A 72089-nucleotide genomic window follows, 5' to 3' on the forward strand; every position below is an offset into this window, starting at 1 on the left:
TAATTGTGAAGATAGCAACTGTTACAAATTTATATAAAAAAAAACAATTTAATCTTAGAAGATAACATAACACTACAGCATGTAAGACAATTAAAATTCAATCTAAAAGATAATAGGTCACTCTTAACATTAACTTAGGCCTTGTTCAAATTGGAGGGTTTTGAAAAAATTTAGAGAGAGAAAAAAGTAATGATTGATGATAATTTTGAAGAGATGATTATTTTTTGATAAAATAACTTAAAAAGTATTGATATATATGAATAAAATAAAAAATAATAATTTAAAACAGAGGGTATTTTAGTATTTTGGTTAATGAAATGAGTGATGTGATTGTTGAGAAGTGATTGATTGAAAAATTAATTTTGGATGGATTTTTTTAAAAAATCCAAAGAGAACAAGGTTAGACAAACATCATTTCATCTCCTTTTATCCATCACATCACTCAAATCATTAACCAAAATACTAAAAAACCATATATTTTAAATTTTTATTTTTTATTTTATTTATATATATTAATACCCTTCTTTTTACCAAAAATAATCATCACATTCTCAAAATCATCACAAATTATTATTTTTTTCTCCCTCTAAATTTTTATAAAACCCCATCCGAACAACCTCTTAAATAAGGTGCTAGTATTTTAAATAAAAATGACGAGTTAAAAAATAAATAAAAAAAAACTTAACTACATAAAAAAAATTAAAAAAATTAAGGCTATCAAAATTTCGAATAATTCTTAAAATCACAAGATTTTACGATTTTAAAGAAGACTAACGAGTTTGATTTTAAATAAACTCTTATATAGTTAAACTATTACGATTATAAATTTACGATAATAAAATTTTATAAGTTTATAAATAATTTCGATTTTACGATTCTATACGATATCACATAAAAAAAATAAAATATTTATATTTATAAAATAAAATATTTTATTTATTCAAATAAAAAATTAATATAATTAATTTTATAAATATAATTTAATTTTATAATTTAATTTACTTATTATTATTTTAATTAATTTTATACTTGAACATAATTAAGTATAAAATATTAATTATAAATATAAATAATAATATATAAATTCTAAATTTACTAGTTTACAACTATAAACAATTTTAATTTTACGTAAACTCTTAATTTTAACTAATTCTTTCCAATCAAATGTTTGGATGTGAGCTATATTCTGCAAAAGAGCCAAATGTTTGAGGAATCATTATTTCTAAATTCATTATGATAAATGAATTTTTCTCCCATTCTTCCCCATCTTGCTCTAGAAGAGATGAAAGGAAAGGGTCGAGTCTGATAAATCAACCGTTCACTCAATATTCTTGTACGAATCTATCATCACTACACGAGATGAACCTTGGTTTGGTGAATTGAAATCATTTGTGGGTTCAGTGCACAAATTTTTATGAAAATAATTATAAGAAATTTTAAAATGAGCAGTTCAGATATAATCGAATTTTTGATTAATCAAGGATCCACTACATGAGTAACCCGGCAGTGCGTTATATGTGCTTTACAGACCATCTTTATTCCCATTTTGAAGACGGATGTTTGAAAGATTTCTTCGAGTTTGGCGCTGAAAGCACTAAAGAAATTATGGTTTTCAATTTGGCATTGGCTTCCTTCGTTTTGTTGGAGACCACTTACAGCCGTACTATTGAGAATAACAAATCTATTAAATGTAAAGAAAATATTATGAACATATGGTTAACATTAAATCTCACTAATGTATTGTGGAGCAATGAATCCATTAGATGTGGGCCACTTATTCCGGCCCAAAAAATGAAATGCAAAAACCCGCCATTAAGCAAGCTCTCAAAACTCTCGTCATTCAATGTAACCGCCCTTTTCTCTCTCTACTTGATCATGGGTTCGTCGACCACATGCATTCATTCTTTCTGATGGATTCCTTTCATCTGGATTACGCATCTTCCTGATGTCAAACATACATTCCTCTCATCATATTTCTTTCTCCCTACAGAATAAAATCAATGAAGACGTCCAATTGCATATGCGATGTCGGAGCGCGGGAAGTTGGAGCATAAATGTACCGCAGGTTAGCTTTCGTTTACCTTTTCTATCTAGCATGTTGAGATTCACAATCACTCCATTATCTTCACGATTACTTATTTCCAACTAATTTGTTTATTTGGAGTACTGTGTGATTGAGCTTCCTGCTTCATTACATGCTTTCTGAAGGATACTGATTAATACAGAGCCGATAAGGATCAGTTAGCTCTAGGACTTTAAATCGATGAAGAGTTGAAAACGAATGGAGTTCATATTAAAGTTAACTGAAGAGGTGTTGCGATTCACAAATATAAATATAAAAACTCTAGAGTTAAATCCTGCTTTATATTGTCTTATGGTTATGGTCTAAGTTGCAAATAGAGTCCTCACATTGCCACACCGATAATCAAATGTGGTTAATTAGGATTGCAAAGGGTTGTAGGTTAGCATTATCAACTTTAAGTGTTATTTTATTTTAGAAGAAGATGCTAAGTTTTATAAGCAATTCTTCTTATATTTTGCAGTGAATTCTATATATTTTAGGGATTGACTGATGCAATTTATGTTTTCTGTTACATGTCTTTTATTTGCCTTCCATATGTTAATGTGAGCTGGATGATAAAACTCTTCTTCATGTTCAATAACTAATTGGTGAGTCTTAATTGTCACTTACAAGTCTATTAATGATATCAATAAGTTGCTGAAGAATTTATGAGCATCTGATAAAAATCTACGAGGTTCACGTGTTTCTCATTTTGCTCTTGTCGTTAAAAAAAACGTGGATTATATTTCTTTCTCACGTGTTGGGTTTTTCTTGGAGAAACATAGGCCCTTCTTCACATATCAATACTGTCTGCTCTTCATATGAAAGTGCAGTAGTATTATTAGTACCCACCAGGTACTTGGCCTTAAGTGATTCCCTGTCCCACTCCATTCTGTATATGACAATGAAGATTGAGATTACACATGCCACTTGTGCTGCCAGAAGCCCATAAGAGAGTCCCAAAAAACCAAGTTTCCAATAAAAAGCTAAGAAAATAGCAACAGGTGCACCCACCAAATAAAACGAATAGAAATTTATAGCTGCTCCAACACTAGCCCTTGCTGTTCCTCTCAAAACCCCACCGCATGTGGTTTGTGGGCAATTTGCCAGCTCACATAATCCAATAATAGGTAGAACAGAGACAGTTAACTCTAACACTTCACTATCCTCAGTGAAGACTCTCCCCCATACTTGTCTCCCCAAGGTAGTCAGCACGAATCCAAAAGTTGATGTCACAAGGGCCATCCCAATCGCCACCTCTGTGGCCAAGCTGGCCTTTTCTGGCCTGCCTGCTCCTAATTCATGCCCCACCCTAGTAGAAACCGCCGTACTAAGTGCAGAAGGCAGTGTGTACATTATGGAGGTGGTTTGTATAATGATGGCTGACGTCGCTAATGCTATTTGCGGATTCTCTAGGTAACCAGCTACAAGGGTCATGATCAGCTCGTACCACCACCACTCAAGGCAGACAGCTAGACAACTCGTCATGGCGAGTTGAATTAACTTTCCCCACTCCTCACCTGCCAAAAAACTCGAAGTTCGGTTATTGTTTGTCTTTATCAGTGGCTGACACAATGGAAGATCATGATTTTGATCAGTGTGGTTGTAGATGATGATGTAGGATATAAGTAAGAACAAGGTAATGAAGTTGGAGATGAGATTGGATATAGCGATGCCTCGGACACCAAGTGAAAGGGTGAAAGCTAAGAAAGCAGTGATAGGAAGGTGGAAAAGTGTTGCAATTGTAGTGGTCCACATTAAAGGCCAAGTCTTCCCTTTACTTCTTAAGTAGATACGTATTGGGTGGAGAAAGCTGTTAGAAATAAGGTCTGGAAGGGAGAATCGACAATAGAGGCTTGCAATATGTGTTATTTCCTGGTTCTGATGCAGGAAGAACGTGAGAATTAGGTCAAGATTAAACCATACCAACCCGATTGGTAATGAAACTATAAGCAAAAGGAGAATGGTTCTTCGAATTGTGAGTGAGAGTAGGTCCAGGTTTCTAGATCCAAAAGCTTGGCTACAGAGTGGCTCAATTCCCATGGCTAAACCTGAAAGAACTGAGTAGCCAGTTATGTTTGTAAAGCCGATTGCTAGTGCACCACCTGCTAGCTCCAGGCTCCCCAGTCTTCCCATGCACGCAACTAATATCATATTTTTGATATAGGAAACTAGACCCATGGCTAGTATAGGATATACAATGTCTGCTGTTCTTTTCAACTCTTTCAGGACCTGACAAATAATCATAAAGAAAAATAAAAGTTAGTTAGAGCCTTAGAGGCAACAGATAGAGAGATCTTTCACAAGTTTTTTTTTAGCCAGTACCTCTTCCTTTGTTGGCCGTTCTTGTGTTTTCTTGGCCAGCATCTCTTTTTTACTTGCTTTTTTGCTTCTATGTGATGATTGGAAATATTGTTTCGGCCCTGTTTCCAACTGCTAGAGAGAGTGAGTGAGATGTGCTGCCAACACTTGGATCACATTTGGGAGGATTTTATAGGGGTGTTATGAGAGCTATGATTTCGGTTCCAGACCCCACAGTAGTACTATGTTATTATATCTTGTGTCTGATGCTACTTTATATTATTCTTGATCGGAAGTTTTTACTGCATTTGCCCATGCATTACATGCCTGTTTGCGGTGAATCAATGAAAAATAATTATTTAATTTTTTTTACTGCATATCCTATTATATCCTGGTATCAATTTCTATTCATTTGTCTATTTTGATGAATTCTTTATATTAAGGTTTGTTTGGCTGCTGGCTTTTCTAAAAACTCTTTTTATGACCAGGCAATGGACCTTGACTAATTTCCCGGGTGATAGTTTAATAACCCGCCATGACATGACCCTTCTTTCAATCCGGATGTTTTTAATAGAAATCTAACATGGTAAATCAAGATGGTAAGCCCCCAAATTACAAGCTTTTTGTATTTATAATAGAATTGTTTTAGTTTGCACCCTTTAATTTTAACTAAATATCTCCTATACATCATTATTTAGTAGTTATGCTTAGTAGTCTAGACCAGATAGTTACTAAATTAAATTGTAGGAGGAGGTTATATTATTTCTTTATTGAGGAAGAGAATGGTTTTATTTTATTTTGAAAATGAAACTTTCATTAAGACAATAGTAAACGCAAAATTGCAAGATAACAGTCCATGGTAGGAATATAATCAAAATAAGCACAAGTCAGACTTTAGTCATGAATTCATTGAGTTGAAGATTTTTTTTTAAAAGAAGACGACAATGTTATAGAGGAGAAGAACATGCAATAAACATCAAAAGAATACAAAAGTCTGACAAAAACCAACAGGCCAAAATGCAAAAAGAGTCGTGAGAGAGACCATCATTGTCTAAGCTTGTCAAGAAGATGTTGGATGTTCCAAACCGATTGATTAGCCAATCCTTTGTCAATAGAGGTGAGGAAAGTGATTTTCAATTAATCTGCTAACCAGTCTTTTCTTATTATCAAATGATCTTCTATTCCTCTCCTTCAATGTGATCTACGAGATAATAATAGGTAAATCAATCATTATTAAGAATTTAAGAGTGACCACTTTCCCCTAGTCCACCCATTGCTCCTAGAGTCCAACAGTTGACATTGGCTTTACCCAAAGATCTCATATAACCTTCACGAAGGTGCAATGAAGTAACACCTAGGCTAGTCACAAATGCAACATCTAAGTAAGTCGTGGGTGATGATACCACTATGAATAATAGTACTACATCCAAACAGATAACTTACCAAATCTCATTTTCGTGTCTTTCAGCATAACATAGCAATCCATGATACAAAATATATCTTTTGAGTTCCATTTCATAAGGTTACCCGAAATTGGACATCCTAAATTAAGCTAATCAGTTTATGTTTTGCCCTCATCTCCATAGTTGCTTCAAATAACTGAGGAAAATCTGTTGCTACCCCATTTCCCTCCAAGAAATTAGTTTCCATCTTGAAGATCATACAATTAAGATTATTTGATTAACCTCTCTAGTGAACCAACAACACTTAATTGCTCCATATTTAGCCAGGACTGCTTTAGTCCACATCTTGTCCTTCTAACTGAAAATGGAAGAAGAAATTAAATACATAGTGTGTAGTATTAACCCGTCTTGATATTCTTTGTTGTAATGTTATTTATACCCTTGATCAAAAAGGGTGTTGCTGTATACACTAAATAAACCTCCACGGAGGATGAGCTGTCCATCCCAGACATGATGAGTATGTAATGCAGGACAGGGCAAAATTGAAACATGAGGCAGGTTTCAACTCTCTGTAGTGGGTTTTGTAGGTTGCTAGAGAGAGAGAAGAGAGAAGAGAGGAAAGCCCCTAGTTGTCCCCACTCTTAGAAACAGGCTCAACTCTCTACAGTACACGCGAGCGGGCCATCCGTTTGTCTAGAGCTTCTTCGGTCTCTCTCTCTCTCTCTCCATATTTCACAATTTTGAGATAGATATTCACAAAATATGGTTAATAAAATGGTTTGATTCTTTTAAAAATATGAAAATTTCCATTTTTTAAAGTTGTCACTATCTCATTATAATAAATAATCCATCGTAGGCAGGCTAGATTCTGATCTTTTTCCATTTCTACTATAATAGTATTAATTAAGTGGTACTTAGAGAATTCAATAATTACCCAAAGAAACAATTTGTGACAACCCATGCATTTTTACATGTTGCCATTATATTACATTATTAGTACAATCTTTCATTTATTAGAATTAGGCCATCTTGTCTTTTATAGCCAGGTAGGTTTGGGGAGGGTACGCCCCTTAATTGTTTGAACCACGTGGCAAGTCTAAATATGTCCTTCATTTTTTCATAGTGATGTGCTTGAGTTCTAAGCTAGTATCCCAGCCTTTTTGTTGGAGTTCATATGATCAGGTCAACCTGACATGGACTTTAACTCCATTGGATTATCAATTGGTTTCAAGAAACAAGTGACACATCATAATTGTTTTGAGCATTCTTTTATTTATATTTTCCCAGTCTATTTACTCTGCTCGTGATTGAAATCAGCCTGCTTTCAGTATAAAGTAGGGTGAGTTTTATATTATATATAGCCTTTCATTATTTTAATTTGTTTCCTCAGACTATATCATAAATTAATTGTTTGGCCATCCCACTGCCAAAAGAAACATAAAGAACTGCACCATTTGTATTTGTTTAGTCTATCTGTGGATGATAAAAAAATCATGAATATATTCATGATGTTCTACTCATGTGCAATATACAGATGATATCTGAAATTTCTCCATGAAAATATGTACCCAATGTTCTTGCACACTCCTTTCCTATCATGGGTTCATTTTCTTAACCATTTGTGATATTGATCAATCGATAAAACTTGCAACCCAACCAATCTTCTTGTTACGCTTTCTCCAAACCAAGCATGTGCGTTTATTTCCCAATGAAGCAATATATATTTGTTATATTCAAACTTTTTTTCTTATAGACCTAATTGTGTTATAGTGGGGTTATGATCATGCCTTAATTTATATGCAATACCCCATTAATGGGTACCCTTGTTATGGTTGTTAAGGGGAAAGCATAGCTGTCTCATCATCCCCTACAATCTTCTTGAGATTTTCCAAACATGCCTTTGATTCTATATATTGTTCCAAGTGTTGGGCATAGGGATATATCTTGGAAAAATAATCAATATATTTATTTCCTCCTCCCTACTTAAGTTTGTTGTGTGACAACGATACAATACTTGATGAAGTTTGATAAAAAAAATGTGGTTGTATGATAACACTGTTTTATTTGATAAAGAACTGATTATTTCTTTTTTCTTTGTTTTGGGATTGATCCCAAATGAAGATTTTCCAGCTAAAAATATTCATACAAAATGGCTCAATTGTATTGAAACTTAAAAATGTGGAAATTAGTCAAATTGAGAGGGGATTAATATATATATATATATATATATATATATATATACACCAACCATCAATATTTCTCTTTCTGAGATAAAAAAAGGGAGGATGGGCTATTCCAACAGAAACACCTTTGACTTGACAGTGAATCTCATTATTACTACAGCAAAAAAAAAGTTCATTATCACAACCTAAAAAGATCTAAAATAAACCCCTCAAATTGCATCAAAAGGTTAGTCGGCATAACAAAAGATATCATTGTTTATTGCACTCCCATATAGTTCTATTTTTTTTTCATGTCTACTTGTTGCTTAAAATATTAACCAATATAGCATAAGAAGTTTCTAGTTGATGGTTGTAAAGATATAATAGAAAAGGATATAGTACAAAAGTGTTTGACATTCTTCTTATGTATAGCACTAATTCATCTTCTTTATTATTTATGTACACAGATTGTGCTTACTTATGCTATGATCATCATGTTAGTATCTCCACAATTTGGTTATCAAGCGGAGAAACAATTATAATGTGTTATTAGCACAATGTCAAGTGACATACTTCTGATATTATTACTTGAATTTCTATAACCTTTTTCATTCTCAAATCCAATATCATTTTCTCTAACCATATCTCTTTTAGGTCATTGTATTTAGAAAGAACAATGAAAATCAATTAGGGTAGCTTAAGTGACAGGAGTCTTGCCTTAAGTTGAAGTGGGGGTACTGTGGGAGGTTGAGTTTGTGCTAGCTTCCTAACATTCAAAAAAAAGAAAAGAAAATAGAGATAAAAGCAAGAACAAAAACAAATATCTCTAACCATCTCTCTCATTATTGAATTCACATAAGATTTAAGATGATATGTGATATACAATATGGATAATGAAAAAAAAAAATAGATGGGTTAGTGTTAGGAGGTCATTTTTCAAAGAAAAGTGGTGAATATTTTCTTTCTAAAATTTTGTTAAATATGATGCTGATTCTTTCTTTACATACATACAATTGTTGCTGCTGCATGTATGTGTTGTATAATACAACTTGTATTATTCATCTTGTGATCGTTCTTGACTAATTAGGAATCAACCTAAAATAGTATCTCCTACTTGAATGCAGAAGAACATTTCAATTGTATTTGCTCATCCATCCATTCCATTGTTCAGCAGAGAATAAGGTACATGTCCTTTATTTTGTGAACCACCACCACCAATCTTTGTCAAATTCAACCTAACCCTCATTTTTTTAATTGTGTCTTTTTTGGTATTACCGACTTCTTTTGCATAAAGTGCTATTCTTTGGTACAAGAAGTAAGCTTTACAGTATGGGTCCCCTGACACTGCTGAGCTTCTTCTTTTATTCTTAGTTTAGAGATTGATGATGGGGCATGGTGAAAGAAAGCCCATGATGAAAGTAAAGTAGGTCATAGATGGACAAATGGTTGAACATTTAGGTAAAACATAGAGAGTTTTTTAAGGATAGGAGAATACCTAATTCAAGGTGGAAGAATATGTATTATGTGAATGAAGCTTGAACTTTTCAAATAACACTAACATGTGGTTTGACAGACCACATTTTATCCTATACATGTTTGCTTGCTCTCTCACCTCCTTCTCAATTGTAACCTAATAAACTTAGTGGAGAACATGTAGCTAGCTAGCTAGTGGCTAGTGCAAAGGACCAAAGAAACACTAATCCCCACACTCATTCATTATTGAACATGGATGGATGATCATTGTCCATTGACATAGGAATTTGTAAAACCTGCTATGCTTTTTTTTCTTCAAGGCCTTGTTTGATCAGTGATTATTTCTAAATAATCTTAATTGATATAGATTATTGAAAACTAGTTATTTTAAAAAGATATTAGGAGTATAAATGTATAGTTTAAAATAATGTTATTTTAATATTTTAGTTAATGATTGATTAGAGAGTATTGTTATATATCAAATAAGACCCAAGTTTAACTAAGGGCTTGTTCGGATTGAAGTTTTTTAAAAAATCTAGAGGGAGAAAATAATAATGATTGATGATGATTTTGAGAAATTGATGATTATTTTTGGTAAAATGACATAAAGAGTATTGATATATAATATATAAATAAAATAAAAAATAATAATTTAAAATAGAGAGTTTTTTAGTATTTTGGTTAATGAAATGAGTGATGTGATTGTTGAGAAATGATTGATTGGAAAATTGATTTTATTTAAGTTTTCCAAATAATTTAAAGAGAACAAAGCCTAAGAAAAGATCCTACGAAGAAATTTTCATTTTTAGATCAAACATCCATAGTTAAACCATTGGATTATTTATTTATCATGCATAATAAATAATTGACTAAAATTACGATTTGCCCCCCTTTCCTCATCTGTTTTTGTCTCGACTTGAGGATTAGTGGAGGTGTGAAACGGTTCATATTGGGCTGTGGTAGCCACGTGGCCTCTGATGTTGGGCTGAACAGTGTTGTAATTGAAATGTTTTGGCCCGGCCCAGCTTGCCTTGAAATTTCAGATCATTATATAATTTTTAACTTCTCTATAATCATTATTTATATCTAATTATTAGTTTTTCTTGTTGAAATGTATAACATTGACATACAATTATAAATAATTATAGTAATAGAATTTAATTAATACTTCTATATAATTCAAATATAAATCTTAAAAATTAAATTAAATATATTGTTTTAAGGAATTCCTTGTTTTAATTCATACATAACTTTTGAGTTATGTAAAACATAAGGATTTGTTTATTTTTGGTAAGATTTGAAGGGTTTAGGATATATATGAGATAAGAAATAGATAAGAAATCGAATGACCTAAGCTCTTAGATTAGAAAATCATGAAGAAGTCCCATAATTGAAATACATCAATTTCATTCTATTTCCTTGATTGATTGATCCTTAAGCTATACCTCTATTTAAAGTTATACAAGTTACATTTATAATAACAAATATATACTTATATAATTTATAAGTGACACTTTTTAAAATAAGATATTTTATTATATTTAAATTTGAAATTTAAATTTATAGTTGTAATGAATTTATTTTATTCGGTAAAGTTATAATTTAATTTATGAGATTGTAGATTCATATGCATGTACAATTATCCCAAATTTTTTTAACAATAATATTGATTTAATAAAATAGTATAGTTTTCTATTTAAGATAAATGAGATCATACATATAATTTTATTAAGAATATTATAATTTAAGTGAAGATTAAGTAAAAAAAGTTTTTTAATTGTCAAATTTAATTTCAATCTATATTAGTAAGTGTCACCATTTCGGTTCTCAACAGTAACTTAAGTTGAAGGGGCCACCATTAAGAGTTATAAAAATTAGTTAAATTTTAAGTTCAATGACAAGTTAATTAAATTGATTAACTGAATTTTAAGAAGAAACGTCTCTTAATTGTTAATTCCATATATGTTAATTGTGTAAATTATTACTTGTTAATTTGTTTACTATTATCCCAAGGTTGCCATGTATTTCCGAGCTGGTGTTCTTATCAAATGATAATTCCATTTTGAGTAATGACATATATGTACACACTATTACCACTACTAAATAGCACCTCAAATCTTGATATCACAATCTAATGTTGAGTGCCTGAAAATACAAAACGTGATTATCAACGTCGCCCATCAATGATTAACCGCCAGATTTTGCAAAAATTGCTGCTTATCGGCTCCGGGCGGCGGTGGATTTCATGCTCCTACTCCGCCGCCCAAGCTCTTAAGCTTTCACTGTCCCCCGGTTGCCGGAGCTCTGAATTTCTTGGGGTTTCTCCTCATGGTTGCATCTTTAAACAACCAACAATGCTTCTTTACCCGTTGTTTAAAAGTTGTATTTACGTGAGCATCTCTTTTTTAAAAACTTTAAAATTGTTGTGCCGTATGAACATGTCTTCTTGGCTTTAAAAATTTCATTACATTCCGTGGGTTGAAACTTGGAAATAATAGTGCATATTTTGATCATTCAATTGATGCCTCTGAAATGCACAGGAAACATTTTCAACTCATTCTTTGTTGGATCATGATCAACTTGGTGGTGAGATAGTTGTTGATGTTCCTTTGGCACAAACAGGTGAAGGTATTGCTGAATGTGAACTTCTCAAGTGGTTTGTTCAAGAGGTTGGTAAATTTGCTTCAACCTAATATATTTACCTCATAATTTAAATGAGATCAAAACTAAACATCTTTGGTTCATTGCTTCTTTTGATTATTTCATATTTGATTATGAGTGTGATATGATAGGGGGATGATGTTGATGAGTTCCAACCACTTTGTGAAGTCCAAAGTGACAAAGCCACAATGGAAATAACTAGCCGTTACAAGGGAAAGGTGTCGCAAATTCTTCATCTCCCAGGGGGCATAGTGAAGGTACCCATCAATTTATTCTTGAATTTAATCTCGATCCCAATAAAACTTTGTTACTTCACACTTTCATTTGATAATATGATTGTAAAAAAATTCTGATTTTTGCATCTTATTCTCAAATAAATCAGGTTGGGGAAACCCTTCTTAAGATGATTGTTGAAGAACCAGTTGGAAATTCGCCTTTGGGGAAGGTAGTAGAGTCCAAACCTGATGATTTAATTGGTAAAAAAAATGTTGGAGTTCTCTCAACTCCTGCAGTTAGGAACCTCGCCAAGCAATATGGAGTAAACGTAGATGATATCAATGGGACTGGTACCGATGGAAGAATACTAAAGGAAGATATTGTCAAATACGTCGATAGTCAAGAAGAAACTATTAGAGAAGCCATGGATTCCTCTGTTGTAGAGAATAAGCACCTTCATCATGATTTCCAGGATAAAACATTTCCTCTCAGGTAAATTTTTTTGGATCTTGAAATTTGACATTTTAAGAGTGTTTAACTTCTTTGTGTGTGTGTATGTATGTCCAGGGGATATCATCGTGCTATGGCTAAATCGATGAGCTTGGCTGCAACCATTCCGCATTTTCATTACGTAGAAGATATAATCTGTGACGCACTTCTGGAATTGAAAACGTCTTTCCAAAATGAGAATTCTGATCCTGAGGTGAAGTATACACTTCTTCCTGTGTTGATAAAGTCACTATCCATGGCTTTGAACAAATTTCCGTCGCTCAACAGCTGCTTTGACGAGACTATGCAAGCTGTTACATTGAAAGGTTTGTCATCACTTATTACTATAGACTATATTTGATTGCAAAATAAATGTTTTTTTTGATAACTTTTGATTTAAAATCACTTAATACTATAGTACTGTCACACAAAAAACAACTATAATCCTTGAAAATAATCAAATTACGACCAAATATTCTTGTAAGTACCTCCCCACATTAGTTTCACTTTTTCTCAAATCAACTTACCTGTTCAACACCCTAATTTTTAAGGTTTTATTTTCTTTCTTTCTGTAGGATCTCATAATGTTGGAGTTGCGATGGCCACTGAACATGGTCTAGTCGTACCAAACATCAAAAGGGTTCAGTCTCTCTCGATCTTGGAGGTCAACTCTTCTTACCCTTTGATCTTTGTGTTGATTAGGCTGTGAAATGTATTGTTCAAATATATAATTTCTCGTTTAATATGATATAGGTTTGAATAGAGTATTGTATTCTACCTATAAATAGACCATCTCTACTTTGTAATAATAACCAATTCTCAATAATAAAACTTATATTTAGTTTACTTTTGAACAGATCACAAAGGAACTATCGAGGTTACAAAGATTGGCAGGCAGTAACAAACTTAGCCACGACGATATTTCTGGTGGGACGATTACTTTAAGCAATATCGGAGCTATTGGTGGGAAATTCGGTTCTCCGCTTGTGAATGTTCCGGAAGTTTCTATAATTGCCATTGGTAGAGCAAAGAAAGTTCCTCATTTTGACGTAGATGGTAACCTATACCCTGCAACTGTCATGACTGTAAGGAGGAATTTTGAATTTTTCGGTTTCTTAATCAATTTCTTGAATTGAAATAACAGAAAAATAAACTATTTTTTGTAAAATTTTGTTTATGTTGTATCAGATAAATATAGGTGCGGATCATAGAGTTTTGGATGGAGCAACTGTTGCAAGGTTTTGCAATGAGTGGAAACTATTGATTGAAAAACCACAATTGTTACTACTCAACATGAAATAAATTTAATGTAATTATATAATGTTTTAAATTAATAGGCATGTTATCCTATATTCCTATCCATTATTGTCTAATTCTAAACTTAATACAAAATTTACATTTTAATAAAATAAATATTCAAATAACTTATTTCTCATTTATAGAAGTGTTTTTTTTTGTTGTTGTTAAAGTTATATAAATTTATAAGTAAATAAAATATTAATACTACTAATGTGAATATATATAGAACATTTTTTTTTTAATTATATAACTTAGATGATTAAAATATTATTATTTTTATTTAATTTTTAAAATAAAGTTATAATAATTTGTTATTAAATTGATGAAATAATTGATTTGATTAATAAAGATGATACAATTAAATATAAACAACTTTATATCATCCAATATAAATTATTTTTTAGAGTGAAAATAAACTTGTTTCATTAGATAGATAGATTAGTCGATCGATTAGTCTGAGAAGTTGAAAAATGGCGACGCCGGCGTCAGCCTATCAGAAGCTCATATCGGTAGGAACGAAGATCGTCGCAGTTGGTCGGAACTACGCTGCTCACGCCAAGGAGCTTGGCAACGCCGTTCCCAAGGTTCTCTATCTTCTTCCTCTAGATCTAACTATCCTCTGATATAGGTTATTGATTCAACATCTAAATTTTAACTATTCGTTTGGATGTCGTATGGCAGGAGCCGGTCTTGTTCATGAAACCGACATCATCTTACTTGCAGGACGGAGGAACGATAGAGATTCCAAATCCATTGGAGTCTCTGGATCATGAAGTAGAACTTGCTGTAGTTATCTCTCGTAAAGCTCGCGATGTCTCCGAGGCCACAGCCATGGATTATGTTGGAGGTTTCTTTCTTAATTGTTAATTATGATCGCAAATTGAAAACAAATCAAACAAAGACTATATAATCTTATAGTCTGTAATCTGAAGAATTCGCATCGGAACTTGTTTGATATATTAGGTTATATGTAGTTAGTTCACTTCTTCACAATTGATTATTATTATTGTGTTCATTTGCTTTGCCTTGCCTTTTACATGTTCCGTTGTCCTCCTTCAATGCAGTTAATGGAAGTTCATCATCATAAGTTTACTTTATCATAAATGATTGTATGGTCCTACACTGTTGAGTTGTCCTCAGCAAATGCAGTTACCATTACTCATGATTATCATTTCCCTTTATGATACTCGAACATTGCTGTGTGTTTCTATTCTGCAGGTTATGCGCTTGCACTTGACATGACTGCCAGAGAAATTCAGTCAAAAGCAAAGGTTCACTCAGAGCTAATGATTTTCAGTTTATATTTCTCCTCCCATTTTATTACTTATGATCTTTATGTTGTCTATTAGTCTGCAGGCCTTCCATGGACTATAGCCAAGGGTCAAGATACTTTCACACCAATCAGTTCTATTGTAAGACCCGAAACTGCTATTTCAATTCTTGTTAATGTGGATGGGTTCATCATCAGTATATTTTTTTTGCAGCTATCCTTATCGATGGTTCCAGATCCTCATGACTTGGAACTGTGGTTAAAGGTTCAATATTAAATGCAATTTCTTGTTCATATTGATCCCTTTTTTATGATTGAAGTCATCATGTTGATTGGTTTCTTACCACTCACTCTCAGGTTGATGGAGAAATTCGGCAGAAGGGTTCAACTAGTGATATGATATTCAAAATCCCATACCTGATAAGTCACATAAGTTCTATCATGACCTTACTTGAAGGAGACGTTATACTAACAGGTATATTATATGCTTATTGTTGAGAAACATGGAAAATACTTGTTAAAAGATTTGATTGATTGATTAATGTCATCAAATGATTATAATCCTATTTATTGAACTAAAACCTAATCATAATCCTAATCAAAGATAATTTAAAGTCATACCCACTAATTATCTAATACTCCTGTTTGGACTGATCTCGATTTGGTTCAGTTATTTGGCTAAATGCCAATTCGCCCAGACCCTATACATTCAACGAGTTTTGTAAACTATTAATCAAACATGAATAAATACTACATTCTTTAATAGTTTCAAGTTGGTTCATATTTGCACAAATTTTGAAACTCAACCAATTTTAGTGCAAACTAAAGTTGATTGCAGGTAGGTTAGTTCAGTTATTTGACTATACTTACATTTTGTTTGTAGGTACTCCTCAAGGTGTTGGTCCAGTGAAAGCGGGTCAGAAAGTAACTGCTGGCATTACCGGCCTCTTGGATGTAAACTTTGAGGTTGGGAAAAGGAAAAGACCCGGGTTTTCTTAAGCAAGCAAACAATCTTCCAATGCCTATTTCCTTCTTCTGCTTCTGCTTCTAGGGAGGTAAATATATATATCTAAAGTTACTCACTTGGATTAATATTAGCATTGGCAGATTGACTTGCATCCTGACTTGCATCAACACCAAGCAAATTTTATCATTTTAGATGTTTCGAAGTTGGAACAGACATGGAATTCGTGTTATTGTTGTTAGTTTGAATCGTTTACTGGATATTCAATGTGGAATCCGTTTAAGGATATGCATGTTTTGCGTTACTCTAATAAATCTTTCATTCTGAATAGTCCTCCTTAATCTTGTTTTTATTATCTATGAATTTAGCACGATCCCTATCATAATAACTTCTAATTTCAACTTAGGGCGTTTTTATTGGAAATCGAACCTACCTCTTTCTATTTGAACTAACTTGGTTATTAATCATCTGATTTTTTTGCCAATTTTATGATGAGATTTGTTTAGTATTATAGGCTATAGAGTATGTCTTCTTTAATGGAGAAATTGAATGAATATCCGGAATTTGAGTTTCTGTTTGAAAAATATAAATAGAAAATCTATTATTACACCATTCTGTTTGTCTAATGCACAAGTCAGTAACGGGGAATTTTAGAGTTTTCTTTCTGGAAAATTTTTGTTTGATAAAAAAATATTTGAAGATTTTTTATGATAGAAATATCTTTTTATATTTAAAATTAAATTTTAATAAAAGAAAATAGGTTATTTTATAATGGGTAGTTGAAGAGCTTGTTTGATTTTGAATAATTTAAAGAAACTTTTTATTATTTTATTAAAACTTTCCTTTTATTTTTATGTCTAAGTTGATGTGGTTTTGCATAAAAATTCTTATATATTTTTTATTATACATTGATTATGTAAAAAATATATTAATTATCAAATTACTTAATTTATTATATATTAAAATATATATACTTTACCCCCACCAAGCCAGGTGAAAAGAGTCACATAATCCATCAAAGATTTTAATTTTATACCAAATATTTCTTGGTTCTTATTAAATAAATAAATAAATAAATTATGAATGAAATGATTTAAAAAAAAACGGAGACATCTCCTAAGATTTTATCTTTTTGTTTAGACCAATTTTCAATCATTGCCCCCATTGACCTTGATGGGTTAGCAAGATGGTAATGGATACCCTATACTCGTGGTATGAGATCGGAAATGGGGAGTGAAAATAATTATTCGATCAAGTATGATTACCCAATCAGATTCGAGGACTAGTGTAAATGTTCGATGACTAGTGTAAGGGATGTAAAGGGTGTAAAATCCAAATTTGAAATATATAAATATATATATATATATATATTTATTAAAATTTAAAATGTATTTTAAAATTTCTTATCATTATAAATTTACAATAAATATATTATTTATTTATATCTACACACTATCATCATTTTAATTTCTCTTTCCATGACTCTTATTTTTTCATTTATTTTATAATAAAATATTTTATCTCTTTACCCACTTCTTCACTTTTTTTTTTTTTTTTTTTAAGTTTAACATTCATTTTAAAAAAAAAAAAATTGTTTTGTTTTTAAGTTTAACATTAATTTAATTTTTTCGCAATTTTTGTTGAACTTCAAGTGTTGTTATATGATGCAAGTAAGTAATATTGTATTTGTGATTTTAATATTTAAAAAAATAAATATAAATTCATATTTTTATCGAGTAATGAGGTACACGTCGGGGATCGAGTACCCGACAAATCGGAGAGAGAATACAAATAGAGATACCCGTCGTGTTCGGGTTGAGTAAAAAATTAAAATCGGATTCATGGATGTGTACTTCACCATCCAACGAGTAGGGTGATCATATGTTAATTGATGTTACTCTTGTAATGATTTCTCTTAATTTTAACCAATTCTTAGTTATTCATTAATATTTTCAACATGATTAAGACAAATGATGATTTTAATTTTCAAACTCAAATAATTAAATCTTTCAATACAAATTGATTTTTTTGGCAAAGAAGATTATATAAATAAATATGATATTTTGTGTATATGATAGACTCTCACATGGTACAAATGAATAAAGACGAGAGTATTTATTTCCTGAGTCACTTTCCTTCTTAATTGGTCCTTCTCTATCTATTATTATAACTGCAAATATCATTTCTCAAAAGAAAAAATATCCAAATCGAAGAAGAAAGTACAAATGCCAGAAAAATTCAATTGTTTCATGTGACCAAGTAAATAGGCATGGCTGAATTATTATTATTAGTACCTTTGTACAATTCATTATCCATATTAAGATCCCTAAGGCTGATGTATGGTATCTCAACGTCCACACCAATCCTCGCCGGCGTATTCAACGGCCCCGACGCCGGACCTCTACTACTCCGGTATGGACTGTTTGAACCGCTACGACTCTCCGTCAAATATACCGGACCGGATTTCGATCCTAAATACCGGTTTTCCTCTATTCGATCATCGTACGGAAGCCGACGGCTTCCTTGGATCAAACGCCTCCGCAAGAACAGAATCGCGTTCCTCCACCATTTTACCTTGTTTTGTTTCTTCGAATCTGTTGTTTTTGGCACAATTAGAATCCCACATCGGAAGATGATGGGTGTGAAAGGAGTTTCTTAGTATATAAAAGAAACTATATTCACAATTAGCATAAATCCCACATCGGAAGATGATGGGAGTTGGGGAAGTTTCTTAGTGTATAAAAGAAACTCTCCCCTCTTTGGTTTATTGCACCCAAATTTGTATCTCTTCTTCCTTATTAATTGATAGCCTTAGTGCTCGGAGACGTAGGCAACATTTTGGCCGAACTCCGTTATCAAATTCTGTTAGTGTTCATTCTTTTGTTTTCTTCTTTTGTGGTTCTGTCAGGGTTTTCCCCAACAAGTGGTATCAGAGCCGAAGGTTCGTCCTTGGCATGGTGGAGTCTTCAAAAGGGGCGTCAACTCTTTCGTCATCCTGGACGAGGACACCGATGTCGAATTTGAAGTTTGCGGTGGAGATCTTTGATGGAACTGGGCATTTCGGCATGTGGCAAGGTGAGGTTCTAGATTGTCTTTTTCAGCAGGGTCTAGATGTTGCTATTGAGGTCGGAAAGCCAGATGGTATAGAAGAAAAAGAGTGGAGTATCATGAATCGATTGGCGTGCGGAACAATTCGGTCGTGCCTGTCCAGAGAGCAGAAGTTTGCTGTGAAGAATGAAACTTCTGCACAGAAACTGTGGCAAGCATTGGAGGACAAGTTTCTGAAGAAGAGTGGTCAGAATAAGCTCCTTATGAAGAAGCGACTGTTCCGGTTTGAATACCAATCAGGTACTACGATGAATGAGCATATAACTAAGTTTAATCAGTTAGTAGCGGATTTGTTAAACCTTGACGTTAGGTTTGAGGATGAAGATTTGGCTTTGATGTTGCTATCGTCCCTTCCTGATGAATTTGAACACTTAGAAACAACGTTACTTCATGGGAAGGGAAATGTTTCTCTTGATGCTGTAAGTTCTGCTTTATATAGTCATGAATTGAGAAAGCAGGATAAAAGGAAAAGCAAAGTAGATACAGCAGATGAAGCATTGATGGTCAGGGGCCGTCAGCAGAGCAAATCAAAAGGGAAAGGAAGAAGATCTGAAAGTAGAGTTGCCAAAGATGAATGTGCTTTCTGTCGTAAGAAAGGACATTGGAAGATTAACTGCCCAAAGTTGAAGAAGAAAGAGAAAGATTCTAAAGATGCGAATGTTGCAGAAAACAAAGGTGATGCAGATTTAGAATACTCTTTATCGATGTCACACACAATATCACATCCTGATGCGTGGATATTGGACTCAGCCTGCACTTATCATATGACACCAGTTCGAAAATGGTTCTTTGACTTTAAGGAGCTAGATGGTGGAGTTGTTTACATGGGAGATGCTAATACATGTAAAATAAAGGGGATAGGTTCAATCAAGTTGAGGAATGATGACAGATCCACCAGAATTATTAGAGATGTTCGGTACATACCGAATATGAAAAAGAATCTCATTTCTTTGGGGGCCTTGGAGTCGAAAGGCCTGCATGTGAAATTGGAAAATGGAGTTCTTAAGGTAATATCTGGAGCGCTAGTGATGTTGAAAGCTATCAGGAAGAGTAATAATTTGTATTATTATCAAGGTAGTACAGTAAATGGGACATCATGTGTATCAACTTCCGGGAGCAGTAAAGAGTTAGAGGCAACAAAGCTATGGCATATGCGATTGGGGCACGCTGGTGAGAAATCTATACAAACTCTTGTCAAGCAAGGATTGTTGAAAGGTACAAAAGTTTGTAAGTTAGATTTTTGTGAATATTGTATTCTGGGAAAACAAAGACAAGTAAAATTTGGCACTGCTATGCATAATACCAAGGGTATTTTGGACTATGTGCACTCAGATGTCTGGGGACCTGCCAAGACTCCTTCTCTTGGAGGTAGACATTATTTTGTTACTTTTATTGATGATTTTTCCAGAAGAGTTTGGGTGTTTACTATGAAGAACAAAGGTGAAGTGTTTGAGATTTTTCTTAAATGGAAAACTCAAGTTGAAGACGAGACAGGAAGAAAGATCAAAGTTCTCCGGACTGATAACGGTGGAGAATACAAGAATGATCCATTCCAGAAGTTATGCCAAGAGTGTGGCATTGTTCGACACTTCACAGTTAGAAAAACACCACAACAGAATGGAGTATCGGAACGTATGAACATGACATTGGTGGAGAAAGTTCGATGTATGTTGTCTAATGCTGGGTTAGACAGGAAATTTTGGGCAGAAGCTGTGTCATACGCTCAACATTTGGTAAATCGCCTACCATCATCTGCACTTGGTGGCAAGACTCCATTAGAGGTATGGTCTGGAAAACCTGCAACTGATTATGATTCTTTGCATATTTTTGGTTCTACTGCATATTATCATGTAGTTGAATCAAAGTTGGATCCACGAGGAAAGAAGGCTCTTTTTATGGGATTTAATACGGGAGTTAAAGAATATCGCCTCTGGTGTTTGGATGCAAAGAAAACCATTATCAGAAGAGATGTTACTTTTGATGATTATTCAATGTTGAATAAGGTAACACCAGACAAGATTGATTGTACTCCGCAACATGTGGAGTTTGAACAGATAAAGATAAGCCCAATTAGAAGTGACTCTCCGACGACAGACGAAGAGTTAAATGAGGAAGAGGTTCTGACCCAAGAACCTTCAGAACAAAGTGAATCAATTGCTGTGAATAGGCCAAGACGAGTTATTCAAAAATCAGGTCGGTTTGTTGACATGGCGGCCTATGCACTTCTAGTCGTAGATGATGTTCCATCCACTTTTTCAGATGTCAGTCGAAGTACTGAAAATAGAAAAAGGAGAGGTGTTATGGAAGATGAGATGCAATCTATTCAGAAGAATAAGACATGCAAGTTGACGCATTTACGAAAAGGGAAGAAGACTATTGGTGGTAAATGGATCTTTGCTAAGAAAGAGAGATTTTCCGAAAAAATTGATGTTCGTTACAAGGCAAAATTGGTAGCTAAAAACTACGCTCAGAAGGAAGGAGGTGATTATAATGAGGTACTTTCTCCTGTTGTTAAACACTCTTCCATTAGAATTTTGTTGGCCTTGGTAGCGCAGATGAATTTGGAGCTAGCTCAACCAGATGTGAAGACCGCAGACATACACGGTCATTTGAACGAGGAAATCTACATTTATCAACCAGATGGATTCAAAGTTGCTGATAAAGAAAATTGGGTTTGCAAGTTGAACAGATCATTGTACAGGTTGAAGCAATCGTCGAGACAATGGTACAAGCGACTTGACAAGTTTATGATGGAGCACAAGTACACAAGAAGCAGATTCAGTTTATGTGTGTATTTGCGCAAATTGCAAGATGAGTCTTACATCTATATACTCTTGTACGTTGATGATATGTTGATAGCATCAAAGAGCCAATATGAAGTTGACAAATTGAAGGCTCAATTGGGTAAAGAGTTCGAGATGAAAGACATGGAAAAAAACCAAATCTAATTGTTTAGATTTGGTACACATGTTCCGCGTTTGAGTCGGCGCTGAAGAGCGCCAATTGGAAGCACTGAAGGTTTATTTTTTAATATTGAAGAGTAGTATTTGGATATTGTGCCAAGGTGGAGATTTGTTGTTTTTGGCACAATTAGAATCCCACATCGGAAGATGATGGGTGTGAAAGGAGTTTCTTAGTATATAAAAGAAACTATATTCACAATTAGCATAAATCCCACATCGGAAGATGATGGGAGTTGGGGAAGTTTCTTAGTGTATAAAAGAAACTCTCCCCTCTTTGGTTTATTGCACCCAAATTTGTATCTCTTCTTCCTTATTAATTGATAGCCTTAGTGCTCGGAGACGTAGGCAACATTTTGGCCGAACTCCGTTATCAAATTCTGTTAGTGTTCATTCTTTTGTTTTCTTCTTTTGTGGTTCTGTCAGGGTTTTCCCCAACAGAATCGTCATCTTTGAAATTGGAGATAGGCTTTTGCAACTTGAAATGGAGAGAATCGATAGATCTCGCCGCCATACTATTATTATTATCATTATTATCTCGCCTGTGCTTTCTAGCTTCCTCCAATACCTTTTCAATGTTAAGTTTTTCGTTTAGAAATCGATCGCCTGAACGGACGCAAAGTTTAATTAATTGTGGAGGATAAATCTAACCTGAAAGTAATCGATCTGTGGATCGAATCCATAGTCACTGAAGTGATGAGACTCTTCCGGCATTTCTTGCCGGTTCTCTGCTTCTTTTCACCGGCGCCGGACGGCGACAACTGAGCAAAGCTGAAAGAGAGAGAGATAGAGGCAGTTAGTTCGTCTAAAGAGAATGGAAGTTATAACTGAAAGAAACAAATATTATATATATATATATATATATATATATATATATATATATATATATATAATATATATATATATATATATATTATATATATATATGATGTAATGAAAAATAATTTAATTAATTAATTATTTAATAATATAAATCTTGAAATAATCTAATGAACTGTTTCTTCAAATAAAATATTTACTAATTTTCTAATTAAAACAATTGCTATCAATATATAGTTATTAATTATTTATATTATGTTATTTTTATTCTTTTACCTTTTAAATTTGGATTCAAGAATCTATACTATAAATTTCATGAAATTGGATAAGATCAAAATGGAGTACTATTTCAATTTATTTTTAATTATTGTTTTCAATATCATCACGTAACAAATATTCAACTTAAAAGGAAAAATACAAAAAAGAAAATTTCCTTTACGAGCCAAGCCAATCGCGTCCATTGTTAAGAGCAAATAATATATTAGAATAGAAAAATGTTTATAATAAACTTGAGTCTTCATTTTGGACTATTTATAAATAAACTGTTAAATTATTTTATTTTTATAGCATTAAAAAACTTTAGAAGATTAAATTATTTTTCAATTATTTATTTTAAGAGGGTGATAGAGAGAGGAAATTTGGTGAAGGAATGATTTGATATCACCTAATCATTTCTATTATTTTAGAAAGATAGAAATTATTTGATTTTTTCAGCGAATAATTATGCTAAGTCATTCCCTCACCTAATCATTTCTATTATTTTAAACTGTTAATTCAAAGTAATTATGTTTTTTTTGGGATTAAATGAATTAATAAACATGTTTAATCATTTTTAAAATAATTATGGTATTGAAGTTTCTCTTTTAAATTTTGATTTAATTATGCTCCCTAAGTTTTAAAACCCTTTTTAAATTCCTCTATCATCAAGGGTTTTAAATATTGATGGCATAAATAAAAATAAAAATGTTTAATTAGAAGCTTATAAAAAAACTAATAAAATGATCTATGGTTTATATATGTATTTCTCAAAAGGGGGTGATAATTAAATAAGAGGGTTTGTTTCCTTTTTGTTTGGCTCAAGGTTTTGGGCATGATCTGTTTCCTAAATGCTCTCGCAATTGTTTAGGGATACCCTATTGACTATGGGATGCCCGTGAGCATCGGGTAGTCCTAATTTTATAAATAATTTATTAATTCCTTCTTCCATTGAACATGCTCCACGTTTAGTTGAACTCAAAATAGTAACTGTTTTGAAGTTTGTGCACATTTCTATTATTATATTATTATTTTAGTATTATTATTGATTGCATAGATTTTGTCCATAATGATTCAGGAATTAGATTTTAAGAATAGATTTGAAACAAATTTGAGATGTACTTAAAATTTTTTAAAGAGAAAAATATGAATAAAACGAATAGATGAAGGTGAGTTTTAATCTTCTTTTAAAATTTGAAATTAAATAAATAAATAAAAGATTATGGGTTTTATAATATCTATGTCAACCCTAACATAGATTCAATCAAATATTTAGAAGATATACATGTGATCACGGATTTAAAACAAATATATATATAATATTTATTTATAACCCACTTTTATAATTCAACTCTAATTTTTACTCGAGATAATATGAGATTATATTAATCATAAGAAAATGAGATTTGTCTCCGTCATAATCAAATCTTGTTCCCAACCACATAAGGAATATTAGTCTATTATGAAGGTAACGAACAAATTATGATTAATTAATCTTCAACATATAATTAGAAAGACAAAGTATTTTTATGGTTGGACCAACACAGAATCATGTGTGAGTTGGAATATTTTGAGTGATCCTTCCACATTGAAAGTGTCTCCTTTTTGTCAATGGGAATACGTTATCCTTAAATAATGGCACTTTAGATTTGGTCTTCTTCCAAGTTCCACGGCGCTCTGTTTAAGTCATCAAATGTGATTCAAAAGTCATTAAATAATGGTCTTTGATAGAGCACAAGGCTCGTTTAGTTGCAAAGGGATTTCATCAACAAGAAGGCACCCAATTCAACCACTATCTAGTACCGAATTTGAGTATCGTGTTCTAACTCATGCCAGTAGTACCGAACTCATCTGGCTCCAATCCTTGTTACATGAACTTTGCGTCTCCCATTTCAATCTCCCACTCTATGGCGTGACAACATTGATGCTGCATTTCTGTCGGCTAATCCAATTTTTCATGCTCGTACGAAACGTATAGAGATTGATTTTCACTTCGTTCGCGAACGTGTACTCAGAAATCTCTTTCACCCGATACATATCTACTAATGATCAAATTGCCGACATCCTCACCAAATAATTTGCGTCAAACCGATTTTGCTTTATTACGTAATAACTCACGGTATGTGCTCCCCCATTTTGTTTAAGGGAATGTATAAAGACTGTACAATTAAAGAGTAACACACTTGAGTCTCTTGATTTTCATATTCTAACTATTAAGTGTATTTAATTTTTTTACCTATTCTAACATTTTAATTTCCTTATTTTTGTATAAATTCACTCTTGTATTGAATTATATTCTTAATCTACCTACTTATTCTCGTTTATAGTACTCATTTTAAATTAGGAGTGCTTGAATTATAATAGTGAGATATAAGTAAATATTGTTTTAAATATGTGATCACATATATATCTTCTAGGGCTGAAAAAATTATATTGGTATATGATCCCTAATTTATTATTTTATTTTAAATTTAATTAAATATATCTATTTTTTAAAAATATAAAAAAGAAAGAAGACGAAAACCCATATTTATCCGCCCGTCTTTTTCACAATTTTTCCTTTATTCTTTTTAAGTCGCTTAATTTGTTTTTAAGCCCATTTCAAACATAATTATTTTTTTAAGCCCACAACTAAATATATTTTTTGAATTTTACCAACTTCTAGATATCATAGATAAAGTCTATACAATCAATAATAATACTCAAATAACAATGATTTACTTTTTGATAACTGTTTTTATGAAATTCAGCTAGGAGAAAATGAACACTTTTGTTGGTTAAATCTAATTGATCAATATTCTCCACTCAATAAATAATTAAATATTTGTATTTGTACATTAAAGTTAAATTAATAAACTAATATTACAACCTACCATCATTACTATCTAGTACCAACCACCATTATTATTTTGATTTTCATATCTAACAATAAAATTATATAGGTGTTTTAACATAATTTCTTTCAAATATTTTTTTATTACGTTCAAACATAATATATTCAATTTATTTTTGGTTTTAAGTTCGAACTTGAAAATTTAATTTTAATTAAGCTTTTCGAGTCGACCTGAATTTGTAAGTAAATAGTTAAGTCGACTTCGAGCTCAAATTTATAAACTTTTTCGAGTCGAGCTAATAAAATAATGAATCGAGTCGAGTTTGAGCTCAAGCTGACTTGAGCTCGGTTTGACAAATTTGCAATCATAGTTATAACTTCTAGCCTAATTTGTTAGGCGACACTTCCCCATGTTAACTATTCTGTAAGTATCTTGTTTTCTCAATTAAATTTTTTGATATTTATGGAATTAAGTTATATAATTTGTAAATTATATCTTAAAAAAAATTATATTTCATTTTTCTTATTTACATAACAATGGAAAATCAAGAAAGTAAGAAAAAAAACATTATTTTTATTTTTTAAACCTAAAGCAAGTCCATCTGCATCTATAAATGAGGTACATTCTCAATCTAATATTTATATGAAAGTCGAAGCTAAAGGACTTCCTTATGGCTCCCGTACCATCGATTTAGTCCTTGGTTTTTGTTCTATCCACCCTGCCGCCAACCTTATTTATGACTTGGGGCCTGCCCTTGTATCAACTCCTCTTTTTCCGGATATAGTAATAGTAATAAACGAAAACTTTAAGACCAGGACTTATGTTCCACTTTCGTTAGGAAGAGTTGGTTTACTTTAATAGTCCAGTGTTAATATCCAAGAAAATCAATGTAAATAACATGTCTTTAAGTCTTGAAAAATTAAAATTGATCTTAATACTTTTGAAAGAGATCCTACCGTTCGAATCCCCGTATGACAACATCTCGTTAATCAACAAGATAAAATTAGACGAGCATATATCAAAATGAGTCGGTATATCAACCTAAGTTCGTAGAGTATTCGAAAACTAATATGAGTCACAAACCTAATATCACAAATTTCAATATTCGTGGTTTAAAAAGTTTTCATGGTTTAAAATACTCTTCATCAAATGATTAATATTTTGTTTCCTTATTTTATTTTTCAAATAAATCACTTTTCAATCATACATTTGTTGTTGATGAATTTAATAATTAGAAGAGGGTTAGCAATTAAATGTCCACTTTTGATGTATGCGGGAGATCCCACTTCATCACATAATAACGTAGTAAAATGTATTCAAGATTTGATGAAAATAACTGGACCTATTGACAAAATGTTGAATGACCAAAATTTAGATGAAGTTCACAAGAATTGGTTGCGGCTTATAACAATAATTGAGAGTATTTGATGGCTTAGTTTGCAAGCTTGTGCATTTAGAGGTAATGAGTTCTAAAAATCGTGATAATTTTATAGAGATGGTAAGACTTATTGGTTGATTGAATGTTAATATTGGTGATATAATTTTAGAAAAACTCAAAAAAACACAACATACACTTCACCAACCATTCACAAAAAAAATATTATGCATATTTGCAAATAAAGTTAGAAAAAAATATATGAAAAAGTTGGAGATGCGAAGTTTTGTATGTTAGTTAATGAAGTCAAAGATGCTTCAAATAAAGAGCAAATGACAATTATTTTGAAATTTGTTGATTGTCTCGATATCTTATGAGAACCTTTCTTGAGATTGTTAATGTTCCAAACATTACCACTTCAACATTGAAGAAAACATATCCGGTATTCTTTCTTTCTATATATATATATATATAAAGGTATGATATTACAAAAATAATTAATAGTACAATACAAATAAAACAAATTACCGAAGTAGATGTCTTGATTCGAGTCATGTCAATGGTGGAAAATGTATCGTCGTTAAACCGTCGCCATTTGTCGCTAAAAATATCAACGACGGTTCTTTGGTCGTCGTCGCTGATAAAAAATTATCAGTTACGATTGGTCGCTAATGTCCTTTCTTCCCCTAATGTGTTAGGAAATTTTCCTTAAAATAGTTTCTATCGACGTCTCATTGTAGTAGAACTTATTATAGATAATTGTCTTCTAAATTTGATTAAACACTAAAATCACTGTATAACAAACTTGACCAAAAAAAAATAAAAAATACATGAATTATCATCATGTTCAAAAGATATATTGTCAAGAAATTTTCTCATTAAATTCTAAGAGAAAGTTAGATAATGATTGTATGGTTTGTGAAATAAATAAATAATTGATATATATTGCTGAAAATTAAACAATCTAATAAAACAATCCAAACATTTATTTAATAAATATTGTTCATCCATTTATCATTTGGTTCATAACTTTAAATTAATGGTCTCCTTGTCTATTCTCGATTTAAACTTCTAAACTAATTGAATAGTCCATAGTCATTCTTGATTTTAAACTTCTAACTAATTGAATAGTCCATAGTCATTTACTATTGATAGGTGTATTAAAATTGAATGTTTGTCTAATATATTATTTATTTTTTAATTAGAAATTAAATATTAATTAAATAAATATATTTTATTATAATTTAAAATATATTTAATAGTTATTTCACATCTAAATTGAATACAAAATTAATTTGATTTTCTTTATTAACAATCTTATTTTCATTCGTTAATGAAATTAGTTTAATTCTAATCATATAATTTTCCTTTCAAGTACGAATTAAAATTAAACATTAATATATATTTATATCAAACAAACATTATATTATGAAAAACATTTTCAATATTTTTATCAATAATTCCCAAATCTCTAACTCTAACTGAAAATACATCGTTAAGGCATATTTATATGATCAAGCTATTTGCCTTACATAGAAGAAATAAAATGAATGTCATGGAATTTATAAAAGTCAATATCCTCTTAATCAAAACCAAAAAATAAAAAATACACTGTCATAAATATAAAAAAAATCAATTCTAATTATAACTATTCAAAAATATAAAACAAAGCTGTTGGATGTGAATATTTATCTCATCAAAATATTACTAATCTTATGTCTTATTAATTTTGAAATATTTTCTCTACACACATAATTTCTGGGTGGTTTTTTACCATTTTTAGGTTCTTGCAAAACTCCAAAACTTCAGACATAGTTGCCGACAGGTAGAATCAGGTTGCAACACAGTGCAGAACCATTTCCTGTCCCTACCCCCCTTTCAAACAATTTTTTCCCAAACTCGACCCACCTTTTCATTCACATTCCCAAACTACCCACCTTTCTCTCTCTAAATCATTAATCAAACCTATTAATTAACTCACTCTATCTTAACCCACTAATTAACTCACACTCTCTCTCTAAACCCATTAATTAGTCCTCTCTCTCTTTCAACTATTAATTAATATCCTCACTTTTAAACTATTAATTAATTCAATTGAAATATATTATATAATATTAAAAGAAAATAACACATATATTTTATTTTATTTAAATCTATAAATATATATATAGTTCAAATTAAATACACTAAATTAAATAATTTAATAGCTATTAAATAAAATAAAATAGAAATACAATTACATAAACGGGAACTTGAAATAAAATATATTACATTAAAATAAGTACATCACATCACAATAAAATACATAACATAAACATTACAATAAATAAATACATAATAAATATAATCACGTTTAATATACAATAAAATAATAAAATGCATATTTTATCTTATAATTCATTTTTATATATATTTGAAAACTGCGACGTTTAATGACCTTCAAAATGGTCCAATTTATTGTCAAGGTCAAGAAAAATTATTGGAAACTGTTGAGCAAAAAAACATATCACACAAGGTTATTCCATACAATGAACAAAGAGGAGTCTTCGAACTCTCGTTAATTTAGTGTATTTAATTTGAACTATATATATTATATTTATAGATTTAAATAAAAATAAAACATATGTGTATTTTATTTTAATATTTATATAATATATTTCAATTGAATTAATTAATAGTTTAAAAGTGAGGATATTATTAATAGTTTGAAAGAGAGAGAAGTTAATTAATGGGTTTAGAGAGAGAGTGTGAGTAATTAGTGGGTTAAGGTAGAGTGAGTTAATTAATAGGTTGATTAATGATTTAGAGAGAGAAGGTGGGTAGTTTGGGAATGTGAATGAAAATGTGGGTAGTTTGGGAAAAATTGTTTGAAAGGTAGGTAGGACAGGAAATGGTTCCACATTGCACAACTAGCCTTGTAATCTCTTGTCCATCATCATCATTATATTTTGGATCTATTTGCAGCTTTGGATTCACAAAAGTATTCTTTATGTCATTTGATGAAATAGCTAAACAACTATCATTTTTAGCTCAATTTTTATTTTTTCTCATATTAAGCGTTGAAGTAACAACCCAAAAGACAAGACATCGTCCTTCGCCGTACAAGTGCCCAGAGTCGGTCCCGAGGTTTGGGCTGCCCCAACCCCAGTAGAAAAAAGTCGATATTTTTTTTTGTTAACCTAGGTTAAGTTTAAAAATTGATAAAATAAATGTTTTTAAAGGTTTGAACCCGTAACCATATAAAATTTAAGTTTGTAGGTTGAATCATTAAGCTATCCCATTTTACATTTAAAATTACAATAGATTTTAATAAATACCTTAATAATTTTAATAAGTGGGCATAAAGAAATTTATTAGTAAAAGATTATGCATAATCCCACATCCTTAACCTTCCAGGATGGCAAGTATATTTTTTATGATGTAAAAACAACATTTCAACCTACAAAATTGTTATACATCTTGTTAAAATTTGTAAATACACTTAAGTTTAATCAATCAGTATTGAATAATCACATTTATGTTTGAACTTTTTATTTTATTTATATACAATCATGATCCATGAACAAACTAAAAATAAAGATCGAACGCATTTTCAAATTCGATAAATATATGTTGGTTAATTGAATATTTCCCTTATAGCTATAGTGAAACTTCAACAATACAATATATGTTATAAACAACGTAGCTATATAATACTTTGAAGAGAAAATACCGAATTTTGACAAACCTAATTGAGCTGGTAGGTCTTCAAATAAGTCAAAATCTACATAACCCCACATGCCATAAGCAGGTTCATTGAGTATATATGCCTATTTGGAAAGATTCCCCCCGTTAAATCAACCATTTAACGGACTTTGGATTGTATTCCTACATGTAAAAAAGAACAAAAACTAACTACGGTGATACAATGCGGTGTTATTTATTGTTTATATTCTATAATTGCGTTCAAACGAGAAAAGACTGTGAAAACAAAGAGTGCAGAAAACTGACCTCATCCAATATCACTGTTCTGCAGCCAAATTTCGAATCACAAATGGATCAAAATCTCCTATTCTAGCTTGTAAGAACTTGAGGAGGCAGGTAAATGCAAAAGCACCCATGTAAAATCCTCTAATATTAGGAAAATATGTTTAGATATAATTGCAGGATTTATATAAGACAATGAACTTTTGAAATTTTAATGCTAGATGAATTTATGATAAGAAAAACAATAATATGTTATAAATAAAAATTTATTGATATTCTAGTGTCTCTCGGATTCTTGAGAAACCAAAATTCATAAAGGCCACGAATATTGTGAAATTAGTTATTTTTGATCGTTATATTAAACATCTATTCACTCATGAACTGTTGAAGGGTTCCAACTTTTGAGCTATTGTATCTAACTAAAATCGTTTAAAGGTTACAAAGATATATGTTTATTAGAAGTGTAAAAGAGGGTAATATGGAGTTAAAAAAACAATATCTAGGGTTAGAGTATATTGTAAAAAAATATATACAATCCAAATCAAATTTTCCCTTTTAACCCATATTTTCAAATTGGTTTATAACACATATTGATAACCAATATAGTAATTCTAAGAGATTGTGTCAAATATATAAAATCGCCTGTTCTTGTAAAAAAAAACAAACCTTTTGGGAGAAGGTTATAAAGGGAATTCATACAATTGAGGTTATAAACAACAACAATATATTCTTTGTCGCAACAATATCCATATATATAAGCTGACAATGCCTGGATGCACAAGTCTTTATAACGAAACATAATGAGTTCATCCTACCAAAACAATTAAGTTCCTTCACACTAATAGACAAATACATTCAATAGATTATGAAGAACTAGAATAAAAAAAAAGTACCATCAATCTGAATTCATGATTTCCAATAGTATATTCATCTATGTTTGGTGTATCTCATATCTTTATAGTGAAGTGTTAATTATCAAGAAAACCACCATAAAGCTTGCCAAACAGAAAATTTCCAATGCAGTTCTCTTGTTCTCTTTGCTGAAGTTATCTGTCATTTTATCAAGTCTTTGGATGTGAATATCTTTAAAATATTTGATTCATCTCCTGATCAAAATAAAAAACATGTTATCCAAAGTAGAATTATGATTATATGTGCAATATTATAATGTTCACCTATTTGTATGTATCTGTATTTTGTATGTTCTCCATATTCTGGAAGAGGAAAATGCGGAGAGTGAGGGTGGATAATTTAAATAGCGTTGGGTGACCCTTTTACTGTTTTTGGACGAAATGCCCCAGTTGTGTCACGCAACCTCAGGTTACGTGACGCAATTTTTATTTTTTTTTTTTCAAAAATTTTAATTATGAAATGTTTTGGACGAAAATGCTCCAGTTGCGTCACGCAACCACTATTGCGTTACGCAATCGCGTCACGCAACCCCAGTTGCGTTACGCAATCGCGTCACGCAACTCCAGTTGCATTACGCAATCGCGTCACGCAACTCCAGTTGCAATTACGCAAACCTCAGTTGCGTCACGCAATCGCGAGACGAAAAAAAAAATTCTGGTTGCGTTATGCAACTGGAGTTGCGTTACGCAAGAGTACAATTGTCATTAAAAAAAATGGTCACCAGCGCTATTCAATTATCCACCTTCACTTTCCGCATTTCATCCTATTTTTAGGGTCATAGGCTCAGATTTCCATAATGGGCCAGATTTTTTATTTATATTAATTATAATATTATTTAAATAATTATTTTATTTAAAGTTATAATACAGGAACAAAAATTTGCAGGTACTTGAAAAGATAATTAAGTCTGGCTACTAAACATATACTAATTCACAATATTATTCTAGATCTCTTTCTCTCTCTTTTTTTTTATAATTATTTTTTATCTCTTTTTTATAATTTTTTTTAAATATATATTTATTTAATGGGCACGTAATTTGCGTGCAATTTTTCTCCTCCAAGGGGCCACAAATCAGAACATTTATTTTATTTTATTTTATTTTTGATATTTATATATTAATCCTTAAACTTATTTTTTTTACTTCTAATATAAAAGGTTCTAATATTTTTTAAATATATAATCATTATATTTAAAATTTTATTTAATTTATTTCATATTTTATAATTTTATTTTATATTTTTGTATTATATTTTATAAATTATAAATTTATAATTTTAAAATGTATTATTTTATTGTGTATGAATTATTAATATATAATTAATTTTATTAAATAAATAAGAAAAAAATAATTATTGATTAATATATAAATTGATAAATGAAGAGAACTTTACGATAAAGATGTACAAGAATTCAGGATAATGGGAGGTAATTTAAAAATAATTTTAAAATTTAATATTTTACTAATAATTTGATTATTGATTAATTAGGTAGAAAAGACTGTTTTAACAAAAGTGAGAGACACGCATAGTGTACTGATTTAAGATCTCAATGAAATCAATGAAAGGTAAGTTTTTTTATTATAATTGATTTAATTATAAAATAATAAATAGTATTTATTTATATAGGTATCTGAAGTTTGGAAAAGAGACATCATAATTCAAATATCAAATAGAATAAAAATAATACAAAGCAATAAATATGTCATAAGAGACTTAAAGACAATAAACATCATGATTGACACCAGAGATTTCTTATAGATGAGCATATTAGCACGGGTCATAATATTCAACTAATACCATAGAATATGAGAGTGGTGTAGATAAAACACCGAGAACAAGAGGAGAAAATGTGAAATTATTATTTTAATATTTAAATAGTACGTACGGTTTGATGAGTTTTTAAATAAACTCAATCCGATTCCGAACAACCCGTCGTTTAAAAAAAAAGTTGAAATTTGAAATAATAGTGGTGCTTTAACCATTTGTTTTCTCCCATATATACATTAATAAACAAAACTAAATATATAACGTTCATAATTTAAATTAATATTCTCCAAATACAATAATAAACAAAATTAAATATATAATAATTTAAATTAATTAAGAGAGAATTCAAATTTTGACACTAAAATAAAAGTTATTTGAATTTATGTTCTTCTGGATTAAAAATTGCTAATTATTTCATAGAAAAATTATTAAATAAATATAGAAAATATTTCAAACATTAATAATATTTAAAATAATTAAATTGTATGAGTCATTACGCGTATCTGTAGGCACGCATATGACTTTTGCGTGATATTTTCATCCTCCAACGGGGCCACAACGTATTTGTGTTTGATTCATCTCAATATGCTTGACTAATTTATGTCAATATGCTTGACAAGTTTATTTGTTTCAAAATCAATTAACTTCATGTTGACATCCACAGTTTGTAATTAAATTGTTACTATCACGACAAAATAAAATAATAATAAGAAAGATTTTTCGAAGTTTACCTTATCAATCATAAGGTTTCTTGTCTTTAAAATTATGACATATTATTGCTTCAATCATTTCTCTGTCTAGACATAATAGTTTAGTATCAATATATAATATTAAAAAGTTAAGAAAATCAGTTAAGAGTCATTTTATAAAAGGGTCATTTTATAAAAATTGTCAAAATGACGGATGAACCGTGTCAACGCATATTGAGATGTCAACGAATATTGAGATAAATCAAACACAAATTACGTTCTGAACTCGGAGAAAATGTGACGCAAAATTCATTATGCGTGCCCACAGTTACACGTAATGATCCATACATTTAATTAATTTCAAATATTTCTAATGTTTGAAATTATTTCTTATATTTTATTTAAATTATTTTCTGTGAAATAATTAGCAATTTTTAATTCAGAAGAACATAAATTCAAATAACTTTTATTTTAGGGACAAAATTTGAATTATTTTATAATTAATTTAAATTATTAAATATTTAATTTTCTTTATTATTATATATTTGGAGACTAATTAATTTAAATTATTGATAATAATATATTTAATTTTGTTTATTAATGTAATTTGGAGAAAACAAATGTTAAAGCAACACTAAATACCCACAAATTTCAGTATTCTTTCAAATTTCAATTCTTTTGAATCTAATGGTTGATTGCACGAAGTTTAAGAAGCTAATGATTCAAATGTAATAATTGGATTAGAATTTGTTGAATTGATTTCATACTCTCATATATTAAAAGTTTGAGAGATCAAAATGGGGATGATAAAAAAAAGTGGCCAACAGTTTTTTTTTTTAATGATTTTTAAGATAATTATATCTCTAGTACTTTTTTAAATATTGTAAATCATTTTATAAAATTCATTCATTTAATAATATTTTAATTTGTATAACCTCGATTTGAGTATATATATATATATATATATATATATTATATATTTTAAATTCGTGCATGTAATTTTGTTTATTAGTGTATATTTGGAGAAAACAAATGTTAAAGCAACGCCAAACACATAAAATTATAAAATTAATTTAAATTTTAAAATAAAAAATCCCAATTTGATCATTTACCGAGATTGGTTTGATAAATCCTATTTTTTTCTTTATTCGATGGAAGGTTAAGGGTCAATGTTATTGTAGAGCCGTATGCAATGTTGTTGATGTTGTCCTTGGAACACCGACAAGAATTTTAAAATCAAGAAGATGCTAAAAACGGTTTTGTTATTATTCTTCACTCTTCTTGGCTTGATTTGAATGATTATAATTGATTAATATACCTTATAAAACAACAAACAACAATGGAGTAGTTTTGATTGATCCCAAACTGCAATTTATAATTCATAGTTTTAAAAATTAATTAACTTATGTTTTTCAAATAATCGTTGAATTGGTATGTTTAAAAAATGTAAATGAAGCATATGTATAATGTATATGTCATTTATGTTCATTTATTGAACCTTGAACAAGAACCTCTGAAATTCTTGAGAAAGGGGAAAATCATTAATTTTAGTAAACTTTGGAGAATGTGATCTAATCCTAACACAATTGATCTGAATTTTTTTACTGGATTAGGTCATGCTTTGTCCCTACAAATCTTCATCAATCATCATTTAGTCAATTTTGCCTCTAAATATGTCCTATTTAAGGGCAACCCAAAACATGTGTTTTGGTCATTTAGGAGACATCTTTATAAATTCAATGTGAATTTTAACTACAATTACTTTAAAATTTTGACATGGACTATATGTCTTGTAATAATATTGTGTTAGATTTTTGTCATTGATTTTAACTCTAAACATGAAATATGGTGACAGCACATTAAGGTTCCCGAATTTAAGATTTTTGGTTATTTTATTTCATTTTGGTATATCATTGATTTCGGATTGACGTTTGATCTAAACGAATTGAAATTTTGACGCAACCTAAGTCACATAATTAATTATGTCTTCTTCTCTCTCTTTCCTTCAATGCACCAACCCCTGGAAAGATCCGATCAGAAAGAACTCAGATGCGGGTAGATGATCCAAAAAAAGGGGACTCCTTGATCTATGAAGCTGTTGGTTGATATAACTCTTAGGTTCTACGAATCATAGACTGAAATGAAAGCAAAGCCTCTTACACTGAATCAATAGGCTATCACAGAGGTAAGGGGGGGCGGAGATGGATTGAAAAGGCAGCCCTTTAGCCCCTCCCCCTCCACGCCGCCTACCTACTCGTGTTCGTAGCTCGATCGGAAGGAAGCAGATCTGAAAGGCGCATTCAAGCGAGTTGATCAGAGAGTCAACTTGGGGGAAAGCCCTTAGGCAGCGGTAGTAAAGTATGACTCTTGATGTTTGAACAATAAGTTTGAAATATAGAAAATAACCAAAATATTTGGTGGCATATTCTTATAAAGTCATAACAATTCAATTATTCTTCCAAATGACTTGACTCTTAAACCACAATTTTAATTAATTCTCTGAACTACAAATTACTTATTCTTATATTTTGTTTTCAGATTGACCTTTAATCTACCGAGAGATCCGTATTTAAAAATTACCTTAAAATTGCCTAAATGGAATTAGAAAAAGTGATTAATTTAAAGTCTTGTTTATTTTCTAACTTTATGTTTTTGAAAGTGTAATTACTTTGGAATTATGATTTTGGAACTAGGTACCTTCTTTTTCCTCCCTTTATTCCATCAATACCATTATAATTAGGACGGACCCAGGATTCGGAAGTGGGATGGTTTGAAAAAAATTTAGGGTGAGCTTAAATATATAACGAATTTTTTTTTTGATAAAATGAGTGAAAAATGTAAGTTTTTATCATTTTTTAAAATAGTTAGTTAAACAAAATAGTGAAGTTAAAAAAAATTTAAGAATTAGAGGGTAGTGTCACAATTTTACCGTAAAACAATAATTTTTTTTTTGCGGGGTAAACTTCAGCCCACCCGAGCCCTACATAGATTCATCCCGATTATAATATCTATCTAGACCCATGATTGTGAATAGAAATGATACGAAACTTAGTGTATGATAGGATTAGAATATTTTAAACTATAGAAGCTGTTAAGATTAGATTTGAATAAAATGGAAATATTTTGTTCTTACAAAATGACCAAGAATTTATACTATAGTCGGGACGGGCACGAGCACGAGGGACAAAGCACCGAGACTCTTTCTCAAATGTCACCAAAGATCGAGTCAAAGAAAAAAAATCTTACACTTGTGTTTTCTAAAACATTACATTTTCTTTCTCAATTTATTTCGTAAAAAATTGGTTTACAACTTAAAAAAAGTCAAATAATATCTAAGAAAATATGGTTAACCTTAATTTTATTTTTATTCTCATTTGAACAATATAATCATGTTTTATGGATGGCCTAAAAGTGTTATAACATTATAATAATGTTTTTTCTCTATATACTTTAAGAGAAAGGAAACGACGAACACCATACTCTATTGAGCAGACGTCTCCGTGATCCGTTCTTCTTATTTCTCTTTGCATTTTTTTACTGGCGCAAATGTTGGGGCTGCCGTAATCCAAACATTTTTTTTATTCACAAATACAATTATTAATTTTAAATAATATACTAATTGTCATTGGTTTATCCTGTGAATAACTTGCAATGGAAGGTTATGCCAGCCAAACTAGTTGTCATTGGTTTATCTTGAATAATTTGCAACAAAAACAAAATACCTTATTCAACTCATTTAAGAACACAAGCCACTTTCTTTCTTGCTTTTCACCATTGGAAGATGACGTACATAAGAGAAGATGAAAAGTGTCTCCCTCGAACACTTAATTTTAGAAATGCATCATTTTCTTTTATAATCTTAATTGGACTTCGAATAACTAACATTATCCTCATTTTGTCGTTAATACTTTCTCACATCCCTGAACCGTTGTTCACATCATTAATAACACATTCTCCTCGTAATCCGCGTTAACACCTTCTTCTTCTCATAATTTCTCCATCAATACACTCTTTTTCCTTTTTATTTTCTTCATTAACACTTGATACTCATTTTTCTTCATTGACACATTGATCTCTAAGATTATCATTTGTAATTTGTTCAAAAACCTCATATTGAAGAGTATCATCTTCTTCATTATCCTCTAATGACATCATTTTCTTCATTACTTGCTTCTTCATCTCCAATTGTATCATTTTCTTTGTCACTTATATCTTCATCTCTAAGACTCGAACTCGAAGTGATAGAACTTTGATTTTTTGCATTGAATAATTTAGAAATCGAGCCCACTAGTGCCTTTGCCATCCTACATCATTTCTTCGTTTGATTCTTCTATTATAAAATTCGGATGTTTGTTTTTTTGAAATGGACGAAACCTCACTTTATTTTGATTTGTATTCTTCGTCATAACTCATAAAGTACATATATTAAAATAAGTTTTTTTTTTCAAAATTACATTAATTCATAATCTAATAACTATCATATTAATTACAAGTTTTCTAAGGAAGAGATTAAGTATTTTTAAAAATAATTTTTTAATATCTTTGAATTAATACTAAGTAACTAAAATTATTATACTATTATACTAGCATTAAGTATAAAACAATAACATATTCGTTACTAATTTACTAAGTCAGGACAGGAACATATTAATATTTAACATGAATATTAATTCAAAAATTAATATAGTTATAATTTAAAGTATATAAATTAAAAGAAATTAGAAAACATACCTTAGTAAATTTGAGAGCTAATTCAAAAATAAAAAATAAAAAGGGACTGTACTATACAAATAGGTTCAAGTTCTTCTTGCAACTCCGGTAGGCTCTCTTCTCTATTGAAGATTGAAGGGGGAATAAGGGGTTTTAAAAAAACAAATTGGATTAATGCTCCTTAGCCCAAACCCCTTCTTTCTCTTTTTCTACTATTTTTGAATAGGTGCTAAGCCGTTCTGTTCTCTTTTCTTCGGCGCCTGAATCAGAGGTTTGATGCGCATCCCTTTCAGCCATCTTATAGTAGGAGCAGCAATGCTTAGTGTTGTTCTGGTCTTAGTATGTATTGGCATTCTGGGCAGGTCGCAAGACAAATCGCAATTCATCACCATCTTGCCCGCTTCCAATTGATGACTGGCTATTATATAAGTGTTGACCTAAGCCTCTTGAGGCTCGGTTCCCGAACCGTACGTGGGCTGCCTCGTACGGCTCTTCCTAAGAATTGAAGCTTTATACTATGCAATAGAATTTATAAACAAGTTAGAGAAATTTATAGAATTTATAAAAAAAATTATATTAAATTAAAAAAATTATAGAATTACAAAGAGGTATATTAAATTAAAAAATTAGAAAAGAATAATATAAAATATAATAATAAGATTATAGAAAGAGAAAAAGATTAAAAATATATATATAAAAAAAAGTTAACATTCAAAGGTTTAAAGTAAAAAGAAAATTAATAAAAAAGTTATAGTAATATATATTTAATATGAATTGGGCTGTCCAGGTGGGTCTGCCTAGCCCATAGTCTTGCCGGGCCGAACTCTGATTGATTTTAACTTATTCAAACTAAATCAACGCATGGCAGCATACACTCCACCATTTAGAGCTTCATCGATTTGTTTTTCTTCTTATTCGGATTTTTTCTTCTTCATTAGTGTATATAATATAAATAAATAGAACATAATATAATAATATACTATATTATTATATATATACACTAAGAATAATTTTCTACTTGTAATCTTCTATTGATTTCAACTTCCATGAATTTTCAATCGCTTTCATGGTAGATTTCTATTATATTAACTTATTATGAAAGACAGTTGTGGTATATTTTTTTTTTCCAATTTTGACATAAAAATAGTATTAGTTTAACTATTACATTTTTTGTTTCTAGAATATATAAATACTCATTTTTAATCTCAAATTTATAAAATTTTAAAATAATTCCAATTCAACAAATTAATTCAAAAAATATTTCTACAAAGTCAAATTGCACAGCATCAAAATAAATAACTCAAACTTTGAAATCAACGCGGTATAAATCAGATTCTAAGTTAATTAAATTATCGGAATTTTAAGGGATTAATGAATAAATAAATATACTTAATAAAAATAAACCTTTAGATAACCTAGTTGTGTTATTTTGTAGGTATTAAAAAAATTGAAATACCCACCGATAGGCGAACATCAACTGGAGGTAGGATGTGGGTAAACTCAACCCTTATTACCCAACTCATATTATTCAACTCAAATTAAATTTGGTCAACCCATATTAATGAATAATATGGGTTGGGTATGGATTAGGTAACCCAAACTAAATTTTAGTTTGTAACACATTTATTACGTTTTTCACTCGTTTAATATTTAACACGTTTTTGTCCCGGTTAACACATTTTGATCCGTTTAACAATTATTTGATCTGTTTTACCTAATTTAATATGTTTTCTACCTATTCAACACATTTTTAACTCGTTTAACTAATATTTGATTCGTTTGACATGTTTTGACTCGCTTAATACGTTTTTAGTTTTAACAAGTATGTAACTCATTTTAATCAATTTCACACGTTTTTGGCACGTTTAACACACTTTTGCACGCATAACACGTTTTGACACGTTTAACACATTTTTTTGCACGTTTAACACATTTTTGACATGTTTTGACACGTTTTGGCACGTTTAGAAAATTATTTTGAAAGGGGAAAGTGTTAATCGTTAAAGAAATTATCATAAAAATTAGATTGATTAAAATTAATAAAAGGGAAACAAGTATTTCATTATTAAATGTTAAACATGTCAAAAATATGTTAAACGTGAGCGATCGGAGTAATTAAAAGGCCCCAAGATAATTTGCCCAATAAAAATTAGCAGTTTCAAAAATAAATAAATGAATAAATAAACGTAAAATCGCCAAAACAACCTCCATTTCATGGGTTCTGTCCAGCCATTGAAGAACATAAGGGGAAAAAAGAAATTCAAACGATCCAACGACTGTCTTTTGATATTTTTAATGACGTTTGTTGAATTGATGGCAATGATAGTTCTCTCGAAGGTTCCAACGGATAAAGTTAAATCTTCCAAAAAAAAAATAGAATGAATCACGTTGAAGAACTATCTAGAGTGACATAATAAGAAATGCATTTATCAAAGAAGAAGTAAAAACCGGTCAGTTATCTATGATAAATCAATCAATAGGCTTTGTTTTCTCTCTTCAATCATTGATTTAGTCTTCTTTTTTTTTTCTTGTAACCAAAACATTATGCCAAGTATTAACCCTATAACTACTATTTTCATGTAAACCAACCAACAATATTCAGAAATCTCAAATCTGTTAGAAATTTTGTCTTGAAAAATAACAGAAATACACATATAAATGATGTTACAAACAAATGAAATAAATACAATATTACTAAGAACAATATCACCGTATTTGATGGTTGATTCGAGGCATGTGTTAAACACATTTCCCTTAAAAACAGTTCCACCGTCTCCCCGTGTGCTAGAGCTTGTCACAGATGGCTGTCTCCCAGGGTACAACGAATCTAGTAGTGATTCGCACCGGAATCACTACACAACGAGCATGATAAAATACCTGAACTATCACGGGTTTCAACGGAAAATATCGAGCGAAGAACTCGTAAGAACACTCACAAAACAAGAAGAAGGCTTTTGGAATTCTAGAGTGAGAAAGAAAGAAAATGATGAAGTGATGTGTAATTTTTTTTTCCATGAGATGGTGTGGGATAGAATGACTATTTAGATTGTTGAAATAATAAACACTTAACTAAATCATCAATTGATCCAACGGTTGGCATTGCTTGCCTCTTCATTTGCCTTAATATTTCTTCTTAATGAAGGGTAATTGTTTGCCAAAATTAATGAAGACATTTATTTTGCAATACTCACGTTACATGGTTTTTTAATCTGTTAATAATAATATTAAATTATCATAACGATTAATTATAATAACAAATTCATGTAAGTCACGCTACAAATTAACAACATTTTGTTAATTGGTCATCAAGGCATTTTAATTAATTAATTTAAATTAATTAATTCAAACATTTGGATCAAATTTCACCCTTTAATTCACGTTTGAATTTCATGTGAATTTGATTTAATTTTATTATCCACATTCTAATTTCCATTCATTAATGGAATTTATAGAATTAGTTTAAAAATTCCAACAAAATCTTCCTCAACTCAATTCCCATAACTGAAATCAAACACGAACAGAACCCCTTTCGCAATCTCTAAATCGCTATCCGCAGAAAACATCATCCTTCCATCTTCATCAAATCTCACATCTACCCAACCCCCTAACCGTATAACCATTAATTACTCGATTTGATTAACATACAAAGATTAATCGAGAAAAAAAATGAATGTCTTTATTTGAAAATTGATCCCGAGAGTCTATGATGCGGTGCGAGTCGAAGAGATTGGAAGATAATCTAATTAAGGAAGGGATTGGAAGATATATTCTAATCAAGGAAAGGATTATAATATATATTCTAATTAAGGAAGAGATTACAAGGGATATTCTAAATTAGGTAGGGATATTCTTGTTATGGAAGGAATATCCTAAATTAGTGTAATTAAATTGTAATTAGACGTAATTCCTAATTTAATACGTGTAAGTCCTATAAATACCCTGAAGGTATTCCATTGTAAGGGAGAAGAAGATTATTAATCAGAAAACGAGGTTTCCTCAATATCTATCGACTTTCGGTATTCGTAAGAATCAACGAATCTTGATAAAGATTCATCCTAGCCACGCACGCTGCATCAGTTGGTATCAGATTCCAGTCGACCCTGAGGTATGCCGCCCCGAAGACAGCCGCGCAACCCTACCCCTGGTGCTGATGATGGTGACCTTGCTGAGTTGCGACGTGAAAACGCTGAGTTTCGCCGTGATAACGACGATTTGAGGCGGCAGGGTTGAATGGTTGACGCACGGATGGATGCATCTATGCACATGCACCACCCTGAAGATGATGTTACGGTGACAGATGAAAACCCTTTCGGTGGTCTTCGGAATCGATCCCCTGAACGCCCCAATCATCGCTGGGAGCAGGCTTTCAGGGTGGACATCCCTAAGTTCGATGGTAGTCTATCACCGGAAGAGTTTATTGATTGGCTTTCTCAGGTTGAAGAGATTCTGGATTTCAAGGAAGTTCCTGCAGATCGTCGTGTACCCCTTGTTACGATCCGCTTACATGGTCGTGCACAAGCATGGTGGCAGCAGTTGAAACAGACACGTGTTCGTCATGGTAAGGCAAAGCTCACGAATTGGGACAAATTCAGGAAGCATATTAGGGCTGCGTTTCTACCATATAATTACGAACGTAACCTGTACCAGCGGTTCCAGAATCTTCGTCAGGGTTCTCGTTCCGTGGATGACTATTCCACTGAGTTTTACACCTTTGTGGCTCGTGTTGACCTGTCTGAGTCCCCTCTCCAGTTGGTTTTCTCGCTATATTGGTGGCCTTCGCCTCCAGTTGCAGGATATTTTGAATATGTTTGATCCCTTGACTGTTTCTGAGGCACATCAGCGTGCTTCACAGGCTGAGAAACAGCTAGCCAGGCGCGGTTCGGGTAGCTTTGGAAAACAGGTTGTCCCCACTAGTGGCATTGGTTCTTCTTCCCAGTCGGCCCATCCCACCCCAGCCCCCCCTCGCAGCACTACAGCCCCCCCGCAGGGACGTCCCGGTGGCTTGCGTTGTTTCAATTGTGGTGAAGTTGGCCATCGCCAAGCAGAGTGTCGCAACCCCAAGGTCCACCAATCGTGGTCTTTTTACTGAGGTGGATGATCCTGACTCTGCTCTTCCTTCAGATTCAGCCCCAGTGTATGATGTTTATGATGATGAGGCAACGGAGGAGTATGTTTCTGGTGATGTTGGCCCCCTTTTGGTGATTCGTCGATCATGTTTAACCCTCGTGCTCCTGACAACGAGGGGTTACGCAATAATCTGTTCCATTCCACTTGTACCATCGGTGGCAAAGTTTGCACCTTCATCATTGATGCTGGGAGTTGTGAGAATGTGATTTCTGAGGTTGCAGTTTCGAAGCTGGGTCTGTCCACTGAACCTCATCCCAAGCCTTATCGCTTGTCCTGGCTGAGTCAAGGTACGGATGTTACAGTTTCGAAGCGCGTACTTGCTAATTTTTCCATTGGTTCCCATTATCGTGATGCTGTATATTGTGATGTGGTTCCTATGGATGCTTGTCACCTTTTACTTGGTCGCCCTTGGCAGTTTGATCATTCTGTTATACATGATGGGCGTGCTAATACCTACACGTTCTTATTTCATGGTACCAAGATTGTGTTGATGCCAAATCAGCCCAAGAAGGGTGCTGCCCCCCACTCATCATGCGTCCCCCCCTACCACCTGTTGTCTCGGGGTCCTTTTCAGACCGCCATGGTCGAATCGGGCATGGTGTTTGCTCCATTTTGTTCGCTGATTACCTGTGGTGCTAGTTCTGAGGTGCCTATTCCAGTGCAGCCGCTGTTACAGGAGTTTGCAGATGTTTTTCCTGAGAATCTGCCTTGTGCCTTGCCTCCTTTGCGTGATATCCAGCATCACATTGACTTGGTTCCAGGTGCTGCCCTACCCAACCGTCCTCATTACCGCATGAGTCCCAAAGAACATGAAGAGTTGCGTAGACAGGTGGAGGACTTGCTGGCTAAGGGACACATTCGAGAAAGCCTTAGTCCCTGTGCTGTCCCGGCCCTTCTTACCCCAAAAAAGGATGGGTTCCTTTTCCGTGGTGTGCAGCTGTGCATTCCAGATTGCAGCCTGCGTTTGAGGATGATTCAGGAACTCCACAAAGAAGGCCATGTTGGGCGTGATCGTACCTTCCAGCTTCTTGCAGCTTCTTATTTCTGGCCTTCGATGCGCAAAGAGGTGGGGCGTTTTGTTGCTCGTTGTCGTGTTTGTCAGTTGGCTAAGGGCGTTTCGACTAATGCCGGGTTATACTTGCCTCTGCCTATTCCCACTCAACCATGGTCTGATGTCAGTATGGATTTTGTCCTTGGGCTGTCACGTACCCAGCGTGGTTCTGATTCGATTTTTGTGGTGGTTGACCGATTCTCGAAGATGGTTCATTTCATTCCCTGCAAGAAAACCTTTGATGCTGTGGCTGTTGCACAACTTTATTTCAGGGATGTGTATCGCCTTCATGGACTTCCTGCCTCCATAGTTTCTGATCGGGACACTCGCTTTGTGAGTCACTTTTGGAGGAGTCTTTGGCGTTTGGTTAATACTCAGCTTAATTTTAGCAGTGCCTATCACCCGCAAACTGATGGCCAAACTGAAGTTGTTAATAGGTCTTTGGGGAACCTTCTGCGCAGTTTAGTTGGGGATCATCCTAAGGCTTGGGATCTGAAGCTGCCTCAGGCCGAGTTTGCTCACAATCATGCTGTTAATCGCTCCACTGGTTTCAGTCCTTTCCATGTGATTTACGGGCTGTCTCCGCGTGCTCCTCTTGATTTGTTAGCGCTGCCCAGCAAGGTGCGTCCTCATTCCACTGCTGCGGATTTTGTTGGTCAGTTGGCTCGGGTTCATCAGACCACTCATGACCGTTTGGTTGCTGCTACTGCCAAGTACAAGGAGAAGGCTGATTCGAGAAGGCGTGCTGTTGATTTTGAAGTTGGTGACTTTGTGTGGGCTATTCTGACTAAGGATCGTTTTCCAGCTCATGAATATAGCAAGCTTGCTGCTAAGAAGATTGGTCCTGTTGAGATTGTGGAGAAGATCAACCCCAATGCTTATCGTTTACGCCTTCCCAGCCATGTGCGTACCTCTGATGTGTTCAATGTGAAGCATCTTGTTCCTTTTGTGGGTGAGTCTTCTTCTGATGAGGATGATGCGGTTCCAGATTCGAGGACGAATCTTTTCTACCCTGGGGGGAATGATGCGGTGCGAGTCGAAGAGATTGGAAGATAATCTAATTAAGGAAGGGATTGGAAGATATATTCTAATCAAGGAAAGGATTATAATATATATTCTAATTAAGGAAGAGATTACAAGGGATATTCTAAATTAGGTAGGGATATTCTTGTTATGGAAGGAATATCCTAAATTAGTGTAATTAAATTGTAATTAGACGTAATTCCTAATTTAATACGTGTAAGTCCTATAAATACCCTGAAGGTATTCCATTGTAAGGGAGAAGAAGATTATTAATCAGAAAACGAGGTTTCCTCAATATCTATCGACTTTCGGTATTCGTAAGAATCAACGAATCTTGATAAAGATTCATCCTAGCCACGCACGCTGCATCAGTCTAGTTTCTAATATTTTTGGAGTTAGCTTTTGCTACTAGATACGTTAGCTTTTCTATTTGAATCACGACATACTTACAAATGATAAGATTGAAATATTTACATTTAAGTGAATTTAAGTGATTGTTAGGTCTTTGAAGAATAACTTATAAAATAATATTTAATATGGTATTTTAACAAATTATATAAGTTATAGATATAATTTAAACGGATAAGAGACAAGTGTAACTAGAGACGAATGGACATATGAGTGTAAATAATCATTTCCGGCAGGAATGGAAGATTTGAAGTTTGAGTTAGATTGTATTGAAAGAGAGGTACTGGGAAACTATTAGAGCTTGTTTGATTTATTTATTTATTTTTAGTTGGGTTTAGCAAAATAATTATTTGATTTAATTGTAAAAAAATTAGTTTTTTAAATTCGACTGTTCACCCTTTAAATATATTATATGAGATAGTAAGAAGAGATAATATATATTAATATAATGTTTTTTTTATTTATAAACAAAAGAATAATGAAATATATGAAGTAAAATATTAAAATTAGATAAAAATTTCAAAAAATTAATTATTATCAAACAAACTCTAGGCTGATTTTATTATTGTTATTGATATTTATTTGGTTAACGTTTTTTATTATAATTATTTGGATGATAGTTATTTTTTAGGATTTATTTAATACAATTATTTGAATATTTTTATAATTTATAAGTATTTGTATCTCTTATATTATGTATATTTATTTTATCTCCAAATAATATTTCACACTAAATAATTATTTCTTTTTATGATATTACATTTACAACATATTAATAATAATATTATTATTTCTCTACTGGTTAGGATGATAATTTTTGAAAATCACCTTCTCTTATTTTTTTTTTATTTTTTTTGAGTTAATTTCAAAAATAAAAATATTTTTTTAAGTCCACCCTAAACATAATTTATGGATACGTGAACCAAGTACTGTCCAAAAAAATCGCAAAATTGATAACCCAACCAAACTGATAGTTAACCGGTTTCATTTTAACGGTTTATTGGTTAACTGGTTTTTTACCGGTTAAACGGTTCGGTTTTCGGTTTACCAATTTTTCTAACGGTTTAACCGGTTATAATTTAATTATATATTTTTATATTTTATAATTTATATTAGTTATATTATAAATAATATTTAATAATTTATAAAAAAAATTATTTTTAAATTATAATTTTTATAGAATTATTTTAAAGAAAATATTATAATTTATATAAAATTTTACAAAAATAAATTAAAAAAACTGAAATAATTTTATTAAAATATATAAAATTATTTTTATAAATTGTATATAATCATTTCCGGCTGGAAGGGAAGAATTAAAGTTTGAGAGATAAATAATCCATGTTTGAGTTTGAGTTAGATTGTATTGAAAGAGAGGTCTGGGAAACTATTAAAGTTTGTTTGATTGATTTATTTATTTAATTTTAGTTGGGTTTAACAAAATAATTATTTGATTTAATTGTAAAAAAATTACTTTTTTAAAATCGACTGTTCACCCTTTAAATATATTATATGAGATAGTAAGAAGAGATAATATATATTAAATATAATGTTTTTTTTTATTTTATAAACAAAAGAATAATGAAATATATGAAGTAAAATATTAAAATTAGGTAAAAATTTCAAAAAATTAATTATTATCAAACAAAGTCTAGGCTGATTTTATTATTATTATTGATATTTATTTGGTTAAAGTGTTTTTGATTATAATTATTTGGATTATAGTTATTTTTTAGAATTTGTTTAATACAATTATTTGAGTATTTTTATAATTTATAAGTATTTGTATCTCTCATATTATGTAAATTTATTTTATCTCCAGATAATATTTCACACTAAATAATTATTTCTTTTCATGATATTACATTTACAATATATTAATAATATTATTTCTCTACTGGTTAGGATGATAATTTTTTAAAATCACCTCTTATTTTTCTTTTTCTTTTTGTTGAGTTAATTTCAAAAATAAAATTAATTTTTTAAGTCCACTTTAAACATAATTTATGGATACGTGAACCAAGCTAGTAAGGTGTAAAAAAATCGTAAAATCGGTAACCCAACCGAACCGATAGTTAACCGGTTTCATTTTAACAGTTTATTGGTTAACCGGTTTTTTACCAGTTAATAGGTTCGGTTTTTGGTTTACCAATTTTTTCTAACGGTTTAACCGGTTATAATTTAATTATATATTTTTATATTTTATAATTTGTATTAGTTATATTATAAATAATATTTAATAATTTATAAATCTTTTTTTATTTTTAAATTTTAAATTATAATTTTTATAGAATTATTTTAAAAAAACATTATAATTTATATAAAATTTACACAAATAAATTAAAAACAAGCTGAAATAATTTTATTAAAATGTGTAAAATTGTTTTTATAATGATACGTGGAATTATAAATTAACAAACTCAAAATAGTTAAACAAATTAAAACTTTATGTCTTCAACATTCCCGTGATGTTTTAACTTTCTTTCCAATACGTCCAACACGGAAACACCTAAAATTAAAGTTATAAATTGTAATACAAATGGAATGTTATGGCCACTCGACTTGTTTTGTTTGTTCTTTACCTCTTAGAAGATTGTTATAGGATCTTTTTCCATGTTTTTGTTAAATTCTTCATTTACAATTGGATCAATCTATAATATATTGAAAATACTTAATTATATAACTATAAACAAATATATAATATTTTGCATATTATTATAATAAACACAATTATTTAGATAACTATTATTTTATTATAACTTAACGAATACATTTCCCGTTCTATCGGTTGAGAAGAAGATTCAATCATATTCGCCTATACTTAGTTGGTCAACGACTAATCGACATAATGAATTTGAATTTAATCAAGGAAAATATAAAAAGTTAACAAAAATAGCTATAAAATATATTAGATTATTACAATAAAATAAATTATATATTATAACATATTCTTAAATATATCAATAAAATATATTATATTATAATAGAGAAAAAAATGATAAAGAATAGTATAATAGGAAAGTGAACACTAATTTTTTTAAAAATTATTTCATAAATTTATTATTTAATTTAAAAAATTAAATTATTGGTTCTAGTTAAACCCGGTTAACCGATCAGAACCGACTAAAACTGGTAGAACCAGAACCGATAAAATCAATATTATTAACGGCCGATTAACCGATTTGTAAAATAAAAGGCAAAACAAGTATTAACCGAACCATTTAACTAATTAATTGGTCGGTTGAACACCCTAAACCAATCTATGACATAATTATAATTCTTTATTACTTTCTTTGAAACGCAATATTATTCTTTATCTAATTGTGTTTGTTGAAGCTATATATGAAGTTAGGAAGGTTTTGCATAAATTAAAAGTAGTATAATTATATATATATATATATATATATATATATATATATATATATTAGTTGAGAAAAATGTGGTTTTTAAAATATTTATTTTTTAAATAAATTAAAATATATATAATTTTTTATTTTGTTAAAAAATTATAAAATTTATTTGTGAGACAATTATAAAAATTTGTATTTATATAAATGTATTGATAAAATATAATATATATATATATATATATATATATATATATATATATATTAAGAGGGAAAATAAAATAAAAATTAATTATTAAATATATAAAATTTATATAAATAAATTAATTATTAGATATAAAAAATTTATAAAAATAAAAAATAAATTAATTATTAGATATACAAAATTATATATATATATATATATATATATATATATATATATATATATATATATATATATATATATTATATATATATATATATATATATATATATATATATATATATATATATATATATATTTTGAAAGAGAAAATAAAACTAAAATTAATCAGAAAAATATATCATAAATAAAAGAGAGAAATAATATATAAAAGATAGAAATAATATATACAGCATCCTATTTGATTTAACAAAAAAAAAAATTTTCTCTTTTTAGTATTTTTTTTAAGATATATTTTCTCTTTCATTATCATATATTAAGCGTTATTATATATATATATATATATATATATATATATATATATATATATATATATATATATATATATATATATATATATATATATATATATATATATATATATATATATATATATATAAAATTATTATTTAGGAAATAGAAATTTGTAATTTGACTATGAGTTTAATTAATAAATAATATTAAACGTTATTATATATTACATAATATTATTATATATATATTTAATATTAAATATAGAAATTATCAATAAACTTATATAATATTAATGAAAATAAATAATATATATGATAAAATAATAAAAATATTAATTAGAAAAAAATAATAATAATTATAGAAGAAGAATTTAGGAATTATTATTTTATATATTATAAATATTTATAAAAGTGAAATATATATATATATATATATTACGAGAGAAAAAATAATTAAAATAGATTATGAAAGAAAAAATCTGATAATAACGTAGAGGTAGAGGCTTGTGGGGAAGCTATATTTAAGGGGTTATTGTATATATATATATTCTCAATTAAATCACAAATTGTAATTCTCTTTATTTACTATTTTGTAAGATAATAAACAAAAATAAATGATTACTTGGAGTAAAATAAATTATTCATGATTTTTATATTTAATTTTGTATGATCTCATATATATATATATATATATATATATATATATATTTTATTAGTTTAATTTATTTATTGTCTTTATTATTATTTAGAAAAATAAAAAATAAAATAGTTAATTGTAAAGATATAATTATATATTTAAAAAATTTATAAAAATATTAAAATAATTAAAAAAATGGGAGAGAGAAAGAGATCTATAATAATATTTTTGAATTAGATCTATAATTTTCAAGTACCTGCAAATTTTTGCTCCCATATTATTACTTAGTCAATGCCGTTAACCCTATAAAGAGAGAGTTTTTACAAATTAGAACGAACCGAAAGAAAGATCTCTCTCTACCACAATATGGAGAACATGAAGAAATCCAGAGACATACAAATAGGTGAACATTATATTAATAGTAATAATTATTGCACATATAATCGTTCTACGGATAACATGTTTTTTTATTTTGATCAGGAGAAGAATCAAATATTGTAAAGATATTCACATCTAAAGACTTGATAAAAATGACAGATAACTTTAACATAGAGAACTTTATCGGAAATTTTCTGTTTGGCAAACTTTATCGTGGTTTTCTTCATAAACAATCCTTCACTATAAAGATATGGGATACACCAAACTTAAATGAATATATGGTTGGAAATCATGAATTGAGATTGATGGTACTTTTTATTATTCTAGTTCCCTCAAATTTATTTATGTGAATGTATTTGTCTATTTGAAGTTTGGAGGTATTTAATTATTTTGATTTTGATAGGATGAACTCATTATGCTTCGTCATGAAAGACTTGTTCATCCAGGCATTGTCAGCTTATATGGATATTGTCGCGACAAAGAGTGTATTGCTGTTGTTTATAATCTCAAGTGCATGAATTCACTCTATAACCTTCTCCTAAAAGGTTTGTTTTTTTTACAAGAATAACATTTTATATTATTTAACACAATCTCTTAGAATTTAATATATTGATACAAAAGATAACTTTATTTAGGTTATCAATATTGTGTATAAACCAATTTGAAAAATATGGTTTAAAAGGTAAGATTCACACTTAAACCATATAGCATATACTCTATTCAATGACATATTTTTGGATTGTATATACTTTTTTACAAGATACTCTAACCATAGATATTGTTTTTTCACATCCATATTTACCCTCTTTTTACATTCTCAATAACATGTCTTTGTAACCCTTAAACGATTTAGTTAGATACAATAGCTCAAAAGTTGGAACCCTTCAACATTTCATGAGTGAATAGATTTTTAATATAACGATAAAGAATAATTAATTTCAAAATATTCGTGATTTTTATGAATTTTGGTTTGTGAAATCCAAGACACTAAAATATCAATAATTTTTTATTTACAACATATTATGTTTAAACTATTATTATTTTTCTTATCATAAATTCAACTAGCATTAAAATTTCAAAAGTTCTTTGTCTTATATATATATATATCCTCCAATTATATCTAAGCATATTTTCCCAATATTAGAGGATTTTACATGGGTACAAAGGATTAAAGTTGCTTTTGCATTTGCCTGCATCCTCAAGTTCTTACAAGCTAGACTAGGAGATCTTGATCCATTTGTGATTCGCAATTTGGCTGCAGAACATGTGATATTGGATGAGGTTAATTTTTTGCACCTTTTGTCATCTTACAGTTTTACAGTCTTTTCTCGTTTGAGCGCAATTATAAGAATATAAACAATAAATAACACCAAATTTGTAACCGTAGTTAAGTTTTGTTATTTTTTACATGTAGGAATACAATCCAAAGTTGGTTGATTTCAGCATGATAACGGGTGGAATCTTTCCGAATAGGCATGTATACTCAAATCAACCTGCTTTTGGATTCACGGGTTATGCAGATTACGAATTATTTGAAGACAAACCAGCTCAGCTAGGTTTGTCAAATTCAGTTTTTTCTCTTCGTACTTGTGATAGCTACGTTGTTTATAACATATATTGTTGAAGTTTTTCTATAGAGCTATAAAAAAATATTCAATTAACCCACATATATTTATCGAATTTGAAAATGCGTCGATCCTTTAATTTTTAGTTTTGGATCCTATAGATCCATGAACGTGGATCATGCATAAATGTGAGTGCTCAATACTAATCGATTAAATTTAAGTTATTTTGAAATTATTCATTGCAAGACATTGTGGGTATGAATAATGTTAATCTCCTTAATTCCGAAAAAAAAATTAAAAAAAATTATGAATTAAAATTAATCATGTCAATTCTATTTATTTAGTTTGGTTGTTTACATGAAATATATTAGTTTGTACTATTATTTATATTTGAGAAATCCAAAAAATATGACCTTCTTTTTATGTTCTCATTAAAGTCATTCTTTTAATTCATTTTTGTGCTTAGTCTTGAATTATCTTTTTTTTTTATTATCTATTTTTAATTTTTAATAAGGTATACACTAAATATTTTAAATACTTTCTTTTCTTGTAGCAACGTGGACTAAAAAATGTGATGTTTATGCATTTGGTGTTATGCTTCTTAGACTAGTTTCCAAAAGATTCATAGGTGAAGAAGAATATGATCAGATTAACAAATCATTGGTTCACAAGAGCTTTCACGCAGATCCATGTTTCTATGATGTTGATGGGAACAAACTTTCAAAGTTAGGCGTGAATTGTACATCTTATTCTCGTAAAGATCGACCGTCTATAATGAAAATTGTCAAAAGTTTTTTGCAGCTTCGTATTTTCAATAATCAAAATGAACTTTTGAACAAGAAACTCATCCCATACATCATTTTTGATACGGGGAAGATCAAGACACCCCTTAGCGATATAAGGCATAGAGATATCAAGATAGGTGAGCGTTTGTTCTTTGATTTCATAGTCACTTAATTTGTTCGATTATTGCTTTTTCAAGATACTATGTCAAAATGTTTATAAAATAGATAAACAGTTTCAATCTTAGATATTCTTGAAGACTGTTTTTTTTTTTCAGATAAATTATTCAAGTATGTTCATAATAATGATATTATGAGATTTACTGCTAGAGACTTGAAGGAGTACACTTTCAATTTCAGTAAAAGGAATTACATTGGAAAGTTTCAGTTCGGAAAATTATTTCGTGGAGTTTATAAGAGTTGTGTTAGCGGGATTCATTCTCTCATTGTGAAGATATGGGACAATGATCAAAATTTGCAACATAATTTACTCAAACTAGGGGTATGATTATTTATGATTATTTATGTATTGATTTGTTAAATTTTAACAAGATATATAACAATTTTGTAGGATGAAATGTTGTTTTTACATCATGAAAAATATACCTGCCATCCTGGAATGGTTAGGATGTGGGGTTACTGCATTGAAGATGAAAAAGTCGCTATTGTATTTATTTTAAAGGTTAAGAATTCCATGCATAATCTCCTACTAAGAGGTATAGTTTCTTTAATGCTATGTTCTTAAGAATTACAAGATTTCTAAACTCCCCAAAGTATACTAACTAATACAAAATGAACAACATATAAATTATATACTAACAATTGTTTTTCCATATCTAGATAGTTTTAAATGGCTACATAGGATTAAAGCTGCATGCGGGGTGGCTTCCCTTCTCAAGTTTCTACATACTGCACAGAATCGCATGGACCCTTTTATTATTCGTAATGTGTGCCCAACTCATATATTATTAGATGAGGTTATTTTGATAAAAATTAAATTGTGATTTCTTTTAAATTGCTTTTTCCCTTTTCTCACTAACAAAATAGTGTCAAATAAAGAATGAAGGATTATTATGTTGGTAATTGATATGTAGGAATTCAATCCAAAGCTAGTTGACTTTGGTATGATAGTTGGTGGTATTTTTCCAAGCTTAGAAAGACAAGATCAAATCGAACCAACTAATTACATTATTAGTAAAGACATTCGTGGTAAGTGAAATAGTTTTTAGTTTAAATTAAAATTTTGATCATAATCCTCTTAGTTCTAACTATAATTATTTTTTTACTATACATTATTGAATTAGTAAGATCTTAGTTGAGTTTTGGTTTTTGTGTATATGTTTTAGATGTTATTGTTGACTAATGAGATCTTTTGACAGACACTTGTACGACGAAGGACGATGTCTTGTCTTTTGGGTTGTTACTTCAATGCTTAATATCAGAAAAAATAAAAATTGAGCTAAATGATAGTTGTTTAGCTATTTCATCAAATGCCATAAAGAATACTTTTGTGCATCCAAAGCTGCAAATAGATCCAAAATATAATGATGATGATGGACAAGAGATTACAAGGCTAGTTGTGCAATGTGTGCAACCTGATTCTACCTGTCGGCCAACTATGTCTGAAGTTTTGGAGGTTTTGCAGAAACTAAAAATGGTAAAGACCCACCCAGAAATTATGTGTGTAGAGAAAAAATTTCGGAATAAATGTGCTAATGAGAAACCCATCAATTATTTCAAGATTAATATGCCTATCGGACATCGTATAATTAATATTTCCATGAAATAAATATTCACATGCAACAACTTTATATTGAATAATTATAATTAGAATTGAAGAGTTTTTATATATATGACAATTTATTTTTTAGTTTTTGGTTTTGGTTAGGAGGATATTGACTTTTAAAATTTAATGACATTTTCCTTTTATTTATTTTATGTAAATCTCATATAGATATGACTTAGTAATCTATTTTCGGTTAGAGATCTCGAAAGTATTCACGTAAAATCGCGAGGCTACGCAAAATTGTAAGAATGTACATAAACCAAAGAATTGATTTAAAATAAAATAAATTTATTATTTAGATAAATAATTAAATAATTGATCATTATTAAAAATGAATCAATATATTAACAAACTTGTATTATTATAAATAAATAAATAAAATTTGCTTATAATAATTATTCTATTTAAAATATTTGTTGTTAAATTATTATAATATAAAATATCATAAAAGGATCATTTATAATATTTGTTATGAAAATTAAAATATAAATCAATAGTTTACCTCGTCAAAACAAAAATTAATAATTAAACTATTTTCTCTTTCCAAATAATATATATTATTTTATTATTTTTTATTATGATAACTCTAGTTGTTTCCTTCCAATTAATTTTTTTTTCACAGCCTAAGTACTCGCATCTCCTCCATTGTTCTCTCCTCCATTGTCGCCTTTTTTATTTCTCTCACCGCCTCCAAGACACCTCTCTACCATTGTTCTCTTTTTCATTGTTTCCTCGATTGCTGTTCAAAAGTTCAAAAACAGATATGAATAATATCAAATATTCTCTCTAATTAACACCAAATATTTGTCTAATTAACTGTTAACACCGTATATTTGTCACATAATTGGGTTTATTGGACCCGATATGAATTAGGATTTTATATAATATAATATAATATTATATTATTATATCGCGAGCCTATGATCATGTCCCAATCCAAACCTATATGGGTCACCATAATCTAATAATTTCCATCTCGACGGATCTAGTTTGTCAATAGAAAAGTTGATCTTCACAATATAGATAATAACCATAATAGTCTCCACCTCTTCCAAAAGCCCTACGAGCTTCAACAACCAAGTCCAACCAACTAAGTTCGAGCAATGCTCAAACTTAGCAATTGAGAGCGCCTTTGTCATTATATCAACAAGATTATCAACAATACTAATTTTATTCACATCAATATCACCACGAGCAATAACTTCACGTACAAAATGATATCGCAAATCAATGTGCTTCGTCAGAAAAATATCATTTTGACTTTCACAAAAGACTATTGTAATCTGTAAATCCTTCTTAAATTTCCCGAATAGGCCTTTCAGCCAAATATCAGCTTTACAAACTTCTGTAATCGTCATGTATTCTACTTTAGTAGTAGACAACGCGACTGAACTTTGTAGAGTACTTTTCCAACAAATCACAAAATCGCCAATACAGAAAACAAAATTTGTAAGTGATATCCTTCTATCAAAATCGCTAGCATAATCAGAGTCGACATAACCGACACCTCCATCTCTATTCATGCCAAACTTTAGGTGAGCACCCGTTGAACCTTTCAAATAACGTAAGATCCACTGAACTTCTCTTCAATGCTCTTTATCTGGATTTGCCAGATATATACTAACTGCACTTACTAAATATGCCAAATCTGTCGAGTACAAACCATTGCATAAATAAGTGATCCAACTGCACTAAAATATGGAACTCGTGACATATACTCGATATCCTCATTAGACTGGCGTGACATAGAAGAAAAAAGTTTAAAATGAGTTATTAATGGAGAACTCACATGACTGGCATAAATTTTTTTGAACAGATAAAAGATTTTGATGTAGACGCAACTATCAAAATTACTTCTCTTGAAATAATGAGTGGTCATAAACTTAGAGAACACATCACTCTTTTGCTTCAAGAAGAAAGCACAAACATTTCTAGAGAAATTGTCGATAATCGTCATAATATAAGAAGCACCTCCCATAGAAGGTACCCTTGACGGTCCCCATAGATCTGAGTGGATATAATCAAGTGTTCCTTCAGAATTTGACTCTTTTCTACTTGCTGAGAACACAATGCTCACAAAACTTTAATTTGGTAATATTACCCATCAAGAAGTCATCATTTACTTAATTCGGTCATTCCATTTTCACTCATATGACCAAGTTGCATATGCCACAATTTTGTGACATCATTATCAGATAACGAGGAGGTAGCAACATCAACATCGACTACAACTGTGTGTTTTTAAAAACATATAACATGTAAAGTTTTCTTTCAGTTTTCATCACGACAAGAATACCTCAAGTAACCTTCATAACTCCACCTTCAATAGTGTACTTATAACCTTTTAAATCGAGGTACTAAGAGAAATAAGATTTTTATTGTTCCTAACTCACATAATCAAGTGTTCGAATAGCTCCATCAAACATCTTGATTTTTATTGTTCCTATACCCACAACCTTGCATGATAAATTATTTCCCATTAACACAATACCTTTGGAAACTATATCATATGTTCAAAACCAGTCCCGATTGGGACACATATGATACGTACAACCATAATCAAGTATCCAATCATCTTGCGATCATAAATTGCAAATAGAAGTCACGAGGAGCTCATTGTCTTCGGTGTCAACAATACTGGTTTGGCTGCAACTTCTTGTCTGCTTTTTAGTTAGAATATCATCCACTTTCTTAACTTTATTTTATACATTGGTAAAAAAATGACCTTTACCGATAGATATTACCGAATGTTTTATAAAACTCTCCTAATTGATCCCGAGAGGAACAAATCTTTTGTTTTTGAAAATAGATTCCGAGAGGTGTGTAAAACTCTCGGTTTTGATTATTAGTACCGAAAGTTATGCTAATAACTCTCGGTTTTGACATTCCCAAAAATTGAAAAAAAATTCTAAGTGTTGGGAGTTGGTTAATTGTGAAGGTTATTCCAAAAACTTTCGGTTTTACCTTTCCTCAAATGTTTAAATACGAAGGGTTTCCATTAAACCGTCGGAATTGACTCATTTCAAAAAATTGAAAAAATATTCTAAGTTGGAGAATGATTAATTGCGAAGGTTATTTGAAGAACTTTCATTTTTACTTTTTCCTAAAATTGTTAATTGCGAAGGTTTATCCTATAAACCTTCGGTTTTGACTCATCCAAAAAAGATAAATCTCGTGATTCTTATTACCGAAGGTTTTTTAATAAACCTTCAATTTTTAGATTAATCAAAACCGAAGGTTTTTCAATAAATCTTCGGTAAATACATTTATAAATACAAACCCTAACCCTTCTCTTTTTCATTCGCCTCTCTCCTTTCTCTCTCCCGACGCATCCGCCTCCGACGCTCCTCTTCTTCTCCGTTCCAGGTTAGTTTTTTATTTGTTTTTTGTTTTTGTTCTTCTTTGCCGTGATTTATTTGTTTTTTTTTGTTTTTATTAATTATTAGATTTAGATTTATTATCATTTAGTTTATATTATCTAGATTTATGCTAGTTTAGATTATTTGTTTGGTAGTTTGGTAGTTTGATTTAGATTTGTTATTGTTTAGATTAGATTTAGGTTAATTTGTTAAATATATATGATTTTGTTAGATTTTGTTAAATGAATGATATATTTTGGTTATTGTGTTTGATATATATATATATATGTTTGATATATATATATATATATATATATATATATATATATATATATATATGAAATGCATTTAGGATGGGTGAGTCATGGATGAATATTCGGCGTACACTAGAGAAACTGTCCTGGTCATACCAGAATTTGCTAGCACAATAAAAAACTGCGGCACGTGAGGAAGAGGTGAGAAAAATGACGCTGTAAATAGAGCAAATCCGATTGAGGGATGCGGAAAAAAGCCAAATGCTTACTGAAATTAAAGCGGACAAGGCTAAAATGGCGCAAAAATTGGAGAATTTCGAACAGCAAATTGAATTGTTGAAGAGGCAGAATCAACCATCCCTCCCCTTATATCTACTAATTAATTTCTAGATTATATTGTTGAGTAATTATGTATTATCTTTTCCGTACAAATGATGACATTTTGGTGTGTTTTGCTTTCATAATTATGAATTATTATCTTTTGGTTTTGGTTTATTCATGTTGTTTAGGGTTTCTTTTCCTTTATTTATTAGATTGCCTTTATTTGATAAAATTATAGAACATGGTATCTTTTTAACAAAAAAAATAGGGGTAATTTCGAAGGTTTTTAAATAAATCTTCGGTTTTGACCTTTGTTTAAAAAAATCCGAAGGGTCAAAACCGAAGGTTTATTTGAAAACCTCCAGTTTTGACCCTTGTTTAAAAAAAAGTAGAAAAATTTCTAAGTGTTGGGGAGGGTCAAAACCGAATATTTTCAAATAAACTTTCGGTTTTGACCCTTGTTTAAAAAAAAGTAGAAAAATTTCTAAGTGTTGGGGAGGGTCAAAACCGAATGTTTTCAAATAAACCTTCAGTTTTAACCCTTGTTTAAAAAAGTAGAAAAATTTAAGTGTTGGGAAGGGTCAAAACCGAAGCTTTTCAAATAAACCTTCGGTTTTTACCCTTGTTTACAAAAAACAGAAAAAAATTCTAAGTGTTGGGTAGGGTCAAAACCGAAGGTTTTCAAATAAACCTTCGGTTTTTGACCTTTATTTATAAAAAACAGAAAAAAATTTAAGTGTTGGGAATGGTCAAAACCGAAGGTTTTCAAATAAACCTTCGGTTTTGACCCTTGTTTAAAAAAACAGAAAATTTTCTAAGTGTTGGGGAGGGTCAAAACTGAAGGTTTTCAAATAAACCTTTGGTTTTGACCCTTGGTAAAAAAAACAGAAAACTTTCTAAGTGTGGGGAAGGGTCAAAACTGAAGGTTCTCAAATAAACCTTCGGTTTTGACCCTTGTTTAAAAAAAGTAGAAAAATTTCTAAGTGTTAGGAAGGGTCAAAACCGAAGGTTCTTAAATAAACCTTCGGTTTTGTCCCTTCCCAAAAACATTCTGTTTAAGGTCAGGACCGAGAGGTTTATTCAAAACTTTCGGAAAAACCCATCAAAACCGAAAGTTTTATATATAACTTTCGGTTTTACCACTTCATAACTTGTTAAATTAATTAGTTTTTCATCTACTAATCTAGACTCCTAAAAATTAAGATTGTGTTTAATGTTAAAATGTTTATGATTGTGTTTGATTATATAAAGAAGTGTATATATATGTTTGTGTTTGATGATCACATGAATGTGTATAAAGTTTGATCATATGGATTGTGTAATGTTTTAAGGTTATCAAATGTGTTAAATTAATGTTGTTCAAGGTCATTAGAAGATTAAAAGTCAATGAATTTAAAAATTTGTGAAATGATAATTCTGAGAGTTAATGGTATAACTTTCAGAAATACCCATCAAAACCGAAAGTTATATCATTAACTCTCGAAATTACCATTTCATAAATTGTTAAATTAATTGGTTTTCTACTTTCCAATCTAAACTCCTAACTAATATAATCAAGTGTGTGTTATATTTTAACAATTAAGATTGTGTTTAATGTTAAAATGTTTATAAATGTGTTTAGAGAAGTGCATATGAATGTATATGTAGGATTATCCTATGTATTTGTGTAATGTTTGATCATATGGATTGAGAAATGTTTTAAGGATATCAAATGTGTTAAATTAATGTTGTTCAAGGTTATTAGAAAGTGAGAAACCAAATAATATCCATCAAAACCGACAGATATACCAAAACCTCTCGGTTTTTTGTATTTAAATTTAATTGTATATATGTCAAAACCTAGAGATTCAGAGACATCTCTCGGAATTTAAATAATCAAAACCGAGAGTTATATGAAAACTCTCGGAATTCATTTATGTTAATAAAAATCGAGAGTTTTCATATTACTCTCGGAATTCATTTATGTTAATAAAAACCGAGAGTTTTCATATAACTCTCGGAAATAACCTTTTTAATTAAAAAAATACCTTCTTTCTTTCTTCCCTGTTTCTTTTCTCTCATCTCTCTCCCTCCCAGCTTGTTTTCGCCCGCGCCGCCAACAACCATCTGACGACGCCGCCCGTAGAAGACGACACCGCCAAGATGCCGCCCCTCTTGAAGCCGCCAAGACGCCGCCCTTCTTGAAGCCGCCTCCGCCTGAAGAAGACGTCGCGGATCCGGTTGAAGATCTGCCGTCGCGCCTCTGTCGCGCCTCCGCCGCCCGTCTGATTGAAGGCCAGCTTCCAGATTTTAGGTTTATTTAGATTGATTAATGTTATATAGGTTAGATTAGGTTGATTGATCATGTTAGAATTGGTTAGATTTAGTTTGGAATTGTTTGATTAATGTTAGATTTAGGTTATATGTTCGATAATTTGGTTAGATGTAGTTAGATTTGGTTAGATTGTGTTTGAAATAGGTTGATTCATGTTAGATTTGATTAGATTTTGTTTGAAATTGTTTAATTAATGTTAGATTTATGTTATATATGTTCAATATTTTGGTTAAATTTGGTTAGATTTGTGATAGCGTGTTGGGAACAATAATGAATGTGAAAGAGAAGACTTAAAGATGGTCCTAAAGCCCCGTAAAGACTTACAACTATTAGGCATAAAATCATGGTCACATCCTATAAATGATGAAAGAGTGGTTCATTATCCAGAATCGCCTTTCACTTTGATATGCGATAATAAAAAAACGTCTTTGTAAATTCTTGAAAGATCTCAAGTTGCCTGATGGTTTTTGCTCAAATATCAGCGGTTGTGTAAATTTGGAAGAGAAAAATATTTTGGGATTAAATTGTCATGATTTTCACTTTTTTTTGGAATATCTTATTCCTTTAGCAACCCGTGGATTACTTCCAGATAATGTGTATGATGCGTTAGTAAAATATCGATTGATTGACAGCTCATTCATACATTTTGAAAAATTGCCCCGAAGCAGAACCTTTTTACATGTAAGATTCTATGTTGCTGTTATTAATTAGCATTAAAGAGTATGTTATTTAATATTCGATCTATTTGCAGAGATTATATGCAGTATTGCAATAACAACGAGTCCCGTGGAGAAACGTTTGCCGCATATTTCAAACATAGAGTGAGTAAATTATAAAACCATATATCATAATCTTTATATTTATATTTATTTTAACAACTACATTTCGGGTATATATATAGGTCGCTCAATTAGCAGAATTTAACGACATATCAAGAGACCTCAAGATCTTAGGAGAAGGTCCAAGTATGTACTCGTCTATGTATGTTTGGTGTAAAGTAAACGGATACAAATTATGTACAGAAAAACACGACGAAGGTTTGACCACTCAAAATAGTGGGGTGATTGTTGAAGGGTTCAACGGGTCTGAAACTATGTCATACTACGGAGTTTTAACGGATATAATCGAAGTGCAATACTTTTCTCACAAACGAGTTGAATTATTCAAGTGTAAGTGGTTTGAATACACATTCGGGGGAATTAGAAGTGAAAGTGGATAAATATTGCTTCGTAAGTATAAATGTAAACCGAAATTTAAAAACTCAAAGTCAAAACCCGTATATATTAGTGAGTCAAGCAAAACAAGTATTCTACGCCCCTGATATGTCAGCCCGACCCGGTTGGAAGATTGTGACAAAAATAAAACCGCGGTTTACAAATATATAGTTCAGATTAATTAATTAGGTAGATTTATGTTTTTTACTTTATATTAATTCTTATTACTACTTTATTTCAATTATTCGCTCATTTATTAATGGTATGCATTAAGAATGTCTAAATGTAGTAAAAAACCTTGATGGAGTATAAGGAAAACACCCAGCAAACTGTCTAAGCCGTATCAGAACCTCATTGCACAATCAGAAAACTTAAGGCTCCAAGAATCGTCTTCTAGAGATCAACCACCTATTTCTGTGATCCCGATAGCTACTGCTCCCTTAGCAGACGAGGATGTTGATGCTGCTGAGGCTGAAGAGTTTGTAGAGAATACGTTTGCTGATATGGGGGATGACGATGAGGCTGACGACGAGGGTCACGAGGAGCCTTAAGAGGAGGATGAAGAGGAGGAGCATGGATCCACTCCCAACCCATCATCGACAGGTAACTTGTTTACAATTAGTTATTGTTTAAATTGATTCACAAATCTAATTATGAATTTGATAATTTTGAAGAATCTTCTACCCCCAAGAGACGGGGGAAGAACAAGAATATTGCGCTATCTAAGAGACCAGCGGGAACAAGGATTCCTCAGACTTTTAGAGAGGTAGATGGGAGGCCCGGTGGTACTGACGAGGGAAGAACAAGGTGGTCTAGACATGTGGGGTCGGTTGTGCGGGACCCCTCAGCCGTCTCACACCGTCTTTTGAAGTGGAAAACATTAAGTGCTGACCAATTGGATTACATTTGGACTGCTGTGAATGTAATAATTAATAATTAATTATATATTAATCATTCAATAATTTTTTTATTTTTAGGATCCGTTCGAGGCTATTAATGGTCCTATTGATTCTTTTCGAAAGACCAGATTGAGACACGCCAAACAGATATGGGATAGATGGCGCTCGGATTTGAACAAGGAATATATTCGCGTCCATTAAGGAGACGAGGCAACGGTACTGGTCAATCCTCCACCAGACTACGATCGAGATGATTGGGAGTTTGTGTGTCGCAACCATTTCTTTACGGAAAAATTTAAGGTACGGTTTCATAATTCAAATAAAATATGATATTAGTTATTGTAACTTTAATTTGTTTATTTGAAATTCAGAAAAATAGTAGCACAAACATTGTTAACAGAAAGAAGCTGAAATTCCCGCATCATAAGGGAAGTAGACTGTTTGCTCAAGTTGAAGAAGAGTTGGTAAGTACATTATTTGTAATAACTTAATATAAAGATTTTTATTAATTATATAATTTTTTTATTTCAACAGGTGATTGAAATGGGACGGGCTCCATCTGTCGTTGAAGTGTTCAAGAGGACCCGTACCCCAAAACCGACAAAAGAAAACCCAACTCCCGTCCCGGACGAATGCGTGCAAGAGAAAATTGTAAGTGAATTGAATTTAAATAAATTACTTATAACTAGTTTATTTATTATTATATAAATGACAAATTATTTCAAATGTGCAGGTTGAGAAGTAACGAACCGGAAATATCCGACTTTTAGTTGACGGAGAGATTGTTCGGACGCCAAAAGCATGGGAGAGTATTCGGTATGGGATCAAGCGTCCGACCCACACACTTTCGTTAGGATCTTCGAAGTTCCAACAATTCTCAACGAGCCACTGATCGATTGTTTGAGGAGAATCAAAGAATGGCGATGGAACTGGAGGAATTGAAGAATAGGGATGAAGAAAAAACTCAAACGATTAATCAAATACAAGCGGAAAAGGTAGAATTAATTTCAAGAATGGATAGAAAAAGTGCAAAACAGGAGAAGGAAATGTTAGAATTGAATGCAAGATTAGAGAGTTTTGAAATGTTTATGCGGCAATATCAACCACCTCCTACCCCCACCAGCTAATTCTAAGACGTTTCGACTGTATGAATTGATTGAATAGGTTTAATGGTTAATGTAAAACATGTTGTTTGGATGATTGGTTTGAGAATTTTGGAATGATCATTTGTTTTATGAATGTATTTGTTTTATGAATTGATTGGTTTGGCTGAACAAATTTCGGTTGAGCACAAAACAATCGGGCTATTTTGTAAATTTTGTAGGGAAAATCGAAAGTTAAATGGAATCTTTCGGTTTTTCTTCGAAGGGAAAAACTGAAGGTTAATTTAATAACTCTCGGTTTTTCTTCGAAGGGAAAAACCGAAGGTTAATTTAATAACTCTCGGTTTTTCTTCAAAGGGAAAAACCGAAGGTTAATTAAACACCTTTCGGTTTTTCTTCAAAGGGAAAAACCGAAGGATAATTGAATAACTCTCGGTTTTTCTTCAAAGGGAAAAACCGAAGGTTAATTGAATAACTCTCGGTTTTTCTTCAAAGGGAAAAACCGAAAGTTAATTGAATAACTCTCGGTTTTTCTTCAAAGGATAAAACCGAAAGTTAATTGAATAACTCTCGGTTCTTCTTCAAAGGGAAAAACCGAAAGTTAATTGAATAACTCTCGGTTTTTCTTCAAAAGGAAAAAACAAAAGTTAATTGAACACCTTTCGGTTTTTCTCTTTGAAGAAAAACCGAAAACTCTACGACATCTCTCGGTAAACGCCCAATTGTTTTTAACGACAAAGTCAATACCGAGGGATGACGAGAGTTACCTTAACTCTCGGAATTGGGTATATACCGAAAGTTATAGGGTTAAAACCGAGAGTTTTTACTCTCGGTTTTGACCCCTTTTTCACCGGTGGTAGCTTCCAACACTAAGATTTTATGTGGCCTCCTTTCATGTAGTAATTGCAAATCTTCTGAAGTTTTCATGAACTTGATCCATTTTTTTGATAATATTTTGAACCATTTTCTTGGGTTCTTCCTCGAGTAGTAAGACCCTCTGTCGGACCATCAGATTTATTAACAAGATGTTTCATCTTCTCCTTAGAGAATAATACATCATAAACATCTATAGTAGTGACAACATCATGACTGAATAGTATAGTATCTCGAAACGTGATATAAGATGGGGGCGTCGAACACAGCAAAATTAAAGCTAGATGTTCATCATTATACTTGTTGGAATTAAGCTAATTCCATTAATAAATGGAAATAAGATTGTAAATAAATAAAATAAAATTCACACAAATTCAAACGTGAATTAACGGTGAATTTAATCTAAATTATAATTAAATATTAATTGTTTAATTAATATTTAATGCCTAATTAGAAAATTAAAGCATAATGTTAGGATAAACATTTAGTTTTAATTGACCTATTCGCTAATGTATGGACTCTTTAATTAGCTAGCATTGAATGTCTAACATTGCATTTCTGCAAATCAACTTATATGCAGTCTTCAATTAGCTAGCATTGAATGTCTAACATTGCATTTCTGCAAAAATTTGTATAGGCTGATGTTAATTAGTTATGGATTAATTAACAAATGAATGAGCAATATTTATTGTTAATAAACGTTTGGATGGTTTTATTTGAAGGTTTAATTCTCAGCAATATATACACATTCATTATTCATTATTCATTTTACAATACACTTCATCCTTAATTTTTCTTACTCTAGAATTGCAAAAGCCCTCTTCTTATTTTGTGAGTGTTCTTCGATTTTTCGCTCGATATTTTCCGTTGAAACCCGATGATAGTTCAGATACGCTGATCAAGTTCAACGAGTAGTGATTTCAGTGCAGAATCACTACTGAATTCGTTGTACCCTATAAGACAGCCATCTACGATAAGCTCCAGCACAAACGGGAGACGATGAAACTGTTTTAAGGGAAATGTGCTAAGCACATGCCTCGAATCAACATTTTATCTGGTGATTTCGTTCTTTGTAATATTATATTTATTTAATTTATTTGTAACATTATTTTATATATATTTTCTGTTATTTCAAGACAAGATATCTAACAATACTTGACTTTCAAGATTTCCAAATTAGCAATTGTTTCTTTAAATGTCGATATATGCTCTTATAGAGGTGTACTTTCTAACATACGATGAAAATATAATCGTTGCTTCATATGTAACTTACTAGTAAGACTTTTTGTCATACATAGTTGTTCCAGCTTCAACCATAACCAGCAACACTAGTCTCCTTCAGAACATCTTGTAGAATATTATTTGATAAATGAAAATGTATATGAGACAATTCCTTACGATCCTTTCTCTTTTTCTCTTCTACATTTCACGAATGGAGCATCTTATTAAACCTTAGTAGAGTTTTGTCCAAATCCATCTAAATGAGCAAACCTCGCATCTTTATTTGTCATAAAGAAAATCTGGTGTTGTGAACCAATAATGGAATTTCGTACTTCATACTTAACATCTTTAAAAATAGATATAATCTCAGAATAAAAAAAAATCTCCAAGCTCTGATACCAATTATTGAAAAACTAGATATGAATCTAAGACTAATTAGAATAAAGAATAGATGAATATAAACTAAGGAAGCACGATAAATAACACAAAATTTACGTGAAAACCCAAGACAACAACTTTAGAGAGAGAAGAATAATGTCAAAATTCTGAATGCTGTAAATAAAACTCTAACTAAGACCATTTATTTATAGGTCACATAATTGTGCATAGTGACCCAATATCAAACAGTTAGAATTTTATATTATATTATATTATATTATATTATATTATATTATATTATATTATATTATATTATATTATATTACATAATATTATATTATAATATCGCGAGTCTAGGCCCAGACCACAATCAAAACCCTTACGGGTCACCATAATCTAACCGTTGCCTCTTTTTATTTTCCTTTTTCTTACTCCTTAAAGATTTTTTCTTTTACTAACTATCTCTCTCGTTTCACACTCTATTATTGACAAATGATTGTATCTTAAAGTATCAAAGAATCTAACTATGTAGTCTTCAAAGAATAGACGAACATTCAACAAGAGAGGAGAAGAGCTAAGAATACAGAAATCGGGTCAAGGTTACCAATTTAAACGAGTTTGACAAGTTCACCGTATTAACTCATGAATCCAGATCGATTTTACTCCTGACCGAGTTTCTTAAACTCTTGACTCGATTTTCTTGAGTTGACTCGTAAACTCGAACGAGTTCACGAGTTAACTCGCGAATTTGAAAGCTTTGGTATTGACAAAAATATTGAAAATGTTTTTCATAATATTATATGTTTATTTGATATTTATATATATATATATATATATTATATTTATGTTTAATTTTAATTTGTACGTGAAAGGTTAAATTTAAAAAATAAAAATATTACATATAAGTAACGAGAAAATTAGGAATAAAATAAGGGTATAGAGGTAAGTTTTTCTTATTTTTTTTAAGATTTAGATAAATAAATATTGAATTAAATTAAAAAAAATAAAATTTAAAGGGTATGTTACATTTTAACGGAGCTTCAACAGTCTCAACCGCCTGGTCATGAGCAATGTTTCGGTTCATCATTATGACTTCATCTTCGCTATCAGATTGGAGATTGACATCCTCCATTCTGTTAGACAAATCAATGGATATAGTAGAGGTATTACTTTCAACAGATTCATCAAACATAACATGGAATGAATCTTCAACAATTAGAGTTTGTTTATTATACACTCTATAAGCTTTATTAACTAAGAAATATCCTAACATAATACCAATATCAGATTTGGCATAAAAAACGGTCAAATAATTTTTTCCATTGTTATGAATGGAACACTTGCAACCAAAAATCCTAAAATACTCAACATTAAGAGTTTTGCCATGGTAAATCTCAAAAGGCATTTTGTTAAATCTTTTATTTATCATTGATCGCTTTTGAGTATGACATGCTGTGTTGATAGCCTCTGCCCAAATTTTTTTAGCCACTCCGGAGTCATCTATCATTGATCTAGCCGCCTCCTTAAGGGTTCTGTTTCTCCTTTCAGCCAAACCGTTTTTTTGTAGAGTTCTAGCACTAGACAACTCGTGTCTAATTCCAGACCCTTCAAGGTAAGAAGACAGAGTCCTGTTGAATGCTTACACACACTTTGTTTGATATTAACTCTATTAGAAGTTAATATCCGGTTTCTATTCTATGCAAGTCTTCACAAACTCTTGAACCGCGTTCAAGTGCGGAAATATTTGTTTGGACTTGAAGAAGCAAGTAATACAGATTGAATGAAAAGAACACACAACACAAGAGAGTTTATGGATGTTCAGAGTAGAAACTCCTACGCCACCCCTTCTTCTCAAAGATGAGAAGGATATTCACTAGAAGATTTGATTTGATTACAACACGTATACAAACCCAATCTAACAACCAAGACTAAGTTACTGCCTTTTTCGAACTCCCAGCACACTCACTCTATTGAACAGAAACAAATTATGTCAACTTACAATGCTCACCAACTCACACAGAATGGGCAATATGTAATACAATCTTAATGCTATGAAAAACTTGAAAACTCTTAGAATATGAAGGTTGTGATTAGTTTGTAGCAAAGGTAAGGATTCAAAGGAAAAAAGGTGATGAAGTATTTGTCCTTCGTCTTCTTTAAGTAGGCGAGCTACAACGGTCATATAACAAACATATTTGTTTCATAAGACGTCGGTCCTATTTTGATTGGTTGAGTTCCAAGAAAGTACCTCGGAGAGGACCTTCTTTGATCTTGTTTGTACTTTGATTAAAATAAGCCAAAATTCATTAATAGAGATGATTTGAATTTGGTGCTTGGCACTCAATAATAGGTTTGACAAAACTCTACTGCTTGTACAGGCTGCCATAAGATCTTCAACAATCTTGGCACAAAATAGAAACAAATACCTTGGACGTTTAAAGTTGACTTCTGCAACTACCGGAAGCGTCCTTTATGGTTCCAAGATTGGTAAAAATATCGGAGACAAGAAAAGCCGGAAGTGCTCCATTAAATTACCGGATGATAAATAACCGGAAGCGCTTATTATATAACCGAAGTTATATAATGCCGGAAGCGCTTCTGTATAAAACCGAATTCAATAAATAACCAAAGGCGCTTCTTCATAATGCCGAAATATAAAACCGGTCTCGTTCCTGTAAAATACCGGAACATAAATAACCGGCTATGTTCTTGTAAAATACCGGAACATAAAACCAGACGTGTTCCTATAAAATACCGTAAGATAAAACCCGACGCGTTCTTGTAAAATACCAGAACATAAATAATCGGTTACGTTCCTATAAAATATTGGAACATAAAAAATAGGTTTAAGAAACTGGACTTCTTATAATATCGGATGCGCTTCCCTTTATATAACTGAATATATAATACCGAAGTATGTAATAACGATTTTGGAGATAAATCGGAAGCGCTTCTTTTATAAAACTGAAGTTTGATTAAGTGTTAAGTTTGATCAAACACCGTACAACTTTTTATTCCCGGTTTTCTTTAATATGCACAAGATTAAATTTACACAATTAAGTTCTTATTTATATGTTAATAGTTAATTAACACTAATAGTTGATTAACTATTTTAATTTAACAATTTCTGCATTTTGATTATTTAAACTAAATATTCAAAACATTTTACTTTTATAATTGTTGGCTAATTATCCTAAGTTAATTAGCTACTTTAATTTAACAAATTTTATCAATTAAACATATGAATATAGGATAAAAGAACTCGTCGTTGTATTTAAGCACAACTAGACCCAACAATGATCACATAAATCAATACAATGAATTGACAAATCATATCATGAATGTGAGGAATAAAAATTTCATGCAAGGTGATCTTTTCATGTCAATTTTCATTTGGTCCTACTTGACTTTAGTGAGATCATATTTTAAACATAATTATACAAAGTGTAATGAACTGAATAATACTTTATTTTCTAATCAGAATAAAAAACCTCATAATTATCTATAAAATAACTAAATTGAAAGACAACCAAACTACAAATTTCTACTGAAGTTAGAGATTATCGATCTCTACGACACTCATACAAGCAATATTCTTATAAAAGATACTACTAGACTATAAACCCATTATCAAGAGGTTCATAACCATAGAGTTTGTACATAAATATTTTATAGAAATTTATCCACTTTGTATCAT

At 30.7% G+C, this 72089-nt stretch overlaps 5 protein-coding genes across 5 annotated transcripts; 3 read left to right on the forward strand and 2 right to left on the reverse strand.

Moving 5' to 3' along the window:
- Nucleotides 1-2815: 2815 nt before the first annotated feature.
- On the reverse strand, nt 2816-4751 carry LOC124939460 (protein DETOXIFICATION 55). The gene is made up of 2 exons (XM_047479930.1): nt 4388-4751; nt 2816-4294 (listed from the first exon to the last, which is right to left on the reverse strand). Exons 1-2 carry the CDS (start codon nt 4427-4429, stop codon nt 2816-2818), a joined length of 1521 nt encoding a protein of 506 aa, XP_047335886.1. The 5' UTR covers nt 4430-4751.
- Nucleotides 4752-11573: 6822 nt separating this feature from the next.
- LOC124940115 (lipoamide acyltransferase component of branched-chain alpha-keto acid dehydrogenase complex, mitochondrial-like) lies at nt 11574-14077 on the forward strand. Its single transcript, XM_047480600.1, has 8 exons — nt 11574-11791; nt 11942-12070; nt 12194-12319; nt 12445-12770; nt 12846-13093; nt 13343-13431; nt 13625-13852; nt 13956-14077. The coding sequence occupies exons 1-8, from the start codon at nt 11585-11587 to the stop codon at nt 14067-14069; spliced, it is 1467 nt and encodes a 488-aa protein (XP_047336556.1). The 5' UTR covers nt 11574-11584; the 3' UTR covers nt 14070-14077.
- A 407-nt stretch (nt 14078-14484) lies between these two features.
- Nucleotides 14485-16567, forward strand: LOC124938509 (probable acylpyruvase FAHD1, mitochondrial). Its single transcript, XM_047478952.1, has 7 exons — nt 14485-14650; nt 14748-14913; nt 15285-15337; nt 15416-15478; nt 15551-15601; nt 15694-15811; nt 16220-16567. The coding sequence occupies exons 1-7, from the start codon at nt 14537-14539 to the stop codon at nt 16333-16335; spliced, it is 681 nt and encodes a 226-aa protein (XP_047334908.1). The 5' UTR covers nt 14485-14536; the 3' UTR covers nt 16336-16567.
- Nucleotides 16568-18547: 1980 nt separating this feature from the next.
- LOC124939461 lies at nt 18548-23087 on the reverse strand. Its single transcript, XM_047479932.1, has 3 exons — nt 23020-23087; nt 22808-22936; nt 18548-18886 (listed from the first exon to the last, which is right to left on the reverse strand). Exons 1-3 carry the CDS (start codon nt 23080-23082, stop codon nt 18548-18550), a joined length of 531 nt encoding a protein of 176 aa, XP_047335888.1. The 5' UTR covers nt 23083-23087.
- Nucleotides 23088-52475: 29388 nt separating this feature from the next.
- On the forward strand, nt 52476-56630 carry LOC124939462 (serine/threonine-protein kinase PBL13-like). The gene is made up of 11 exons (XM_047479933.1): nt 52476-52631; nt 52727-52868; nt 53468-53604; nt 53738-53879; nt 54442-54810; nt 54949-55172; nt 55242-55386; nt 55511-55647; nt 55765-55879; nt 56050-56327; nt 56625-56630. The coding sequence occupies exons 1-11, from the start codon at nt 52476-52478 to the stop codon at nt 56628-56630; spliced, it is 1851 nt and encodes a 616-aa protein (XP_047335889.1).
- The last annotated feature ends 15459 nt before the right edge of the window (nt 56631-72089 follow it).

Source organism: Impatiens glandulifera, chromosome 5 (genome assembly GCF_907164915.1).
Source record: "Impatiens glandulifera chromosome 5, dImpGla2.1, whole genome shotgun sequence".
In the NCBI taxonomy this organism is placed as follows: Eukaryota; Viridiplantae; Streptophyta; class Magnoliopsida; order Ericales; family Balsaminaceae; genus Impatiens; species Impatiens glandulifera.

Coding starts and splice junctions, on each gene's coding strand:
- LOC124938509 (XM_047478952.1), top strand. CDS start 14,537: ATGGCGACGCCGGCGTCAGCCTATCAGAAGCTCATATCGGTAGGAACG. Junction 14,651..14,747: donor TTGGCAACGCCGTTCCCAAG/GTTCTCTATCTT, acceptor GTCGTATGGCAG/GAGCCGGTCTTGTTCATGAA. Junction 14,914..15,284: donor AGCCATGGATTATGTTGGAG/GTTTCTTTCTTA, acceptor TCTATTCTGCAG/GTTATGCGCTTGCACTTGAC.
- LOC124939460 (XM_047479930.1), bottom strand. CDS start 4,429: ATGCTGGCCAAGAAAACACAAGAACGGCCAACAAAGGAAGAG. Junction 4,295..4,387: donor AACGGCCAACAAAGGAAGAG/GTACTGGCTAAA, acceptor ATTATTTGTCAG/GTCCTGAAAGAGTTGAAAAG.
- LOC124939461 (XM_047479932.1), bottom strand. CDS start 23,082: ATGCCGGAAGAGTCTCATCACTTCAGTGACTATGGATTCGATCCACAG. Junction 22,937..23,019: donor CACAGATCGATTACTTTCAG/GTTAGATTTATC, acceptor AACATTGAAAAG/GTATTGGAGGAAGCTAGAAA. Junction 18,887..22,807: donor ATTTCAAAGATGACGATTCT/GTTGGGGAAAAC, acceptor ACAGATTCGAAG/AAACAAAACAAGGTAAAATG.
- LOC124939462 (XM_047479933.1), top strand. CDS start 52,476: ATGACAGATAACTTTAACATAGAGAACTTTATCGGAAATTTTCTGTTT. Junction 55,387..55,510: donor GCATAATCTCCTACTAAGAG/GTATAGTTTCTT, acceptor TTCCATATCTAG/ATAGTTTTAAATGGCTACAT. Junction 55,648..55,764: donor CTCATATATTATTAGATGAG/GTTATTTTGATA, acceptor ATTGATATGTAG/GAATTCAATCCAAAGCTAGT.
- LOC124940115 (XM_047480600.1), top strand. CDS start 11,585: ATGATTAACCGCCAGATTTTGCAAAAATTGCTGCTTATCGGCTCCGGG. Junction 12,771..12,845: donor GATAAAACATTTCCTCTCAG/GTAAATTTTTTT, acceptor ATGTATGTCCAG/GGGATATCATCGTGCTATGG. Junction 13,853..13,955: donor ACCCTGCAACTGTCATGACT/GTAAGGAGGAAT, acceptor ATGTTGTATCAG/ATAAATATAGGTGCGGATCA.